This window comes from Ylistrum balloti, unplaced genomic scaffold (genome assembly GCF_031769215.1).
Source record: "Ylistrum balloti isolate Yb309-2 unplaced genomic scaffold, AGI_CSIRO_Ybal_v1 Utg369806, whole genome shotgun sequence".
Lineage (NCBI taxonomy): Eukaryota > Metazoa > Mollusca > Bivalvia > Pectinida > Pectinidae > Ylistrum > Ylistrum balloti.
The window spans coordinates 603,718-660,643 of NW_026781981.1; the positions used below are offsets into that span (position 1 = coordinate 603,718).

The 56,926-nt window shown below is 37.0% G+C and overlaps 3 protein-coding genes and 1 pseudogene across 3 annotated transcripts; all 4 read right to left on the reverse strand.

Annotated features, from left to right (window-relative positions):
- Nucleotides 1-4,467: 4,467 nt before the first annotated feature.
- On the reverse strand, nucleotides 4,468-6,333 carry LOC132544697 (Golgi-associated plant pathogenesis-related protein 1-like). The gene is made up of 3 exons (XM_060208331.1): nucleotides 6,000-6,333; nucleotides 5,529-5,606; nucleotides 4,468-5,153 (listed from the first exon to the last, which is right to left on the reverse strand). The coding sequence occupies exons 1-3, from the start codon at nucleotides 6,331-6,333 to the stop codon at nucleotides 5,005-5,007; spliced, it is 561 nt and encodes a 186-aa protein (XP_060064314.1). The 3' UTR covers nucleotides 4,468-5,004.
- Nucleotides 6,334-10,424: 4,091 nt separating this feature from the next.
- On the reverse strand, nucleotides 10,425-11,936 carry LOC132544672 (ankyrin-3-like). The gene is made up of 2 exons (XM_060208296.1): nucleotides 11,418-11,936; nucleotides 10,425-11,069 (listed from the first exon to the last, which is right to left on the reverse strand). The coding sequence occupies exons 1-2, from the start codon at nucleotides 11,934-11,936 to the stop codon at nucleotides 10,425-10,427; spliced, it is 1,164 nt and encodes a 387-aa protein (XP_060064279.1).
- Nucleotides 11,937-25,421: 13,485 nt separating this feature from the next.
- LOC132544673 (DBH-like monooxygenase protein 1 homolog) lies at nucleotides 25,422-39,485 on the reverse strand. The gene is made up of 8 exons (XM_060208297.1): nucleotides 39,291-39,485; nucleotides 37,718-37,850; nucleotides 37,442-37,540; nucleotides 36,365-36,544; nucleotides 35,852-36,009; nucleotides 31,308-31,551; nucleotides 26,271-26,367; nucleotides 25,422-25,974 (listed from the first exon to the last, which is right to left on the reverse strand). Exons 1-8 carry the CDS (start codon nucleotides 39,483-39,485, stop codon nucleotides 25,422-25,424), a joined length of 1,659 nt encoding a protein of 552 aa, XP_060064280.1.
- Nucleotides 39,486-48,222: 8,737 nt separating this feature from the next.
- Nucleotides 48,223-53,066, reverse strand: LOC132544674 (uncharacterized; annotated as a pseudogene).
- Nucleotides 53,067-56,926: the final 3,860 nt, after the last annotated feature.

Below are 56,926 nucleotides of genomic sequence, written 5' to 3' on the forward strand. Positions count from 1 at the left end.
CATCTTTCTAGCGATCTCCTACAACCTCACACAACCCAACATCTCTGTAGCGATCACCTATAACCTCACACAACCCCACATCTCTGTAGCGATTTCCTACAACCTCACACAACCCTACATCTCTGTAGCAATCTACTACAACCTCACACAACCCTACATCTCTGTAGCGATCTACTACAACCTCACACAACCCAACATCTCTGTAGCGGTTTCCTACAACCTCACACAACCCCACATCTCTGTAGCAATCTACTACAACCTCACACAACCCTACATCTCTGTAGCGATCTACTACAACCTCACACAACCCAACATCTCTGTAGCGATTTCCTACAACCTCACACAACCCAACATCTCTGTAGCGATTTCCTACAACCTCACACAACCCCACATCTCTGTAGCGATTTCCTACAACCTCACACAACCCAACATCTCTGTAGCGATTTCCTACAACCTCACACAACCCAACATCTCTGTAGCGATTTCCTACAACCTCACACAACCCAACATCTCCGTAGCGATTTCCTACAACCTCACACAACCCAACATCTCTGTAGCGATTTCCTACAACCTCACACAACCCAACATCTCTGTAGCGATTTCCTACAACCTCACACAACCTTACATCTCTCTAGCGATTTCATACAACCTCACACAACCCAACATCTCTCTAGCGATTTCATACAACCTCACACAACCCAACATCTCTCTAGCGATTTCATACAACCTCACACAACCCAACATCTCTCTAGCGATTTCATACAACCTCACACAACCCCACATCTCTGTAGCGATTTCCTACAACCTCACACAACCCAACATCTCTGTAGCGATTTCCTACAACCTCACACAACCCAACATCTCTGTAGCGATTTCCTACAACCTCACACAACCCAACATCTCTGTAGCGATTTCCTACAACCTCACACAACCCAACATCTCTGTAGCGATTTCCTACAACCTCACACAACCTTACATCTCTCTAGCGATTTCATACAACCTCACACAACCCAACATCTCTCTAGCGATTTCATACAACCTCACACAACCCAACATCTCTGTAGCGATTTCATACAACCTCACACAACCCCACATCTCTGTAGCGATTTCCTACAACCTCACACAACCCAACATCTCTGTAGCGATTTCCTACAACCTCACACAACCCAACATCTCTGTAGCGATAACCTACAACCTCACACAACCTCACATCTCTGCAGCGATCTCCTAAAAAAGATGATCTGCTTTCTAAAATCTCTCCCTCAGCAACGGCATTACTGTCCCTAAATTCACAGCAATATTCTAAAACCGGAAGAATGAAGGATCTACATTTGTATATATATATATATAAGGATATATTTTTTACGAAGGACACGGAGTTGTTTCCCATCCGTTTCACCAGTATGTGTTATGTGACAGCTATGTTTAGCATTCAAATTGACAAATAATCCAAGATATTACAATGAATATGAACCAGGTCGATGTTAGAGATATACACTGCTTCTGGTTTTGAAGGATTGAACTTTATCAGCCAGTTTGTCACTGTTTGTTCTTTTCTTAGCTGACTTAGATTTAAGCGATCCATCTGGTTAACCTCTTACCACAAATCGCTATATCTAACCGGTAACTATTTTCTTTGAGTTCGTAAACTACAGAAACTTAAAATCGTATATTCGCATCTAAATGAGGGTCGATTTGATGATTTTAAACATATTTCAAGATGTTATCTTTGGATTTAGAGTACCGTATCAATGTTGAGTTGATTTCACTAATCACTTTTATTTATTTATCTATTTAGTTTTATTAAATTCATATCTTAAAATTGTTTAACTTTGTAATGTCACTAGATTGAATATACCAAAGTGTATTTCTCATAATATTTGTAATTCATTATCTCACGAAACACATGATCGACATAGTTGACTAAGCATTGCCATCACTTGGTGCGAGCAGGTCGATTCACTTGGATGCCGGACAGTACATGTCTCCTTTTTAAGTACCAGACTTTCCGGAGTGAAGATGTAGTGAGCTGGACACGGAAGGTGTGACGGTAACAGCCCGGATATACGGTGTATGAGAACTATGGATCAGACCCATTGTCATTGTATATATATATATATATATATATCAGATCAATACTTTATACATGTCATTCATTGACTTATTATAGACTAAGCTCCTGTATCGAACGCTAACACAGAGGAGTGGCACACCATGTGGAGCCGTACATGTTCTATTGAAATAAACGTCAAACGCTAAAAGACCTCTGTTGATGCATTTTTCCGGGAGGAGGGGGAGGAAATGTGGGGCATTGTACTTCAATTATCGTTCTTGGTTTGTTTTAAGAGAAGCAATTTTTTATTTGCTTTACCGTATGGGACTTTTTTTTACTTAATTACAAATCTGAATCTGAACAATATTTCTAAATGCTTAATGTATTTTTACCCCATTGTCTTGCATCAGGGCTTCTAATGAGGTGTTGATCTCTCCCCGTTCAAAACTAACAAATATTAACCAACACCATTAGGAACACAAGCACTGACACATTTTATTTCATTTTATTAATACACATATAATACAAAAATGAACAGTTGTGGTTGGGGAGTTAGCCGTTCCCATCCCACCATATCCCGAACTATTCCCACCCCATCCCGATCCATCCAACCCATCCCGATTTATATCACCCTATCGAAACTTCCTTTAAAACTTTTGTCTTCATAATGTAATCAGAATTGTCAGCTTTCAGGAGCAGATGTGACTTAATATTTGTAAATAGAAATAAAATTTTGAAATATCTGTCCCTACCCTTCCGCCTCGCTTTCCCTTCTCCTACTTCAAAGAGACGATCTTTAACACCACGCTAGGGAAAGGCGCGAACAATAGAAGGGAGACAACTCGTCCGCATGTCGAGACCATTTCACAAAATAGTATACAACAGTACGACCGTATTTACTTCAGCATGTATTGGGATGTCTTTTAAGCTACGAGATTAATTATAACTACAATGTACATGTAACATTCGTCATCGTTTTATAAAATGGTGCTTGTCGTCCCGTAAACAGCAATGGGTCATTTTGAAGCGCAGTCTCCTAATGAAACCTGGGGATTCGGTTTCTTATAGACAAGCATGAGGCCCGCCACACACTATATAGATCAAACGTGAAGTGTTTGGCTAAAGGATACAGCCGCGACTTAAGGACGGTACCCGATGTTCAAAGTGTAGCGATCAAACGGTTTCCAAAACGAGTACACCAACGCTACATTGGAACTAATCCGTTATTTTTGGAATTCAATGAAATAGCTTGATCTTACAATTCCCTGAAAGTTAGATGCCATAACAAAATGTAGTATTGAGAAGAATGCGTTATGTATTCTAAAAATTCGACAATAACAGACCATATAATGTGTAAAATAGAGAATTCAAAATTTTAATCTAATACCATCATGTTTAACTCGGCCATCTTCTTACTTCTAATAATCATACATACATGTTGAATCCTACATGATTCATTATTGCCGTGATTGAAATGTTTTATAACATTGTAAATGGTTCTATGAAATATTGTACGAATATCGTAAGAAAACGTGGACAATTTCTCCTGACTAAAAATGCTTTGTTAGTTATGGACAAATAACAGGTAAGTATTATCCTCAAACAAGTGAACCATAGCTTGTGAAACTTGGGGATTTTCCTCCAAATAGTCGATAAAACACTCAAACGACTTCTTTTGATGAAACAAAAGGCGTATAACCTTGATATAGCCCCATTTAAAAAAATATTAAACCAGGAAGCCCGACCATGTTTGCAAAAAGAAATGAAAATCACCTTTATTCAAGGTCACATGAGCTAAATTTGTACTCATACAACTTCTACCGATCACCAAAAATACACAGAATCGTCTTGATTTTCAGCTAGTACAGTATCTTCTATGGACGAAACATGGAAAAGTTTACAGAAGAATCAATGAAATGGTATTGTTTACTTAAATAACCCACAAAAACCAACAAACTGCAAATGTGATCGCATTGTACGAGTTGGTTGCTAAAACGCGGAACACGGAATGAGAACCTCTAACTGTTCATTGGATAAAAATATATCCTTTCAAGCTTTCACGTGTAAATGAAATGATACTTTAAATCTTAATTTTACGACAATTGCGAAACTAGTTTTACCAATGCACATCAATCACACTTTTTGTTTAGGATAAAACTGTGCAAGAGTTTTTCTGTGGAAAGAAATAGGAGAACCTGATGTAAAATCACCACGGATGCCTATAGTGGGTAGGCGACTGTTACAACTGCGCCATCCGACCAAATTACATGTATATATGTAACTGAGTCAATATCTGTATCAATGACAAGAAATGATTAAGACAAAAGAAAACAAAACACAAAAACAAAAATGATAATGATAGTAATAATAAAAAACATGTTTTAGTATTTATCGAAGTTTTTATCTACATATGTACATATGAACGCAGTGTCACGTATGATGGTTGAAAATCTCTGAACTATTTACAATGTATCGGCGTACGTGTTAATTATCACAGCTTTGTGTTTTACTCAATTACAATAGTAGTATAGAAATTGTAGACAATTGATCTCCCAACACTAGCTTAGATCTAATTTACAGGATCATAATGTCTGTTGTCTATTCAAGTGTGTAGAATTTCTAGCGTGTTCACTGGTGTAAACATTTCCTGTTTATAACTATTTCTTGTTGTGTTGATGCACACAACTGATATTTTTTGACGAATAACATTCTGTTTTCTAACAGACGTGTAGTACACTGTCAAGGCGTAATTTGACAAGTTTATAAATGTGGATAATAGTTGATAATGGTACATCGGCTATGACGTTATATAACTCAGTGACGTCATGTTTACAGCCTTTTTGTCCTATTCATTGATTGGCTAAAGGGTAAAGCTTACAATTTAAAAGTTAGGTAAATAACTATTAATTGTTCATGATGATGTCTTAATGATTGAAAAGTTCCGGAAGTGTTCATGGTGGCGACACCTCTGTTCCAAAGCAGCCTTCGACGTTTCCGCAAGGGCGGTAATTACAGCAGACGACAGCCTTTCCATGATCATCACGTGCGTATCCTGTGCCCAGCTCCTTACTCCCCTTCCACACTACCTGTGTGAAGTGACCTGAAATATAACAATGTCATTCTGTTATTTTATTGGCAATAATCATCATTATGTAGCATGTCTTTGTTATTGTTGCGGGTACATCTGCCTGGTGTACGAATCAAAACACATCATTTAGTAAGCATACTGGTCTATCAAGTCACGCATCCTTCAGAACACTACCACATATGTACTTCTATTCACAAGTTTCGGCAAGTAAGATGTGATACCAGATTCCAAGGATAATTATGTGTACGGTTTGTGTCAACATCAAAAATGTATTTCATCATGTGTTGCAATTGAAAATCTCAAAGACATATTTGATTTGAGCTTAAATACAGACTCTAATGAAAAGAGCTTGCCAAACCTTCAATCAATCGATTGTTCGGTGCCTACCTGTTTCCATGCTGAATCCCCCTGTTGCGAAGTTGTAATATTTTATTTCACCGTAATGCTTTTCCGTCACTTCTTTGCCTGTAAATGAAGAACAAAGAGAACAATGTGAATATCCATCCCAAATCCGATAAAAAATAAATTTATTGACATATTATGAGTTACAGACATATACATAATAACACTTCCGGTTCACGGTACGGTTGACCCGGAAATACAAATCTAAAGGCTTTATTTATAAGCATTAGAGATTCCACGTCATGAAAACCTCACTAGGGCTTCGTTATAACCAGTCTTTTCATAATACAGTGTTGTTTCGTAATAAGAAAGGGCTTCAAGAATATTGGTCACCAAAGCCCATCTTCCACGTGTATTAATGAGAGTTAAATGTGAACTACAGTGTATTATGTGAATTCCTTGATTTCACTGATCACATACAATATAAGAATGAACAATATTATATATGATATTCACCTGTAGCGTTTGCATCTCCTCCCCAGAGGTTTTCACCATATTCAGTATCGCTGTGTTCAAATATATCGTTTTTAACGAGATGCTCCGCCCACTTCTGAGCGATTTCATCGAGGTCTTTGGCCTGGGTCAAGGGTTCAGCTCCGTGCTTGGCCCTGTACTTATTATGTGCTGCTAAAACTTCCTCGCGAAATTTCTGTCGTTCTTTGTCATCATCGGAGACACTGTTTTCTCTCTTCTTTCCCTGTTGTTTGTTGTTGTTTTCATTTATTGAAGTGGTTCTGGTATTTTTCAGGAACTGTTGCGCGGATTCGGTCTGAGACGGACCACAGCCCATGATCCAAAACACGACTGAGAATAATAACACAAATAATAACACAAAGGTCCGGCACTTCTGGAAGGGAAGTTTTGTCGTAAACTTGTATCCACGAAATAGTGTTTGGTTAATCTGTGAAGTTTGAAGCTCTAGCTCATTAAATCAACACAATACTATAATACGTTATAGGTGTACCAAAGGTACGACATACTTACAATATACATATATAAACACGTAAGTACTACATGTGTACGTACACACCGCATTCTAGCATTGTTAAGTACTAAAATCTAAAACGCAATCGGGTTTGAAATTTAAATATAACCATTGAATGTAGACACTGGACAAAGTCGTGGGCTGAACACAATCCATTGAACCACCCTGGTTTAAATAAACATCAATATACATGATGTATGTAATTAACACTACCAATTACTGCCTCGTGATCGATCTATCTTATACTACATGGAATGTATGTGATATATATGTCTCAGTTCTTAGATCATACGAAAGAAAGTCATTAGGAGATGAATATGATTGTAATGAAGGGGTTGGTATGAATGCAGTGGCATGCAAGTGGTTGTTACAGTACTCTTGTCTGTTTGTGTGATACTATAGGTTTAAAAAGTTAAAAGCCATTCTGGTGTGTGATGGTGTGAGGGTATCAAGGGCTACATAGGAAATATTGTGCTTTGAAGCTTTTGCATGTTGTGTACTATACTGCTGCTATATTGGCAGTACGTTACAATGCGTGAAAAGTGAGTATTAATATGCGTCCTTTGTAGCGGCGATATGTGTAAATACACACGTTTGCTCACGTCTGAGCTAGGGGTCTACAGAAAAAAAAATGAATGGTTGAAATGATCAGTGCAAGGAATTGATTCGTACGCAGGCTAATTAATGGTAAATTTGTACATAGTGTTTAAAGACGGTCTTCGTCTCACTCTGCTGATTGGAACATGCTTCCGTGGATTATAACGCCGGAGATCTGGGTTTAAATCCTGTTCGGGCATCTAAAGCTACAATGTTATAAACCAAGGCTTCTAGCAACTTGCATGTGTATTCGTGTCCGCATTCCAAAGGTTCAGATTTTCACAAAAGAGCTGCGTACTGGTATAGTGAAAACCCTGGACATCGATGATTGCATTTATACGATTAGGATTTTTTTTAAATTCTCCAAATCTTTTGATGAAGACTTTGTATTGTAGTGATATATACTTCAACACATGGTCTAGTCAGCAACTCCAAGTTTAGTTATGTAATGCAATTTATCTTTCAATTTTTCATCAAGTCTTTAGTAGAAATAAAGAAACGAATAGAAAAAAAATAAGTTGGTGTTTTATCGCTCGTACTGACAATAGCTACATCTGGGAAATCGACGGAATTACTTCGGTCGTCTATGATTCTTGAAGCCGTGTTTTCCTTACAGGTAATTTACTTGTGGTCATTTTGGAAGTGAAGATGTAAAATTCGAAGTTTTTTCGCAGAATAACTGCGACTTTTCTGAGGCCGGTGAATTTCTCTCAGCTGTTTCATTGGTCCGCTGTACACTACACAAGTCCTTGTCACTAGATACATTGTCACATGTTCTAGTGGACTCAGAAGCGAAAAAAAAACACAGAAAAAAATAACGACAAAAAGAAATCACCAGTACTATTAAAATCATTTTTATTCAATCGACATATTGAAGAAAGACACCGGTAGCGCAACAATGTATCGTTGTAAAAAAATGAATGAGATCAGTGATGACGTAATAATAAATTAAAGTGATAAACACTGAAATCAGTGATGACGTAATAATAAATTAAAGCGATACACACTGAAATCAATGATGACGTAATAATAAATTAAAGTGATACACACGGAGATCAGTGATGACGTAATAATAAATTAAAGTGATGAACACTGAGATCTATGATAACGCACTCAACACCATTTTCATAAAAAGATTCTATTACGATTCAAGCATACACCCACACAAGTATACATTTTTGTATAACCACAAGACACATAGTGTTCATAGAACATTCGTGTATCATTATAACAATGTACATGACATTTGTGTATATAATTATAACAATGTACAGGATATTTGTGTATAATTATAACAATGTACATGACATTTGTGTGTATAATCATGACAACGTACATGACATTTGTGTGTATCATTATAACAATGTACATGGAATTTGTGTATAATTATAACAATGTACATGACATTTGTGTGTATAATCATGACAACGTACATGACATTTGTGTGTATCATTATAACAATGTACATGAAATTTGTGTATAATTATAACAATGTACATGACATTTGTGTATATAATTAGAACAATGTACATGAAATTTGTGTGTATAATCATGACAACGTACATGACATTTGTGTGTATCATTATAACAATGTACATGAAATTTGTGTATAATTATAACAATGTACATGACATTTGTGTATATAATTATAACAATGTACATGAAATTTATGTATAATTATAACAATGTACATGACATTTGTGTATATAATTATAACAATGTACATGAAATTTATGTATAATTATAACAATGTACATGACATTTGTGTATAATTAGAACAATGTACATGACATTTGTGTGTAATTATGACAATGTACAGGACATTTGACTGTATAATTTTAACAATGTATATGACATTTGTGTGTATAATTATAACAATGTACATGACATTTGTGTATATAATTATAACAATGTACATGAAATTTATGTATAATTATAACAATGTACATGACATTTGTGTATAATTAGAACAATGTACATGGCATTTGTGTGTAATTATAACAATGTACATGACATTTGTGTATAATTATAACAATGTACATGACATTTATGTGTAATTATAACAATGTACATGACATTTATGTATATTTTATACAGTGCATGTAACACATTTTTGTGTACCAACGTGTAAAAGTATCACTTTGTAAACAAAGATGTGTCTTATCATATGTGAACATTTTTGTGTAACCTTCATTATGTACATCCATTTAAAAATATTTTGATAAAATTTCTTTTTTTTACTTTATCAAATATTCGCATACAGCAAATCAATTTGAGACTCGGCAAATGAAAAAAATCCCATTCTCTTATTAAAATAAATATAAAAAGTATCCTTTCCTGCAACATTAAAAAATCTTGATTTATAAAATGCGGCTCTTTTGATCACAAATTAAATAAGAAATATTTTCTTAACTTAAAAATTCGTATTAAACAAGTATTTCAATCATATCAAATATCGATGTAAACTGTGTTATTCCCAAGTATCGGATACACTTCGAGGAATGTCAGTAAGAGTTATCTTTCCTGAGTCTCGATTTACGTGAAGTATAATATTTTGATATATGAAATCCCAAAAGACAGACATTCATGCAAATTCAATCATCGTATAGATGATAGTTATGTATTAACGTTTTGCGATTTGATACTCAAATGAATTCATGAAAGCTACTAGACAATTAATTGTTCATGCTATCGAGCTAGGTACTTCTATGTAACAATTAAGAGTTTCGGTTTGAGGATAATATGTGAACAATTTCACCTGAAGTATGTTTTCGCAAACACATTTTCGTCACGAGATGTTTATTTTAAAACCATGAGATCGTGAACAAACAATATCTTAGATGTAACAATACACAGGCAAACACACTTCAATCAATCGCTAAATCAATAAAAACAGCAATCACCCCTAGAAACTACTACCACAAGGAAAACGTTTTTAAAAAATCGTATTTTCAATATCCTTTAAAACAAACCTTGAGATCCTCGAATTAAAAAAACCACTTTCCGGTAGTTTATAGTCTAAACTCATACTTGTATTGTCTGATACTCATACGTAAGGCAAAAAGATTTTACGCTATAATATCCATGCGAGGATTAAACAGAGAGTTACCTCCCCTCGCGTATGACTAGATAAACATGGGTACAAAATGTTAAAGCATCTCTATGGTGATACAACAATAGACGTATTCATTAAGTTCGGTAAGTAATGGAAGCTACCATTAGTTAGCCTATTCGTGAAGTTGAATGACATACACATGTATGATACTTAATAAATATCTGTTGTCAGCGAAAAAAAATCACTATTCTTCAACTAACCTTTTGATAGTGGGTTCAGACGATGGATTATCCTTGAACATTAAGTAATCTTTCACTAATTTCGGTACGTCAAGACTAGCTACCGATTTCTCGAAACTTTGACCTTTCACCTCATCCCTGACCCTTAACCTACAGAGGTGTTGCAGGCTGCCAGTTCCTGTCATGTTCGCCATCACTGATTTGTAAACATCTGCAATTTTGTCTCGTCCAACTCGCCCCGACTTGTGCATACTTGATTTTTCGCCCTTTTCTTTTGATGGGATTCGAAATCCGATCCTGACTAGAGATTTAGCAATATTAATTCTCGTTTTGGAATGAAAGTTTGGAAAATTTTGAGCAAATTTGAGCAATTTTTCTAGCGGCGTTTCACCATGATTGTTAAGAATATTGAATTTTGCCCCATGTTGGACAAGAGTTACAATGCCATCTTCACAACAACGAGCACATGCGACATGTAATGGAGTGTCCCCTTTAATATGATCCTGAGTGTTAACGTCACATCCGGCGTTTAACAACTGGACGATGATTGGTCCGGAGTGGGCTGCCGCCACGTGTATCGGTTCTTTCCCACTGGACGCACACCTCTTTGGGTCTGCACCTTTTCTTAATAACCACGCTACTTTCTCTTCCTGGAAGAAAACAGTGATGACTTAATAATAATATTTATTACGTTGCAATTGTTTACAAAAAAAAATTATTTATTTCATACGATGACACTTGTATGTGTTGTCTAAAAATGTTGGATGTGTATCGCACATGTAGCGATCATTTGTAATACATCGATCAGTTAGGTATTTAGTTGCTATGGAAACGCGACTGTTAGTTTGCTGCTGTTAATCATATTTCATGCTCTCTAGATATCGGTATCGGGAGAGTCCTAATTACCTCAAGGTTTAAAGAAAGGTGTCAAATTGTAAATTTAAAGGGACTGTGATGTCTGCAGTACTCGCCATAGAATTATTAATAACCTGTTTTACCTTTCTTTCGTCTTTAGAATCACTGATCACTGTGATCAGTATCGGATCCTTTCTACTGTCGGTTGCCATGACATTAGCTCCAGCAGCCAACAGTTCCTCTGCAACCTCCAAATTTCCCGCTAAAACCGCAAGATGAAACATAGGTCTGCCTCGATACCAACTAGTAACTGCTTCTTCACCACCACGTCTACTTAGTAAGGGTACTAGTTTACTTTTCCCATTTTCCACCGCAATACACAGCAGTTTTGTAATGATAGTTTTCCCGCTCCATTTTTGTGACAGGAAGTCATCACTCACGTGCGGTAGAATGATCTCAAGAAGTTCCTCGTTTCCGATATCAATGACTTTGAGGAGAATATCCGTACATAAAATGGTGTGATTGGAAATTTTTGAACGGAACCGGAAATGTTTACTTATCAGTTCTTTGAGCACGTGCAGCTTGTCAACACCTTGACAAACACACCAATGAACAGCCTGGATAGCACCCTCTGTAGAGGAACATGACTCTACAAGATCCATTTCCTACCTGCCAGTACCTGTAATACATTGAAAGTATACTTTAAATACCTGGTCTGTTACATCACATATACTGTCCGATATTGCTGTCGACACACACATGACTAGAAATCAATATTCATATTTATACCATAAATGTACGTCATCCGATCGAGACATGTCAGTCGTCGTATGTGTAAGGTCAGCTGTGTTCTTCCTGTTTCGACTTAGTTTGGGATAAATATAGGTATGTGATCTGACGTGTATAATCTGTTTCATGACAGTGATGTATTATATTCGATCCGTGAAATTGTGAGTGCAATAACAGCGGGTATTGATCTGAGATTTGTTACATCCAGGAGTAAATAAAAAATAAGATCGAGTATATTTACGTTGAAGTGCTCTCTAAGATTCGCCCCTTTCTTATACAAAAGACGAGGTATAGAGAAGGATTATGTTGCAATTAGAACGTGTATGATAAATGAAGTATGAATGTGTGGGAAGAGATTTTGTTACTTCCTTACAAGTTCCCGAATCACTTCTATAGAAATTAATAGCTGTACCGGGTACCGATTGAATCGGAGCTAAGTATAATCTATTTATACACCTGTCAATTTGACCGCCACACAGGTGAACTACACCGAGAATAAAGAAATGGTGACATAAAGCTGCATCGCTTACACTTCATTCTAAAGAAATAAATATGAAAGGGTTTTTGAAATCCGGATGGAATTTCACCGGAAGTTGTTTCCGGTGTTTATCTACGCCCCAACCTTTATTGGGCAAGGTATCGGGTCAGTGTAATGACTGGAACTTTGTCAAGTCATCTAATCATCGGGTTCTAACCCTTTCAGAAGTATGATTCATTACCTACTATAGTGTCTCGCCACGGTCTTTAAAATGATGTACCTGATATCTATCGCATTTTAGGCGTTTTGGAATCATAAATTGCTTTAAAATATATTTTTGATATAATTCATCACATGTAAAATACATACTTTTTGAAAAATAGTCATTATTTTCATTTTCATAGTCATAATATGTTATTAAGATTTTTTTCGAAGTGGAACTTTATCCTTTTTCGTAAGGTATTGAATGAGTTATTGTCAGGAAAACGCCTTTAATTTTACCTGCACCGTTACCTAGTCAAACTTGGAAAAAAGTACGTGTACCTGCACTTGTTGTATACGGTATGAAAAGTACGTGTACCTGCACTTGTTGTAGACGGTATGATAAGTACGTGTACATGCACTTCTTGTAGACGGTATGAAAAGTACGTGTACCTGCACTTGTTATAGACGGTATAAAAAGTACGTGTACCTGCACTTGTTAGAGACGGTATGAAAAATACGTATATCTGCACTTGTTGTAGACGGTATGATAAGTACATGTACCTGCACTTGTTATAGACGGTATAAGTACGTGTACATGCACTTGTTATAGACGGTATAAAAAGTACGTGTACACGCACTTGTTATAGACGGTATGAAAAGTACGTGTACCTGCAATTGTTGTAGACGGTATGAAAAGTACGTGTACCTGCACTTGTTATAGACGGTATGAAAAGTACGTGTACCTGCATTTGTTGTAGACGGTATGAAAAGTATCAAGGAGAAAAAATAAAGCGCGAATAAAGACGTTCTCGTGGCACTGAATAGTACACAATGTGTAGTTTACATGGTATGTGTACGTGGTTCAGAGGGAATATTTCAAGATGGCGGCGAACACATCCGAGCAGCTCTGTGTATGTGCTTAATTGGATTTCCATTTATCTGGTGTTCTGGGCCATTTTTACTGCAGATAATTACACAATTACTCAGTGATTATAGGGATTGTTGCCAGAACCGATAATACTGGGTACTTTGTCGCTACCAGTTTGTCCCCTCCGTATCACGACACGACAGTGAGGTAGTATACATCGAAAGATTATCATAATGGTGGACAGGTAAATTGCGACTGTCATTTCTATAAACTACATAATTTTTAAAGTATTATCGTAGTCCCCTGTTTCAGGTCTGATCCCTATTGTGTCGGGAACCCGCCAGATTACAGGAGATATTACAACGGTAAACAGGAGTTTAAACCTGCGGAATCTTACAGATTCTTCCTTAACACTAGTGTCTTTTAAATCATACTTCATCACATGTCTTGATATTAGAAAATATAGGAAATCACAACACAGGTACAAAATGATAACAGTACAAATAATGTTAGTAAATGTTAGAATGTACAAATGTAACACGGGTTTATTTCAGCGAAGAAATTCTGAAAGTTCATATGCATATAAGTTGTTTTTACAATTTGAAGTTCTCGTGAGTATATAACAGTACCTGAATATGATTCACAGGTTATGCTCTTCGCCAAACCATACAGCTATTCATACATTCCTCTTGACCACTGTTCGTGTTAAGTGGAAATCCGAGGTGACCTAATATTTTCTTCCTGGCAAGGTGACCAGAACTGGTGTATTAATCTAAATCCGCAATCTTGTTGAGTGTTTTTCGTGTACATTATCGTTTTAGGTGGCCAGATTTAGGGCTTTAAGTACCCTCGTTTATAGTTGACATTTGACTATGGGGAACAACCGACACATTATCTTTGACTCGATATCGACAGACTATCGTATATACTGGCGTCTGGGATGATATTAGAGAGATCGGTTTTCACCAATCATTATTAAAAGGTTTTGACAGATCTTGATGTGAAAGTCATAACCATATCGAGTTATAACAGATATTCCAAATCACGTCAAATTCATACACACGATAATTGTCCTAACACGTAAAGCTATAACACAGGTCATGGTAAAGTCACGACAACCTCATTCCACGCATCAGAAGTTAACAACACATAAACAGTATTGGTTTGAATATCGCAATCTTTTCACGTTATCTCCTTTTACAGAATTTTGCAAGAGGCATCATGACAGGTGCCACAAGTGGTGACACGACACACTTTGACAGGTGCCACATGTGGTGACACGACACACCATGACAGGTGCCACGTGTGTTACGATACATCGTGTTAGGCGCCACAAGTGGTGATGGGAGACAGCATGACGGCTACCACATGTGGTGACACGGCACACCATGACAGGTGCCACATGTGGTGAAACGCGGTGATGTGGGACGTAATGACGGCTACCACATTTGGTTACACAACACACCATGACAGGTGCCACGTATATTACGAGACATCGCGTTAGGCGCCACAAGTGGTGATGGGAGACGTCATGACGGCTACCACATGTGGTGACACGACACACTATGACAGGTGCTATATATGGTGAAACGAAGTGATGTGAGACGTAATGATGGCTACCACATGTGGTGACACGACACATCATCCTAGGTGCACATGTGGTGAAACGAGACATCATGAGATGAGCTACGAGTGGTGACAGGAGACGACGTTGCGATTGCCACATATGGAGACACGACACACCATGACAAGTGCCGCGAATGGTGAGAATGGTGACAAGATTCATGATTTGCGATAAAGAAAGCATTGTGAAACACATGAGTTTGCCTTTTATAGTACAAATTCAATTATATCCTCGAGACTCCAGGGTTTACGATCACCTTCACTCTCTGCACGTTCGGAGAGCCAAGTAGTAGAATATCTTTTTGCTTTGAGTTGCAGCTGAATTTAAATGTTGTCATTATGTAATGTCATTGTACATGTAGCTAATTTTGATACGTAAGATCGCATTATTTCCGTCGTGCCGAACACTCAAAAGCTCACAATGTGTAAATCGTCCAATGAAAGGCCGTTATAGTGGACGTAAAACCATTAAATAATAAATATATAAATCAAATTATCCTTCTGGTCCGGAGTGCAGGTCATGTCCAGGTCAGGACGTAGTGGAAATGGTATAACGATAAAGGCGTGGATAACCCTCCAGCCAGCGCGTGGTATTACATACTCTGTTCTTACACCTTCGTGTGGACAATGTAATTTAGACAACAGGCGTTAGTTTTACCTAGGGTATCGGTAATGATGGCAATTAAGGCGAAAACAACGACATAAAAAACAATTGTCTGTCAACTATTGTCAGATATAGGACTACAATGACATCTGTATTTAAAATTGTCTTCCCCTGGTTTTGTAAAAGTTTTTTTTACAGACAAACATAGAAAGCAAGGCGCTATTTTTTCAAAAATTATTTCTTTTCTCTGCCTAATAACATGTAACGACATGAAATAAGAGATGTGGCGTTTCTTTGAATCATATTGAATCTACATTGATGATTTTTGAAAAAATAAATTTGACAAATAACATTTTTGACAATTTTTTTTTATCTAAAATTTATATCCATATTGAAGTAAAATTGTATTATCAATAACTTATATGATATAAAAACTAAATGAAAATAAGTACATAAATAAATTCGATAGTCTGAAGCACTTCCCTGACAAAGTCTAACTTGACAGGTGAGTAGTATTTCTCCTCTTTTGTAGGACAATCGCGTGAAAAACTCATAAGAATCCAATTCAAACGAGCTAAGGTTAACATGCACTACTTCATATACAATTGTGTATCTACAGTAATAAATTTCAAATACATGTAATCACAAGTACATAAACCAATGAACAAACCCAATAATAACCGTACTTATGTATATCGGGGTGTTTTTTCATTACTATGATAATTAAGCTACACGTATCATCTTTTAATGTCACTTGGAAGTTGTACATCAAATCTTACAATAATTTACATGATGTGTTACATTATATCACTTGCACATGACCGTAATTCTGTAAATGGGATTCAAATTGCCTGTAGATATTGAAGTGATGCTTTGTACTCAATAATTTAAAATCATTCAGCGATGCAAAGATGCAAATATATGATAAACGAGAGCTATTACCTGTATAACACACACTTCCTGTAACTGAAGACACGGGGTATCTACAGCCCTCTGGTGACGTTAAGATTAAAATTCACTACAACTTACAAATTCCACAAACGTTGATGCCTTCACCACAGCTCAAAATCTCACAAACGTTGATGTGTGCACGATTTCTACTCGAGATCTCAACAGGTCCCAAATTTATCATTTCCGATAACCTATAAACATACCCTTTTTTAGCCATAGTAAGTAGCCCTGAAGACTGACACACAGGGATAAATTGTTAAAACGAACTACTTATACACAAAACGACCGAAATAACTACCAATTGCTATTGATAACGTTGCAAAGCTCTGCCTAATGTAATTCTAAAGATTTGTCGATAAGTTTTCAGTTCTTGTTTGTTGATTTACCATTCCAAAAGAAGTAATTATTTAGACCTAGGCGTAAGATCGATCGATTCAGCACTGTAGATATGTTTATCAATCTATATATGTGTGTGTATGTACATAGCAATATATAGACTTTTAACTTCTTACCTTCCTCTTAGCCTTTTGTAGAGATCTTTGTCCATATATTACAGGGTCGTGGAACCACCTGTTCGACGGAACAGCGCGTGTAAAGTGTCCAGTAGAGGCACAACCCGATTCCCTAACACCTGTAATTCACCTGTACAAATTAGTTGTCTATATACATATATGAGACGCTTTGGTCCACTGCACACGCTACATATACCGACTAGTGTATAAGGCGATAGGGTCGTCATACCCAGACTTTATATAATAGATATACAATTCAGTTCACCCACTAATCCGTGAAGTTATGATTCACGATCATATTGAGTGGAATATGTGTGTACCTGGATTAGGAGAGCACCGCCCACCACATTTTTTATACCCTCATCTTCACAGCTAGGTAAAACACAAATCAATAATGTATACTGTACGTATACCTCAAAAGTTTTAATGTAAACGTCGATATGACTTCCGATAATGAACTAGTCTATCAATGTAATCGATAAAACAATGAGGTAATACAGCGCTAACTTAAAATTAACTCATTGGTTAGTGTGTTCAGCTGTGTCAGGGCAACGCTGTCCAAGAGTATTGTATAATGCAAAATAGGGGGAAAAGTTCAGGTAGAATGGTCCTGTCATGCTGAAATTTGTCTGGCGATGGCACTCATCATGACAAGTATGCTTACATGTGCCTTTAGGTAAATGGTGTACAATATTCTATAGGCGACGTGCACGTGGTTCACCTTTGATAGCCAGCACGTCTGTAATCAATATGCTAATGAGATATTGATAGCCAGGACAGGTAACAATTTTAGGGCAATGTGTATAATGATTGCATCTTATCGCCTGTGATGATTTTGATATTGTCCTTTGCATTGATGAGATGTATATGCACAAGATGAAATAAATAATATGAATATTTATACATTGTAGGACACATTTCTTGTACGTGACACCAAGGTCAATGAAGATATATATATATATATCACCGGAAAGGTCGAGGTCACAGGAAGATGTCAGGGGTGAAAATTACCAACGTTTTTACATATAATTGTATTTTAACTTTACGAAGGGGAATACAAACACGTGTTGCTCCAAAATAATTTGCATCACTGAAATGTACGTTTATGCTTAGAGTGCGTCTGGAAGTATGAGACAAGTGTGTTGTTGAAACTGTACACCACACTTTATATACCAAAAAGATGGTGTGTAAATGCACCGTGCATTGTAGAAGATATCGCGTCATTATCAACAGAACAATTGCTCAAATATAGGTCAGATGGCTTTAAACGGACCTGTGTGTGGGTATACATAATTAGCTATGAGCCAAATCACAGCAAATGGACAACACAATATATACGTTAACATGGACGTCTAAGTTAAGCATGGGCTTGAGGGATATGGCAGGTTTCTGGTTTCCCCGAGACAATATCTGTAATGTCCCCGAGTCGTAAGAGCATACTTAAACAGATATATGTTTAGAGATAACCTTCTGTGCACATGGCCTGTATAAAGATAACATTAGTTAAAATCACCTGTTTAACACGTATGACCTTAACGAAACAGATCTGTATAAGTATTAAAGGAAAATTCTATAAAAAGCAGACGTATTGGAAACAACCTTACTTACAAACCTGTATTAGAATAGATAATCTCAGTTAAAAAGATCTGTATTGGACATAACCACAGTTAAACAGGTCTGTATTAGAGATAGCTTCAGTTAAACAGATCTGTATTAGACATAACCTCAGTTAAACAAATATGCACCGGAGATAACCTCAGTTAAAAAGATCTGTATTAGAGATAGCTCCAGTTAAACAGGTCTGTATTAGAGATAGTCCCAGTTAAACAGGTCTATATTAGAGATAACCTCAGTTGAACAGATATACACCATAATAACCTCAGTTGATCAGATATGCACCAGTAATAAACTCAGTTGATCAGATATGCACCAGTGATAACCTCAGTTGAACAGATATGCACCAGTAATAACCTCAGTTGAACAGATATACACCATAATAACCTCAGTTGAACAGATATGCACCAGTAATAAACTCAGTTGATCAGATATGCACCAGTAATAACCTCAGTTGAACAGATATGCACCAGTAATAACCTCAGTTGAACAGATATGCACCAGTAATAACCTCAGTTGAACAGATACACACCAGAGAAAACCCCACTAAAAGTTATATGTATGTGTTACATATAAACAAATATTTAGCAGACCTAGTTTAACCAGAGCTGTATGAGAGATGGTCTTGTACACTTCCCACAAGGCATTGTGAGAATGTCTGTCGTTAAAATGTCAATATTTATAGGAAAATGTAAAACGACAGGTATTTATAGCGATAATTAAACGAGATATCTACTATAGAGGTATTTTATCATTATAATATAGACATTGATTCCTGTACGGATTACTACAGGGATAAACACACGATATTACCATTCATAAATCTCCCGGGATAGCTCCTCATCCGCTCTGTTGCTTACCAGATATATAGAAATACTATTGAGACCGTAATCAAACTAAACACAGGAGCATTAAGTTAGGATTAGGTACAACGGTGATTTTTATCCATCAGACCGTGAACATTGGTCAGTAGCCGTGATACCGGAATGATGCCGGGGTCAAAGTTCACACATTATATATTGTGATATGTTATTTCATTCTTGCAGATGGGGAAAAAAAAAAAAAAAAACACACACACACACACACACAAAACAACAACATAATTTTGATTTGAGGAATGCCTTGACGACAACACAGACTTAGATTCAGATAGCCGGGTCCGTGATTACACTTAGTCACCCGTACAACTACTTAGGAACACTCAGGGTCCCTTTAAATTTGTCTCTTCCTCAAGTACGTACATCTATTTATTTCTCAGAGCTTTTTTGGACTAATCCACACTCCTGAAACTGGATGTGAGGGTTCACAACCAAAGTACTAACAGTTGGTACTTGTTGTCCTCAGTTTGACAGTGAGGTGATCTGAGGAGATGATAACTGGTTATTTCGCTGCCAGTATGATATGACCAGTTGATCTCGTTGTAAACATGGGTTTAATTAAAAGAATGACATTACCTATAAGGTGTTTTAAGGTGTTTCAGCGAAGTTCTCTATTTTTCCCAATGTTCCAATGTTTACACCTGTTTGGATAACTTTGTGGATTGAAATCATATCCTGTATTCATGCTGTATATGTCGGTGTCCTAGTGGTGTTCTTGATATAAATATTTCATGGTCTGGCAAGTTACGCCTTACTGTTTCTCGTCCGATCTGAGTTCAATACTACCATAACTACTTCTACTACTACTATTACCACTACTACTACTACTACTACTACTACTACTACTATTACTACTACCACTACTACTACTACTACTACTACTACTACTACTACTACTGCCACCACCACTACTATTACTACTACTACTACTACACTACTACTACTACTACTACTACTACCAACACCACCACCACAACTACTACCACCACTACCACTATTGCTTCTACTACTACTACTACTACTACTACCACCACCACCACTACCACTACCACTACTACTACTACTACTACTACTACTACTACTACTACTACTACTATTACTACCACCACCACCACTACTATTACTACTACTGCCACCACCACCACTACTATTACTACTACTACTACTACTACCACCACCACCACCACCACCACCACCACCACTACAACTACTACTACTACCACCAATACCACTACTATTACAACTACTACCACCACTACTACTTCTGCTACTACTACTATTACTACTACCACCACCACCACTACTACTACTACTACTACCAACACCACCACCACCACCACCACCACCACTACTACTACTACTGCTACTACTACTACCACCAACACCACTACTACCACCACCACCACCACTACTACTATAACTGCTACTATTACTACTACTACTACCACCACCACCACCACCACTACTACTACCACCACCACCACCACCACTACTACTACTACCACCACCACCACCACCACCACCACTACAACTACTATTACCACTACTACTACTACTACCACCAACACCATTACTATTACAACTACTACCACCACTACTACTTCTGCTACTACTACTATTACTACGTCACTGGCTAACATATCAAATGGTACATTCTGTGACCATTTAACAACATTTTCTGTATTAATTTCATGTTCATGTACCTCACTTCGGCAAATAAAACAAATTTGATTGGTATGGAAATGTTTATTATTAGTTTGTGACACCAGCGTAAAATATGATAGGAAGTACCGTGATTTACCCACACAATTTCATGTACCATTCAGTGTTTATGTACGTAACACGTGATAAAACACGTGGACGTAAACAGAATCACATTTGTATCTAGAAATGAGTCTGAATAATTCATTTGTCAGCTGTAAAAATTGTGTTGACGTTATCTTTCTTCGCATCTTGTAATGAAAAATTCAATTGAATTATTCTTTCCCATGCCTTCTAAAACACTGATTTCAGAATATTGTGACTGAGTTGCCCCCTTTCCCTCCCTTCCCTCTCCCCTCTTCCCACCTTCCTCACCTCCTCCTCTCGTCCCCTGATGCGTACAAAAGTTGTGACACTATAACATAATCCTTAAATGGGTATGAAAGACACAAGTATATAAAAGGTTACAATGCATTTGATGGCGTTACTTTGTATTAGTGTAAATTGGTCGATTTCGTTTGTCCGTCAAAGAAAGAAAGACAGGAAGGAAGGAAGGAACAAAGAAAGTAATAGAAAGAAATCAACAAATTAAAAAAAAAATCACTTTTCGACTTTAACCACATTTACTTCACGTTCAATAAACATCAATTTTTGTCAATAAATACCAATATTTGCTTTTCTTTTTTCTAAGGCCAAACACTGAATGTTACGGTATATAATTAAAATTTAATTATCATGCTGTTGTTAACAGTGGAAATTGTAATTACTTTAATAAGATATAATCGCTAAATTACAGCTCGTCATCTAATTAAGACATCGGATGAAAACAAGGAGAAGAAATACACAATACTATCTGGTGATCTTTCTTTATAAACATATCTATATTAGGATTTCAAAAACTTGAATAGATGTCTTGACAGTGAAGAGCAAAGTAAGAAGGACATTGCAGGTGGATTTTCGTGTCAATCTTAATTTCGCCAACATACAGATATAGGAGACAATTACGTCACGAAATGAGTCATTTGACCTCTGGTCCAATTTTTCAAAACACGAACATGAAAGTAAGCTTGAAAACCCTATGTGTAAACATTATTCTAAATCAGAATCGATGTAACGAGGCTAAAAATATTTACACAGAGACAGGATGTTAATTGATTAACACTTATAATTAGACAGACGATATGCCACTCTACTATACATATCAATGAGGTAAGGGAACTGGCCCCACTTGTATAAAACATCTCAATTTGAGATTTCCTCAAGTCGAGATTTTCCTCTGCTGATATCTCCTTGAAAATATCTTGTATGAAAATTCCTCAAGGAATTTCAGGACATCCTAGCCGATGCCTTCCTCCTGTTCCTTGAGAAAATTTTATATAAGCCGTTTTTCAGGAGATATCAGCTGAGGAAAATCTCGACTTGAGGAAATCTCAAGTTGAGATGTTTTATACAAGTGGGGCCTGGATTATTAACATGGAGTGTTAAGAATGCTAACCCCACAAGTCCTGGTGACTTGCTCTCTGTATCAGTCGCCTACATCGACATTTTCCTTGAATGAGACCAACAAGGTCAGCTTCCTAACAAACTGTATGATAACCGTGTTGGTTGTGATTTTCTATTGATTGTGGATTTTCTGTTTTTAGATGTTGCACTTGATTCCTGAGGGCCTGATCCCAACAGTCTGTTCCAAATATCAAAATGTCACAGAGATGTAGGTTAAGGATAGTGATTAAGGAAAAGTTTGATAGTCGTCATAATGATATCATTGGAAAATATTCTATTTCCTTGAGCCATATGAAGTTGTTTTGATGTTTATTAGTGTGCCTTGTTAATATCTGGGAACGTGAAATTAATGACTTGGATTGACAACAATTTACATGGCAGATATCGCCAATGAAACAGAAAATGCTTACATTTCTGGAACACCAGATTTTATCAAATTCGTATTAGATGTTTTTCTTTGCATTTTTTTTTCTGTAACCAGTGGTTTATTCTAACCATACTTATAGCAACTGGGGACTGGTCTTATTTTCCTTGTATTATGTCAATGTTTCCATGGAAGTCCTTTCCCCCCAAAATTTTGTCCCAGTTTCGTCGAATAAGACTTTAAACTGACATTCTGTTTCAATGTCGGTATTTTTGTTATTGATGGTTCATCGACAATATCTACCACACAAATTGATGTCATATTGAAGAAATACTTCGTTCTCTTTACGAGAACTACAGCAGTGACACTGGAACCACTCGTCATCCAAACGGAGGTGTCATACTTCATATCGTATAAAAGGTATCATTCCTTAAGATAATGAAATATCAACATAGCCATGCTATATTTGTACTGCTTAATTTCATTCTTTATTGAAAAAATGTAGACGGAAATAAAAATCATCAGGATAAAAATTACCAGCGTTGGTCTGTGAAGTGTGGGCGACTTAATGAAGTTTAATAGCTGTCACGTTTCTGTTGTACAATATATTGCTGTGTTAAGTATAAAATCTTAACATAAACATTAACACCGTTTTTTTCAACCCACTGCCTACGTAAATCTCCCGTCTACTAAAAATTCTTTGTTCAAAATCACAAGACCAATATTTTCTTTTCCGAATTTCAATCGCGGTTTGTAGAGTCTATGCTTAAGTTTGAATGTAAATAATTCATTAATCAATATTGATATTGCCCAATTTAATCGATAGATTGGAGTATTCTATCATGCCATAAAGTAGAGACTCAGTTTTGTAATGAATTGGGTTTCACTTCGTGACTCTCCATGGGTGAAAAGGCGAGTGATTCAGCGATAAAGTTTGCAAATAATCATGCGTACATGATATTTCACTACCAATGGTAATGTTCAAATCGGTTATAAGTCTGAATAGAAAGATAGATAAACCACAAACCTTTCTCAAACACATTTCTCATTACTACACAGATCTCATTTGTCGATAAGAAATTAAAGATGATGTTCATAAATATACATAACAACAATAACAAATTCGTATGTATCGCAGTTTTTAAACAATTGCAATGTTACCAGGACATAGTTTACCATAGTATTTTATCACTATACATGTCTACGACGAGTTAATCGTAGTGTCAACATAGAAATAGCATTTTCCCACTTACACGCACCCATACAATAATGTGCACTTTACACAGGTATTGTACGAACAGTGTAGGGACCGTAATAGGTGCATAGACGAACTTATCTACCAAGGTGTAACCATTATACATACCATTTACATCGTCGAACAGTTATAAAAATATTTTAAGACAGTGTTTAGAAAAAAAAATCTTTATTCTTATTTTCAGTTTAATGTTCTGTAAACAGAACAAATTATGTAAAGACGGGTTCCTGGGACTCTGCAGTTACAAAAAGTTGAGTGGATACAAAGCATTGAGGCCCAAGTTGTTTAAATAAGGAGTTAGACCAAAGAATTCTGATTCTGGTAAGGAGGTGTTATAATCTACTCTCATTCAATAGTATTCATGTTATCATAACTGCCTGCCATCGCATGGTAATGGTTATCGTATATTTGAAAAGTAGGAAATGCATTAATTTATCCGGTCAGTGCATCTCCTGATCTTGATGTTGACATTTCATTAGATCAATTTAGGATTTTCTCTTTCCTGGTTTCAAACTTAAGGTCATAATGATCAATGATGTGTCCTTGGACGAAACAGCTGTACGATGCATGCTGTACTCGACTTTCCTGTATGTTATTCGCATTGCATTTGCATTTAAAGATCCTTTCTTCTTGTGTCTTGTGGTGCTCAAAGACGCGAACAACAAACCAAAATCAAATTATTCAAGTCATTCATTGTCAAATTAATGCAAGTTCTGTAGTTATAAAATATACATCAATGTTGATATAAAAAAAATGCTGGACCTTAACAGTAAATATTAAGTGGTATTCATTTGTCTGCAATTCTATTCCTGATCAATGACGTTTTTCTTATTGTTATCCAAGTCACACTGTTCCTGACAAGTGTCCATTTCAAGCTCTGTCTCACAAGATTGGATGGCTGCCCAAATTTCCGCAAATAATGTCGTATATTTTAAGGACATGTGCTGATAAAGCTCCCTCGTTTCGCCACTAAAACACTTGTTATTCTGCAATAAATCTCTGACGAAATATTTGCATTCTTGTGTGCAAATATCAAAAGGTTTGCAAAATTTCTTGAGGTTCGTGGACAGGCTGATAAAGTCTGGATGAAATGGATTGAGGAGTGTTTTTACGTTGCAGTCATCTATCACTGGAAATTCTGTTGAAAAACTCAATATTTTACACAAGTCAACACTCTTCCAAGAGAAGCACGAGTTTTCCTGTACGTTTTCAGCTGGATACACGGATAAAAAAACGTAACACATTTCATCTCCAGTTCCATCTCCCTTGAAAGTCGTCTTGTCCCTACCCACCGAGCGGTATGTACATGTTGTCTTCAGATCATCCCCAGGTAAGATTTCTAAAGGAGGCGAATACCTAAAAAGCAAAATACATGTGTAAATATCAAATAGAACTTTTTACGTTTTGCTTTTTTATCAATCTTGATGTTTGGAATATTCATTTTGGATTTGTTATAAATACCTGGCCCATATGAAGTGATTTGTTTGTTTTGCAAAACAATAATATATAGAAGTATTTCAGGATTTGAATGACATCCGTTGCAAAGCCCACAACATAACATATTTGAATAATCACTGTCATTTTGCAGGAACTATTGGCAAAATCTAAAATCCAAAGCACCATGATGAGAGGCAAAACAAGACATTACTTACTCAAAGGGGCGATATGCGTCATACTCAAAACGTTCATCATTGGTTATATTTCTTATCCACACACCCTTTCTGTACTGCTGGAGTGATTGTTTTCGTCCTAAATAATAAGAAAAGAGATTACAGAATACATTTATAGATACATTATTTGTTAAATATTTTTTATTCCATAATTAGTTTTTACTCATTATCATTTTAGCTATTGTTTGTATTGTGTTATGCGACAGTATGTAGTTAGTTTCCATGGTGTAGACACATCAGCTTAAGTCGTCTCGAACCAAATCTATATCTATGATTTTTGCCTTATGACTTAAACATCTAGGTATATCCGATGTAGTGAAACGACGTGTACGTCCATTATTCGTATAGATAAATTAAAGGACATCGTGTTGAATAAAATAGACGGATAGGATAAGTAGATTTGTTACTTGTAGCATTTCGTAAATATGCTGAAAGGATAAAGAAGTTGAACTTTTTAATTGTAAAATATTTTGTATTTAATATACATAGCCTTATAAAGAGTAAGAGGAATATCAGGGCACTTTACATAATCCCCAATAAATGTTAAAAATCCGTCATTCTTGACAAAAAAACCTATCCACATCTATGCCCCTAAATTACCAATATACCGTGACTGTATAAATGTATGCGTTCTTCCATTCAAACTAGTGTTGATTTCTGATTTTCCCTAAGAAGCGTAGCCGCCAATACATTCGGAATCAATAATTGTTTTTGCAAATATGCCATGACTATCCCAACTTGATAGCGGACGGCCCCTTGCAATGCCCATAGGAGGTAGCACTCAACAGCAGATCGCTACTCACTTCGGAGTTCCCAAATCGGCTTGGTTAATTTTACGTCTAAACGCCATGGGAAGAGTTGAATACAGAGATTAAGACATCCACGTGTAAGGTTGCGATATTCATAACGGCTCATTAGGCCTGCGTGACAGGGGATTAACGGCAACCGAAATGACATGAAATACCATTGGGTAATGGAAACTGTCGAAACCACCCAAAAATGTGAGGAAGAGACTGCGAAACGCAGATCCTCAGGCCTCATGTTGTGTGTGTCATTATAAGGAACCATTTGACCTTTCAGCATGATAACTCAAGGCCTCACGTTACAAGAGTTTGTAGGTACTTTCTTGCAAACGAGAATATTGCCCATATTGACTGGCCTCCATAAAGCACCAATTTGTCCCCAATCGAACACTTCTGTGATGATTTAAACAGAAGAGTTCAAAATCGCAAACATTTCAAATAACCTCCGCAAATTGGCCAATGCACTTACCGTGGAATGGATCCTCTATGGACAGTTAATGTCCTTTTTTTACTTTACGCAGAATTAGAGACGCTCTAGCTTTTCGGGGAGGGAACACATCATATTAGGGATCGGTCTGTCAGCAGCCGTTATTTCAACTTTATGTACATTAGTGTACCATAACTAAGTCTAATGAAGTCCTCATTTATTATAAATCTCAGAAAATTTGAAGACGTATGGTCCAATATTCCAAGTTGCATTTTACATTTAGGCATATTACTCATAAATATAATTTCAATTTCTTCTTAGTAAATTTGGAGATGTGAAAAAAATAATTTGATCACAAGGGGATGGCCTAAGCATAGGTAATGATATTTAAAACACCTCTTGCGATTTATGCGTTTCCAATTTTTGTTGAATAGATACAATTCATATGATATTGATAGTTCAGATTGATCCTCATCCAAACTTTTTCATACGATCGTAATACCATTATTTATCCATGCTGAGAGTCATATTGTAATGTTTAAGTGTTCGTATTTGAGTTCCTGATCAACATCGATATAATTACAGCCATTTGTCTTTGTATATTAAAGAATCACATTTTTTCTATTTTTCAATAAATGTTGAAAAATGGAACATGATTTTGAATACTACTAGACGGTATGGGGGAAAACCTAACTTCTGACCAGTAGCCAAAATATGTTCTAATATAAGTGTATAAATATAATATGCCGTATGTTGCACATTATGAATTCAATTTCCGTTCTATGAACATTCCATTTCTCGACGTATGAATTCGAAAGAAAGTATACTTAAAATACACATGAGCTTAGGAGTCTCGAAAGATACAGGTCGGTGAAGTTATGGGTCATCATCATGCCTTCATCGGGTAAAAAGTCATTGTGATACATCAATTTCTTTGTGATACATATAGGTCTGTGTTATAGATAAAGAGTCTGTGTAATAAATAAAGCGCCGGTGTGATACATACAGAGTCTGTATGATATATAAAGCGTCCGTGTGTTACTTAAGGCGTCTATGTGTCACATAAAGCGTCTGTCTTACACATAAGGTGTCTTTGTGATACATAAAGCGTCTGTGTTACAAAAAAGCGTCTGTGTGATACATTAAGCGTCTGTGTTATAGTAAAGCGTCTGTGTGATACATCAAGTGTCAATGTGTTACATAAAGCGTCTGTGTGATACATAAAGCGTCTGTGTTATAGTAAAGCGTCTGTGTGATACATAAACGTATGTGTGATTCATAAATTGTCTGTGTCATACATAAAACGTCTGTGCAATACATAAAGTGTCTTTGTGATACATAAAGCGACTGTGTGATACATATAGTGTGTGTCATACATAAAGCGTCTGTGCGATACATAAAGTGTCTTTGTGATACATAAAGCGCCTGTGTGATACATAAAGTGTTGGTTTGACAAATAAAGCATCTGTGTGAAACATTAAACGTCTGTGTTATATAAAAAGCGCCTGTGTGATACATAAAGCGTCTGAGCGATACATAAAACGTCTGAGCGATACATAAAGTGCCTGTGTGTTACATAAAGCGTCTGTGTGTTAAAAAAGCATCTGTGTTAAACGTAAAGCGTCTGTGTGAAACATAAAAAGTCTGTGTTATACATTATGCGCCGGTGTTATACATAAAGCGTCTGTGTTATACATTAAGCGTCTGTGTTATACATAAAGCGTCTGTGTTATACATTAAGCGTCTGTGTTTTACATTAAGCGTCTGTGTTATACATTAAGCGCCGGTGTTATACATTAAGCGTCTGTGTTATACATAAAGCGTCTGTGTTATACATAATGCGTCTGTGTTATACATTAAGCGTCTGTGTTATACATTAAGCGCCGGTGTTATACATAAAGCGCCGGTGTTATACTTAAAGCGTCTGTGTGATACATAAGAGAGTGTGTTATATATAAAGCGTCTGTGTTATACATTAAGCGCCGGTGTTATATATAAATTGTCTGTGTGATACATAAGAGAGTGTGTTATATATAAAGCGTCCGTGTTATACATTAAGCGCCGGTGTTATACATAAATCGTCTGTGCGATACATAAAAATTCTGTGTTATACATAAAGTGTCTGTGTTATACATAAAGCGTATGTGTGTTACATAAAGCGTATGTGTGTTACATAAAGCGCCGGTGTTATATATAAATTGTCTGTGCGATGCATAAAGCGTCAGTGTTTTACATTAAGCGTCTGTGTTATACATTAAGCGCCGGTGTTATACATTAAGCGTCTGTGTTATACATAAAGCGCCGGTGTTATACTTAAAGCGTCTGTGTTATACATTTTGCGCCGGTGTTATACATAAAGCGTCTGTGTTATACATTAAGCGTCTGTGTTCTGCATTAAGCGTCTGTGTTATACATTAAGCGTCTGTATTATACATAAAGCGTCTGTGTTATACATAAAGCGTCTGTGTTATACATTAAGCGTCTGTGTTATACATTAAGCGTCTGTATTATACATAAAGCGTCTGTGTTATACATTAAGCGTCTGCGTGATACATTAAGCGCCGGTGTTATACATAAAGCGCCGGTGTTATATATAAATTGTCTGTGTGATACATAAGCGAGTGTGTTATATATAAAGCGTCTGTGTTAAACATTAAGCGCCGGTGTTATACATATATCGTCTGTGCGATACATAAAAATTCTGTGTTATACATAAAGTGTCTGTGTTATACATAAAGCGTATGTGTGTTACATAAAGCGCCGGTGTTATATATAAATTGTCTGTGCGATACATAAAGCATCTGTGTTATATATAAAGCGGCTGTGTGATACACAAAGCGTCTGTGTTATACATAAAGTGTCTGTGTTATATATAAAGCGTCTGTGTTTTATATAAAGCGTCTTTGTGATGCATTAAGCGTCTGTGTTATACATTAAGCGTCTGTGTGATACATTAAGCGTCTGCGTGATACATTAAACGTCTGTGTGATACATTAAGCGTCTGCGTGATACATTAAGCGTCTGTGTTATACATAAAGCGTCTGCGTGATACATTAAGCGTCTGTGTTATACATAAATCGTCTGCGTGATACATTAAGCGTTTGTGTTATACATAAATCGTCTGTGTGATACATAAATCGTCTACGTGATACATTAAGCGTCTGTGTGATACATAAATCGTCTGCGTGATACTATAGACGTCTGTGTTATACATAAAGCGTCTGTGTGATACATAAAGCGTCTGTGTGATACATAAAGCGTCTGTGTGATACATAAAGCGTCTGTGATACATATGCTTGACGTGTTCGATTATTGTTTACTGGCAGTTTACATGCCACGGATCTCGTTTTCACAGGGGATTTCATTTATGTGGATTATTTGGTATCATTATCCCTATATTTTTTCACCAATGAATTTTAGCTCGTCCGTGTTACCTTAACAGTTATATCCGTTGAGTCAGTCCCTCTAACCAACGTAAAGACTTTTTTAAAATTCTGAAATCACTGACTTTTATGAAGTATAATCAAATTTCCTATGTCATAATGTGTCATAACTACCTAACATTAATCTTGTTGAATATTGTTCCAGAAGTACTTCCTAATGCAATATCAGATTGATGAAACTCGCCTCGAAGTTTTCAGTTGACCACTCCAGGTGCTTGACTAAATAAAACAGTCTTTTGTTAATTGTATTTAAAAGAAAACTAAGGTATCATCCTGTGAATATGATACATTACCGATGAACTGTGACTGGGTAGATTCTAGTAAATAAAAAGGGAACATATCTTACCAATATGGTGCATGTGATTAATTGCCCGTGTCACGTAGATTGGTCCAAATAAATAACGCGATGTACATTCATTACTGCACCAGGATTCGGCCGAAACTGACTCTTCACCAGGTGGAATTTCAAGATACTCTGATCCAACTTGCAGAACTGTGGCATCGTGTAACCTTCGATTAGGGGTATAATACAGCTTTAATCCGGAACTATCCGTGTAGTCCGAGCGACGCTCTGGGTTGTTCCAGTGATACTAATAAAATATAAATACCATAACTGAAAGGAGTTGGGAAGTGTAAGGAAAGAAATCCACATGAAAACTGAGTTAAAGGGACACTATCATGCCACACGTAAATATAGTTCTATATGAGTCACTACACAACCACAGTCCTATATCCGTCACTACACCACCACAGTTCTATATCCGTCAACACACCACCACAGTTCTATATCAGTCACAACACCACCATAGTTCTATATCAGTCACCATACCACCACAGTTCTATATCAGTCACAACACCACCATAGTTCTATATCAGTCACCATACCACCACAGTTCTATACCCGTCAACATACCACCACAGTTCTATATCAGTCACAACACCACCATAGTTCTATATCAGTCACCATACCACCACAGTTCTATATCCCTCAACACACCACCACAGTTCTATATCAGTCAACACACCACCACATTTCTATATCCGTCACCACACCGCCACAGTTCTATATCTGTCACCACACCACCACAGTCCTATATCCGTCACTACACCACCACAGTTCTATATCCGTCACTACACCACCACAGTTCTATATCAGTCACTACACCACCACAGTTCTGTATCCGTCACCACACCTCCACAGTTCTATATCTGTCACCACACCACCACAGTCCTATATCCGTCACTACACCACCACAGTTCTGTATCCGTCACCACACCTCCACAGTTCTATATCCGTCACTACACCACCACAGTTCTATATTAGTCATCACACCACCAAAGTTCTATATCCGTCACCAACCATCACAGTTCTATATCCGTCACCACACCTCCACAGTTCAATATCCGTCACCACACCTCCACACTTCTATATCCGTTACCACACCACCATAGTTCTATACCTGTCACCACACCACCATAGTTCTATATCAGTCACCATACCACCACAGTTCTATATCCCTCAACACACCACCACAGTTCTATATCAGTCAACACACCACCACAGTTCTATACCCGTCAACACACCACCACAGTTCTATACCCGTCAACACACCACCACATTTCTATATCCGTCACCACACCGCCACAGTTCTATATCTGTCACCACACCACCACAGTCCTATATCCGTCACTACACCACCACAGTTCTATATCCGTCACTACACCACCACAGTTCTATATCCGTCAACACACCACCACAGTTCTATATCAGTCACAACACCACCATAGTTCTATATCAGTCACCATACCACCACAGTTCTATATCAGTCACAACACCACCATAGTTCTATATCAGTCACCATACCACCACAGTTCTATACCCGTCAACATACCACCACAGTTCTATATCAGTCACAACACCACCATAGTTCTATATCAGTCACCATACCACCACAGTTCTATATCCCTCAACACACCACCACAGTTCTATATCAGTCAACACACCACCACATTTCTATATCCGTCACCACACCGCCACAGTTCTATATCTGTCACCACACCACCACAGTCCTATATCCGTCACTACACCACCACAGTTCTATATCCGTCACTACACCACCACAGTTCTATATCAGTCACTACACCACCACAGTTCTGTATCCGTCACCACACCTCCACAGTTCTATATCTGTCACCACACCACCACAGTCCTATATCCGTCACTACACCACCACAGTTCTGTATCCGTCACCACACCACCACAGTCCTATATCCGTCACTACACCACCACAGTTCTATATCCGTCACTACACCACCACAGTTCTATATTAGTCATCACACCACCAAAGTTCTATATCCGTCACCACACCGCAACAGTTCTATATCTGTCACCACACCACCACAGTCCTATATCCGTCACCACACCTCCACACTTCTATATCCGTTACCACACCACCACAGTTCTATATCCATCACTACACCACCACAGTTCTGTATCCGTCACCACACCATCACAGTTCTATATCCGTCACCACACCTCCACAGTTCTATATCCGTCACCACACCTCCACACTTCTATATCCGTCACCACACCACCACAGTTCTGTACCTGTCACCACACCACCACAGTTCTATACCAGTCACTACAACACCACAGTTCTATACCTGTCACCACACAACCACAATTCTATATCCGTCACCACACCACCACAGTTCTATATCAGTCACTACACCACCACAGTTCTATATCCATCACTACACCTCCACAGTTCTATATCAGTCACCATACCATCACAGTTCTATATCCGTCACCACACCACCACAGTTCTGTATCCGTCACCACACCACCACAGTTCTATATCCGTCACCACACCACCACAGTTCTATATCAGTCACTACACCACCACAGTTCTGTATCCATCACTACACCTCCACAGTTCTATATCAGTCAACACACCACCACAGTTCTATATTAGTCATAACACCACCAAAGTTCTATATCCGTCACCAACCATCACAGTTCTATATCCGTCACCACACCTCCACAGTTCTATATCCGTCACCACACCTCCACACTTCTATATCCGTCACCACACTACCACAGTTCTATACCTGTCACCACACCACCACAGTTCTATACCAGTCACTACAACACCACAGTTCTATACCTGTCACCACACAACCACAATTCTATATCCGTCACCACACCACCACGGTTCTATATCATTCACCACACCACCACAGTTCTATATCAGTCACTACACCACCACAGTTCTATATCCATCACTACACCTCCACAGTTCTATATCAGTCACCATACCATCACAGTTCTATATCCGTCACCACACCACCACAGTTCTATATCAGTCACCACACCACCACAGTCCTATATCCGTCACTACACCACCACAGTTCTATATCAGTCAACACACCACCACAGTCCTATATCAGTCACCACACCACCACAGTCCTATATCCGTCACTACACCACCACAGTTCTATATCCATCACTACACCACCACAGTTCTGTATCCGTCACCACACCACCACAGTTCTATATCCGTCACCACACCTCCACAGTTCTATATCCGTCACCACACCTCCACACTTCTATATCCGTCACCACACCACCACAGTTCTATACCTGTCACCACACCACCACAGTTCTATACCAGTCACTACAACACCACAGTTCTATACCTGTCACCACACAACCACAATTCTATATCCGTCACCACACCACCACAGTTCTATATCAGTCACTACACCACCACAGTTCTATATCCATCACTACACCTCCACAGTTCTATATCAGTCACCATACCATCACAGTTCTATATCCGTCACCACACCACCACAGTTCTGTATCCGTCACCACACCACCACAGTTCTATATCCGTCACCACACCACCACAGTTCTATATCAGTCACTACACCACCACAGTTCTATATCCATCACTACACCTCCACAGTTCTTTATCAGTCACCATACCATCACAGTTCTATATCCGTCACCACACCACCACAGTTCTGTATCCGTCACCACACCACCACAGTTCTATATCCGTCACCACACCACCACAGTTCTATATCAGTCACTACACCACCACAGTTCTGTATCCATCACTACACCTCCACAGTTCTATATCAGTCAACACACCACCACAGTTCTATATTAGTCATAACACCACCAAAGTTCTATATCCGTCACCAACCATCACAGTTCTATATCCGTCACCACACCTCCACAGTTCTATATCCGTCACCACACCTCCACACTTCTATATCCGTCACCACACTACCACAGTTCTATACCTGTCACCACACCACCACAGTTCTATACCAGTCACTACAACACCACAGTTCTATACCTGTCACCACACAACCACAATTCTATATCCGTCACCACACCACCACGGTTCTATATCATTCACCACACCACCACAGTTCTATACCCGTCAACACACCACCACAGTTCTATACCCGTCAACACACCAACACAGTTCTATATCAGTCACCACACCACCACAGTTCTACACCCGTCACCACACCACCACAGTTCTATATCTGTCACCACACCACCACAGTTCTATACCCGTCACTACAACACCACAGTTCGTTACCCGTCACCACACCACCACAGTTCTATACCCGTCACCACACCACCACAGTTCTATATCCGTCACCACACCACCATAGATCTATACCCGTCAACACTCCCCCACAGTTCTATATCCGTCACCACAACACAACACTTTAGTAGCTTAGTTAGTATAATTCACATACATGTACACTTGTTAGCATTTCAAATTTAAGACACAATTTTTATATTCTCAGAAATTTCCTGCTTTCTGTATCGACTTGAGAGAGACATGTTGCAATTTTCTTTACCTGCAATATCGCTTTCTTAAATCCATGCGTTCCTACCCGAATACCCGCAGTCTTATGGTAACAAGAACCACTGGACCCGACTCCCCAGCCAGAAATAAGTGTAGCGAACTGTTTGAATGGATACTTTGAACAGGGCTGAGGTATGCCATCAACATCCGCTGTAATGTGAAAATTTAGGTAATAAAAAAACTAACGTTCTTCTTAATATATGTGTAATTTATATCTGCTACAATTAAACGTTTTATAAATCCAGGTGACTATTTATGTAATTCAGCGTTTTGATTAAGAGCATTAGCGCTGTTGACAGTGACGTCAGTGTGACGAAAAAGGTGCCAACAGCGAGGAGTGAGATAGGGAGTACGTGTTACACTCTGACAGATCTCAATTTCCTAGGAATATCTTATTTTAAAAAAAATATTTATGCTTGCGTTGAAGTGACAAGACTAATGATGCTGATCTGAATTAAAAATTAAATCCGCAGATTTGTGATCAATTCCATATTGATTTACCCACCTGAATCGTCCATGGCGTACATGATAATGTGATGTATGACGTCAACATTGTCTAGGACTGGTTCGACAGCTATCAGGTGATAGTCGTCGTCTGAAGGCAGGTCAATCAACAGGCATAGATAAGTTGTTACTGAGGCTGGTACGACAGTCTCGGGTAACCTTACTGTGAAGTTCCTCGTGCCTGAAATGTGAATTTGGTCGGCAGTATTAAAATTAATTCAGAATCATCTCCCAAAAAGCTTTTTTTTTGTACCTTTGGTTACAATATTTACAACAACAGGGTTTCTTAATCGACCACAAAAGAGTGAAAAAGTCTCTTTGAACAGATGTCAATATCACAGGCTTCATTCTGCAAACCACGCGTCCATGTTTACAAATAAATGCCAACATGTAGATAAACTTATCAAATTTCTACCGTGTAATGCATATACCTACAATAAAAAGGAAATTGAGATTTTATCTTGTTTGATAGAGTTAATGAAATACTTTTTCATGTGTTGTCTCGGGGAAAGTGAGTGGTGTTTATTTATTTGTTAATGACATAAGTCACGCCGTCAATGTACAACAGACACACAGATGAATAACATCTTCCAATAAAGATACACTAGTTAATGTTAGTGAATTAAACAGCATTCTAAAGCTGTTTCCACCGTCTAGGACTCGTCAGTGATGTTAAGGGACTGAATTGTGAAACATCTGGGTGGACTGAGGAAAATTAAAATTGATCCTTGTTTCGTTTATGTAATTTATTTCATACGTAGGATTCGTGATCTCATAATCTAGAAGGAAAAAAATTAATAATAATGTTTTCCAGGGATTAAATGGCGACAAAATACGCATGTCAAATCGGCTACTCTCTTAGCACGGAAACACAATGTACGAAATCTCCGCTTTACTCACACTCTTTATTTAATTATCAATATTTTATTTCTGAAAGCACCTACATGTACATGTATATCTCTATATATCCATTATCTCACATTGATCAATAACGTATAATGATTTCGCACCGATGCATTATTTTGCTTGTCTTCAATACGAAAGAAGGTGTGTTTGGTTACTTAGTTACGGCACTGACCTTCTTCTAGCAGAGCATCACATTGCAGATTTCCGACGTCACATTTGACCCAGGTGTTAGCCGCTTGACAGGTGGGATCTGAGTGTGGGGTGCAAACTCCTATCAATTAAGAAAAAATAACATGTCCTTAAATGGTACATCGCCCGGAATTTTTTTAACGAGGTGCTTATGAAATTAAATGAAACCAAACTATGAATTTGGAAACGTTATGGTTTGGGGTAATTCTTCACGGATATATGTTCTGTACAATATCAAAGAAGACGCATACATTCGCACCTGGATGACTTAAACCAAGTGTGACCGCTGCAGCACGTCCTTTTGTCCACACACAATCTGGGTCTCCTAATTCCTCTCCGTTTGTTTTTCCGTCTCCGTCAGAGTCCATCTGACACAGGTCTTTATTCCACTTCTGCAACACAACCAGTAATTATTGGAATTCTTTTCAACGATAATGAAACCATTTGTTGGATCAAGTTTTAATATGAGCATCAAAAGATTTTTTGGAATGTTTCCCTGAAATACCAAAATTCCCAAGAATTTATAAAAAAAAGACAACCAGGAGTTTTAATGATTGGACTCATAACACGTTTAAGATATTTGCGAATTTAAAAGACTGTAAAACTAAATTCACACGTTCGTTAAGCGGTAATAGGGGGAAATGTCAGGAAAAACGAGAAAACTGGTAAATTTTGAATCCACCGTGTCTCCCACACACCTAGTGTCGTACCCCTTTCTTTAGTCTGGCCTAACACTATTTGTTGATTGAAACTTCTTCCAATCAGCTTAGTGTTAGCTTTTGAAATCAGAATATGGGGATAGATATAAACCGTGAAATAGCTATATTTTCCATTCTAAAGTGAAAGTGAGTCTAGTTAAACCTGTAATTTTTGAATTGGATATTTTTCATGATCGCCCATATACTCATGATTCGCAGATGGGTTGTCATGGCGATAATTCTGACGTAAACATAAACAATGGCGGCCATGTTTGTGACGTATCCGGGTAAGATCTTTCCAATATTGAGATTAATTGAACATGACTTCGCGAACTTGATCACGATACCAAGTAAGATAGCATTCCATCGAGGTATTCTTAACTGTTTTCGATGGATTTCACCAAAGCATAGCTTGGAGTACTTACCATATTTTAAACAGATACGAAGTATGAAATATGTTAAGTGTATGTTACAATTACATATATAATAGCTGCACCTTACAAATTCAAATAAGATAGAGTAGAGTCTGACAATGAATGTAACTGCATCATACAGCTGTTTCGTTCTTCTAGTATCTTCGGTGATGCCGATGACCTGAATTTTAAACCAAGGAGGCGACTGACGAAAATCCATTAATCAAAAAGAATGTCAAAATGTAGATGGAGTTTTCCAATAGTCCCATGATACATGTAGCAGATGTCATTATATATTTCAATGCGTCCGCTAGGATTCGAATTCGGAACCCCTGGCTTACTAATCTGTCGCACAACTGATCGAGCGAAAGAGAAGTTCTCACAACTCGAACAGTATATTGCGGCTAGTATTTTACCAGAGTAGCTTAGAGTTATTTTTGTAAATTTCAAATCACTGATAATTTTACAAGAACCTACATGTATCTGTTATGAATCATGTCACTATTCGAAACGTGACATGTAGCTTACGGCAAACATCGGAGAATAATTCTAAAAGTAATTAGTACATCATAAATCGGTATAAAAAGTGACGATTGTCGTGTATAATTTATCCCATTCAATGTATTACCTTTTTACTATCATTCACCCATGTAACCCTACTAAAGTATAAGTTCATCTTAATACTTTTAAATTAATTTAAGTATATTGGAAATTAACGTACCATTCCAGCTTTCCTGAAGTCCTCACCGAAAGGATTTATACTACCTCCTCCGAGCGGATTCATATGTCCGACACCTCGCCAGATATGGTTTATCTTACACGGATGGGGTACAATATCACCGTTAGGAATCTCATCTTGAAAAAAGCGGTATCCCCATGCTGTAGACACACACAACACAGTGACCAGGAAACGCATTCTACAACAGAGAACAATGATTGTAACACGATTGTGTGTGTTTTTTATGAACTGTTGATGGAAAAATTGTTTATGTAGTGTACACCACAGGGACTAGACTCGAATTCCCAACCCCCGGGCCATTTACATGTATCGTATAGTTGTAGTTTTGTAACTCCCGGCAGCGGAAAACTGAACTTTTTTTTCAGTTGTATTTATTGATATTGTAGATGCCATCGATTTTAGTAACATAACCTGTAAGAGAAATATGTTATTTTTCCAATGAGTGTTTGATTAACTAGATTGGCCAAGTATTGACCAAGTTATTAACTGACGAATTCGGCAATATATGTAGAAATTGCCTTGTAGACATTTCCCTGTCCGTTTGAAACACCCTTTCGTTTCTAAAGGGTACCTCAATAGTTATGCCAAAATCGCAAAAATCTATGCTTGTGGCGGTATATAGTACACACGAACTTGTCCACACGGCGTGTTCTTTGTTGTCCCTCATTTACATCACGGCGTTCAGTTTCTTGAACATAAACCGCCAAGTTTCCTTTAATGTCGCCATTCATCGGTGTACGTCGTGGCCGGTCTCGGGCCGGGTCCCAAAACTAAGTCTAATTTTACAATAAATGATTTATACCTCAAGAACGAAAAATCAAATGAATTTCCAGTTAAAAAAATCTATTGTTTTCAAATAGTTTCAAATAGTTTGAATAAATTGATTTCAATTGAGTGCTACGTTCAAATTTAGTCAAAAATGCAAATAACAGAGATGCTAAACATACGTCTCTGATATAAACAAATTAGAAAATGTAATGAATTCTTTCAAAATGTAAGATTTTAAAGATATTGGTATATTTATTCCATCATTATTGATAATATGTTTTCTTATGTATTGAAAAAAATAAAAGCATTTTCATTATTGACATCTACTCTGATACAAATCTTATCATAATTTTTTTTATGTCCTTTGCGTTTGAGATATTTCCTTGTTTTGTTTTTCTTTGAAACATTTTTCTTAAATTTCATTGAAATAGGGACAAATTTTTCCATTGTACGGATGAAGTAGTATCTATTTGTTGTTTACCTTGTTCTTATTTGGAAACGTGACCAAGGCTTACATGGCTGATGTCGTCGGTGAAGCAGAAGACGCTTACTCTTCCGGAACACCCGGTCTTATTATCCTTTTAATTTTCATATGTAATTACTGTCAAAGACATTAATGATAAATTGTATCATTAAATGCCCTTGAACCGGCTTGTTGATTTTTCATTACGTTTCCCTTAAAAGTATACATGTTCACAGGATTTCCTTTACTATGTAGAAATATCTACTGTTATTATGTAATGTTTCTCTACTAAAAATAAGGTGATATAATAAGTTCAAAATACATTGTATTATCAATTTGAAGGAAAATAACAAACTTTTTATGTTTTTAATTATTAGCGAAAAAATAGTAAGATCGATATTTATTTTCTCTTTTTCTAACCTACTAATACTATTATCGTACAGCTTTTATCTCAGTTTCCAATCCATGATTGTATATGAATGACCATGTTTGATATGAATTGAAAATATTGATAAATGAATTCCCAGTGAAACGCACTGTTCGTTTTGTTGAACAACAATACCTCACGATCAGAAATAGCATTGCCGTTTAATACGTTTCCTTTGATAAGGTTGAAGACTTCCACAAAAATGTGTCATTTTGTTTAAAAAAAATATTTTAAAATCTTTTGCAGGATTTTAGCGAGAATAAATCGATAATTTCCTATCGTTAAGATGCCTGTTTCTTGTAAGTTGGCTTCATAACATAAACTACAGGATGCATCATCTAATTTAAAATTAACACTTGGATCTTGGAAAAATTCTGCACATGGTTTATGTAAATTTACGTCTCCCTGAAAATATGAACGTAATCGATACCGAGTCGAAAAGCTAAACAGACAAATATTAACTGAACTAGGCATTATAAGCTTTCTCTGTTAACCTTGACCATTCAAAAAAAAAATCTCTTTTTAAACTGATAGTATTCTTCCTACGATGTTACATACTGATAACACAGAAGTGAAAAAAAACTGCAAACGTTGGAAAGATTTACAGTTATAAATTAAAAACCATTTATACTTCAGTGTTGAAGTTGTGGATAGACCCAAACAAATCAATGCAGACAATACAGTAAATTAATAGCGGATTTTGAAGCAAAATCCACATATTTCTAACAGAACAACAGCCTACCTTACATCGAAGTCGAGTTCATACTGCTAGTATCACATGTAAATGATAACATATCATCCCATTGGTTAGAAAACACTTACCTAATACCATTAAACTTAAAGTTTCAATCCCATTAGATACCATAGGAACCTAACCAGCCTGCGGTAAACGTCAATTTAGATTTACTCCGAGCTATACACTATTGCACAAGCTGGTCTAGAGGTTACAACAAAAGGTATAGGAGTCGTGCTCTAGACGCCTACGGATGATGGAAACACATACTATATCTTTATCTACACATACTATATATTTATCTACACATCTTTATCTACACGAACTATATCTTAATCTAAGGCGATGTTGGACATAACTTTCTTATATATGATAAGAAGCGCGAATGTTAACCTCTGATGTAGATCTGCTTTTAAACCATGACCGGTCCATTGCCTACATGTTGCATTATTAAGTGCAATCAACTGTATTCAATTACTCTAAAAGGTTAGAGTTGAATGGTAGGTGGACAAGACGTGGCATGTAAGCATGGACAGAAATACGAAGTTTCGGAATCATATGCGCTGATAACAATATTTAAGTTAGTACAGAACCTGAGGACATTTGCTTTGTCCATGTTCATCACAACGTTGAAAATTTAAGATCCTTGTCATACTTAGCATTGCAAAATTGAGGTCGTTGTTCGTGACATTTGCATCGTCCTTGTCCATCTCCGCGCTGAATGTTTAAAATCGACGTTTCTGATCTTCGCATCTTGTTCATATCTGTTCAGAGTTCCTTGTGTGGAATTCTCTCTTCAAGTGTTCACTGTGTTCTTGGTTTACTTATCTAATATCTGTGGTGTAATTCGACAGAAATAGTTTATGATGTATTTATCAATGTAACATTCTCTCATTCTCTCTGTTTCTTAGTCTGATCAGTAATGATCAATATGGACATTTGCTGTTAAATGTTGATAATTCACCGTTCAGAATGTAGAATTACTGTTCAGTATTATCGTTATGTTATTTGTCCCTACTCGCATAATATTATCGAGAATACTGAGAAGAACATGACACAGCGAACCTCATATCGTACAACGGAATGGAATACAAACAAAATTTTAATAAATTTTGCTATGTTCTTCATATTTCTTTCAAAACTGTTTTTTTCATAAGAAGTTGTCATCCATCCAAGAAATCGTAATATTCGATAAAAGCCCTTGAATTATCTACGTCATTTGAGCATCGAAGGATTAAGGTTATTCATATCTAGGAAGGAAATATTCACAATAAGGGATTTTAACTGATCCCATACATCATATTTCCAAGTGAAATGTCGTTTGCTGTGAACGCAAGTCATGTCCTTGATTTTAATTTCAGTGGAATTTAAAGACTTGGCAAGGTCTTTGTGACTGGTTTTGAAAAGGACTTGGGTAATTTCAGCCTCGTATGAAACCAAAAAACGTCAGTCAAGAGAGGGGCAGAGTTTGTTACCATGAATATGCCAATAGCCTGTTGAAAGATCTTATCATCAAATTCGACGAAGACTTTAAGGGATATTGACGAATATCTGGAAATAACATGAAGTTAAAATGTAACATGGAATAAAACGCCCTATAGTTAGGTTAAGAGTCTGTCACTAATGTTAACGTAAGCGAGTAAAAGGACCTTGTCATCATGTATATACAGCTCTTTATTTAGAATCACGTTCCCCAACAAGAGTAGCATGTCATAAATACTAGTCAACTTCACCAGTTGGGGAAACAAATTCATGTTCAAGGTTATAATACGACGACGAAAGGGTGTCAGCCACTTCAATGAAATAAATAAGCATTTCAACAAGTGACAGATAAGAATGCTTTATGTAAAAGAATTATTATCAATATGCATTCTTTACATAGAATAGAATATTTACATCATTAGCATACATAAAGACCGCACTTACAATCATTAAGGAATATTTTAATGGAAGAGTCAGACCTTCGCAGGCGAATATCATATTGCGCGCTCTAGTGAAATCAATCCAATTAAGGCTACATAATGAAATTTTATAGACCATGATATAGCACAGCTGCATTGTTCTTAGACCATCCAGCAACGACAGGGTGTTATACAACCCTTCTGTAACTCAGCAAACACATACTCAAAGTCGATGAAAACATCTAATGAGAATAAGACCAGGTGTTCCAGAAGGTTAAGTGTCTTTTGCTACATCAACGGAACCCGCCGCATAAACAACGGAACATTCATTTAAATTTTTGGGGGTATATATAATAGAATAGTCAATAAATCTTTTGTTATTCAAAAACAAGATGTCAACAATTTACATATAACTGAAACTGAAGGATTCTGTAAGATATGTGTGATCTGTTTTGATAAACTCTTCGATAAGACCCACCCCGAATGAAAAGACAAACATGGAAACTTTTTTCGTGAAAGGTTTGATTTCAGACTACCAAAGTTATTTCCAAACACAAAATTCTCTCCTTATCAATATCTTATCTCGTTCTGTTTTCAGACACGGCGGTAAACTCCTTTTTGTTAGAATTGCAGATGTTTTAACTGCATTTTGTATACGTCAAATGCTAAAATTCAAAATTAATAAGTTATTTGCATTAATACGCAAAGTACGTTTTAGAAAAAATATAGCGAGTAATAAGGGGAGGTTTGATAAATTACTAAAGGAGCTCATTAACTTACCACTAATAAAAAGCTATACTATCACTTTATAATTGGCGATATGAATATTGCCAAAAATTATTTTCAGAATTATTCCTCAAAAAGGGTACCGTAATCTTAATACACATTATGTACCTATCATTTTTCCAAGACAAGAACATAACAGTTTTCCTGTATGTCATGACAAGGTGATTTTTTATTCTTTTGATGGTATTAATAATAATAACAATAGATTATCTGATATTTTCTCTTTAAATAGATCTTTATTAGGATTAAAATCACTTGAGTAGGTATTTTTACAGCAACGTAAAAAGTAATAACGACATTGCAGATAAATCTTCGTGTTAATCCGCATTTTTACAGATGATTATCCCCGCTCGTAATTTTCTCTAAAGACACAATAAGCAAGAAATCTGAAATAAGAGCACATTCTATATAAAAATCTATTAGGTGAATATTAAGGATTTTAATTAAGAGTCGCTTAGGATACATGGAATATATGCCAATAATTGGATTAATCGACATCCCAGAACTAGATAATTCCTTCAGAGTGGTGTACATGTAAGAGAACAAGAGGAACGAGGTAGGAAAATCAACATCAACATAACCAAATGTTGAGGTACAGAAAGGGAGGAACACTAACTAACCTTTTCATGAAATTAATGTCTGAAGCCATTCGCTCGATACATCAGTAGCTCAATTCGATAATTTACTACAGCGAGACAGCAATGAAAACCTCCCACTGATCTCTATAATCGAGTGGTGCAGTGGTAACATACTCGACTGTCACCGAGGCGTCCATGGTCCGATTCCCGGCACGGACGTGTAAGGGTATGGGGTCAACTAACCGATTACATGGGTTTTCTCCGGGTACTCCGGTTTCCTCCCACAATAAGCCTTTCTGTCCGGGCTGACAAGAGCGATTAATGTAAGCTTAAAGCCTGTTTCGCAGTTGTTGTGAAATAAATAAAGTGTATATTTTTCATAACAAGTGTAATGATTTTAGTTTTCCTATTTTAAATTTTTAGATATCACATTTTACTCGATTTTTCAGGGCTTGTTCCCAATATTACGGTTTTCGTACATAATGTCGACAGCTTCCCAGAGATCCAGGTTGATGTCTATTATGGGTAAGTGTTATGGTCATTATAATGATATCACCGGGAAATACTGAACTTCTTCGTTTTTTTCGTATAATCATCTCTTTATATCAGATATTGTTTTGACATGAATACTTTGTTTACTAAAAGAATACCATTATTTTCATACATACACTTTTATATGTACTACGGAAATCAGCTGTATTATAGACAGGAACTATGCTTATTGTTTATAGACGATTCAAAGCGACAGAGTCTTGTTTACCGTCGTACATGATAGTGCTTCACAGTCAGAACTAGCTTATACTTTATTTTATACAAAACAACAAAGCCCAATGTCAATAGCTTGGTTTATTACTGAACCGAATCTACATTATATAATTTGGCAAAACTCAGGGGCTACTCTGTATTGTCCTATTATAAGCTACCATCATAATGAGCCTGTTAGTAATGCACTCTCAGAAGGCCCAAGCTAGTTAATAAAACCGGAGGATAGCCTTGCAGGTGAACTGTGAAAGAAGTTATAAACTAGTTTATAACTCAAATAACAGAAAATCAGCCCAAAGTATGAATTGGGGGTAAAGAGGTAAGCCGGCAGGTGTTTTCTATCAAAGAATGACTATTACGATTGGGTAAGCATAACTAATACAATACGGGGACACCCGGGGAGAGCCCGGCAGGTGTTCCGCTACCTTGGAATACAGATGTACACAGGTGAACCCGGGAGGGGGGGAGCCCAGCAGGTGTTCTTCTGATTATGTATGACTAATCACGAGTCGGCGACATCCGGGGGCAGCCCGGCAAATTTGGTTTCTGCAATACCAATGGGATTTATCCTATAAGTATCGAAAGGGGAATGGTGGTATGGGCCTATCAGGAATCCTTTCTGTAACTCTGATGCAATCAGTTTCTCCACACTGTTAGGCTGTGACCTAGCTGATAACAAATTCTTGCACTCAAGAGTCTTAGTAGGAAGAACTTTGATACCCGTATGAAATCCATGCCGCAACCCGTTTAACAAAAACGACACAAAATCCCTTTCTGGGTGGGGGAGTAATTCTCGTTCCAACTCGGAGATATTAATGGGCGTCGATACCAAAGTCTGTCCCCCCCTACTGATTCCCTTGACGCTGTTTGTTCTGGGGGGCATAGTCGTTTTTCGCCAGCTGAGCACAATTACGCTTAGCATGGTCTTTCTTGCACAGCAAACATATATGTAGATTATTGCAACAAAGGCGACGGCAACCTCGGTCATTAAAATTGTTGCAGATTTTCGACACTTTGAACACTAGTTTTGGTCTACCGTATGAGTCGTGGGATGACGATTTTGTAGACTGGCTGGCCTTTCGCTTGTCCGTATTGTTAGGAAGTGACATTTGTGGACAAAAACCTACAGTATAGCTGATACTGTCACACAATGTACAAGATACTGGGGCCAAGTTAGTAAAAATGTTACAAAACATAGTGTTGTTCCGAATCGACCAATCTACCATGGTATTCTGGTATCGCAGATGTGCTGCAGCCTTAGCACTAAACTGCTTGTGATACTCGTAAAACCCAGTACCACCATAACGAGACGCCATATCCACAATATAACTCTCATATAGGTCAAGTTCATAACGTCTTCGCGGGAACGCTTGACACATGACGTGTTTATATGTGCTGAAGGCTTGTACGAATTCACTTATAGACAGGGTTCTCATCAATCGGGGGTCTGGCTTGTCTGGAGTAACGTGGGCAGGGTTGTAGTAAGGAATCAACAACGCGGCTAAGTTAACATCCTTACCTTCCACAATTTGTCTCCGTAAAGTCGGTGAAATGGTTTCCACAAACGGAAGGGACTCGGTTAAAATCCAAACTGTGTTCGGGTAGATACCGTCTGAATAACCTCCGACGGGGAGTTAGTGCTTCCAGGATGGAACGCCGACATAGCCGAAGCGAGAGTGAAGTTGTCTCTACTTGGCGCTTCCACGTGTCCACTATGATAAACAACGTCCGTTGCTTGTTGTTCAATTGCACACATTCTTTGTTGCATGGAAGTCATGTCTGCCCGCATAGATAGTATAACATTTGACAGCTGGTCAAGTGATGCTGCGACGCCATCTTGATTTTCCTGGCGCGATGTATCCTGGGAAACAGTATTCGCAGTCCAATTCTCCGGTAAAGAGAGATCGTACGGAGCAGGTCTCGAGCTGCTGCGAGGTCTCATGATTAGACTATCCCTTGATCACTAATGCCGTAATGGCGCCTAAAGCCGTAATAGCTCCTGGGTCCGCAAAGAAGTCGAAAACTGATTGTCCAGCCAATTAAGTTCCTGTGAACACCTTTCCGTGATCGTAGCTTTTTGAGTACGAACAGTAGAACGACAAGAAATGTACGTAATTAAAAAAAACAGGGCACGCATCAGAAAATGGAAGCAAAGAAAGTTTAGAGCTTGCATCCAACTGCTCTCCTCCTCCTCTAATTAATTCTAGAGTGATCACTTACAAAGAAGTCAACTGACCATTGGTCAATGATGTCACGTGATCTGATTAAGACTATTTTTAATCATGACCTCATACATAAGTCCTAATTAGGAATATATAAAAGAAAATTGTACTACTCTGTGGCTGTCATGGCGAGATAACTAGAGCTCACTTTTGTATCAACTTAAATTAATTAAATTTAAATCGTACAGGTATATAAATGTCTACAACCCATGCTGTGTGAAGACGACATCAAGGGGCACTGTTGGAAAGAAATAGAAACATTGACGTCCAACGATTACAAATAATGAGTTTGTTCGTAATTTTCTCCCCGATCAATGACGTCACACTGTTCCTTACAAGTGTCCATTTCAAGCTTTGTATCGCAAGATTGGATGGCCGCTCAAACTTCCGCGAGGAATGGTGCAAATTTTATGGACATGTGCTGATAAAGCTCCCTCGTTTCGCCACTAAAACACTTGTTATTCTTCAATTAATCTCTGACGAAATATTTGCATTCTTCAGTACAAATACCGAAAGGTTTGCAAAATTTCTTGAGGTTCGTGGACAGGCTGATAAAGTCTGGATGAAATGGATTGAGGAGTGTTTTTACGTTGCAGTCATCTATCACCGGAAATTCTGTTGAAAAACTCAATATTTTACACAAATCAACACTCTTCCAAGAGAGGCAAGCATCCTCCTTTACGTTTTCAGCTGGATAAACGGATAAGAAAACGAAACACATTTCATCTCCAGTTCCATCTCCATGGAAAGTCGTCTTGTCCCTACCCACCGAGCGGTATGTACATGTTGACTTCAGATCATCCCCAGGTAAGATTTCTAAAGGAGGCGCATACCTAGGACAGCAGAATCACGTGTGATTATTTTTATATCAATATTGATAGACATTGTATAGACAATTCACTTTCGATTTGCTATTTTGGCGAGTTAAAGGTATACTTGTTTACATAATAGAAATATTTGAATAATTAGTGTCTGTTTACAGGAAACAGATGCAAAAACATTAATTCCAAACCATCAAGAGAAGTGAAAAATGTACATAAAATTACATTACTTACTCAAATTACGAAAATTATCATACTCAAAACGTTCTTGATTGGTAATATTTCTAAACCACACACCGTTTCTGTACTGCTAGAGTGATTGTTTTCGTCCTAAATAATCAGAAAAGGGATTTTAGCATACAATTAGAAATGTATGTGTTTTATTTTCATTCTTTGTTCATCCCCAAGTACCGCTATTGTTTTGCATTTTTGTATGCCAGAGTATGATGTCTATAGACTTGAAACGTACACTAGATAGAGTGTCTCGCTCAAAAAGTGAATTTGTATGATTTTTGCTTTTGTGTCGTGTCTAGGCGTAGTGAACGTGTTCATATCCTTTACATGATAAAGATAAATCGAAGAATGCCGTGTTTAATAAATCAAAAGTCTATGGTTAGTAGATTTGGTATTCAAGGCATTTCGTAAATATTTGGAAATATGAAAAATGTATTATTGCATTTTTGCCAGTGAAATATAGAGAAATAGCACACCGATAACAATGCTATTTTTAACTAGTGATAAATAACATTTTGCAGGCTAACATTAATGAAAATAGAATACACAGATCATCATTTAAAATTGACCAATCATATAGATCGGTACAAAAAACACAAATCCAGAAATGACTACTTATTATTATTTACAAATTACCTCCCCTTGACGTGTTCGCCCTCTACAGTTTATTGCATGAATCGTCAAAGACCACAATTTCAACAATTGAAGGAAGATACTACTATAATGGGTATGGATGGAGCAAAGACATAGATAATATTTTAGAAGGTTTGTCTACAGAAAACATAATTCAATATCCTCTATTTATTCATAAACCGATGACCAGGAATTGGTCATCATTCAAACATTTATCAATTATGAGATTTATATTCTAACGTTTAAGCGTTCGTCTCCGGTAAAGTCCGGAACGACATGAATATACTGACAATCATTTTGAGGCTTGGATATTTTTCTACCTCGATTCATCAATTTAATTTGAAATAATTTCATTATTCTCTTCGTGTGATATATTACCAGTTAAATGTGCTGGAATAGTTATCTCGTATTTATAAAGGAAAATACCTTACCAATATGGTCATGTAATTCAGAGCCCACGTCACGTACATTGGTCCAGACAAATAACGCGAGGTACATTCATTACTGTACCAGGATTCGAACGAAACTAACTCTTCACCAGGTGGAATTTCAAGGTACTCCATTCCTATCGTCAGTATTTTCGAATCGTGTAACATTCGATTGGGGTCATAATACACATTCAGTCCAGAACGATCCGTGTAGTCCAAGCGATCCTCTGGGTTGTTCCAATGATACTAATAAAATATAAATACCTTATTTAAAAGTATATGGAACACAAATCAATTCCAATTTCAACCAATTTTGCTGACAAAAAACAAATGTCAATTAGATTGAACATTAGGCACGGCCTATCTTAGTCCTCTCCTCAGAGTGACATAATGCATATACATAGTGTATGTACATTAATGTGATAGAATTAAGGGGAGGAAACTCCTTACTGTTCATAAATTAGATAAACTATATACATATATAACGTAGTCTTTTGACTGTTGATATTTAATTTGATCAATTTACGAAGACCATTACATGATTCATATTAAATAAATTGTTGACGTCCGGGCCAACAAGAGTGATGAGTCTAAGCTGAAAAAAACTTGTTCGGCAATTGTTGTAAAATAAATAAAGTTTATACTTATAAAAGCCAGAGGAGTGTTTGAATAATTGAACAATATCTGGATCATCGACCAAGATCAGCAGCACGACCAGGTGTAAGGTACTTCAAAGCAATAACCTCATGGTCCTTCTTAATGGTGTTGAGTCACGGAAGATAACCAACAGCATCATTAATAAGTTGGATATCTTCCAGACAGGATGTCTACGTACAATGTTGAGAACATTCTGGCCTCGTACTATATCCAATGCAGAATTATACAGGAGAACAAACCAACACTGTACACCTGTTACAAAAAATAAAACGCAGAATATGGCAGTAGATCGGACACGTCAGCAGGATGCATCCGGGTTGCATCACAAGGGCAGCAGTGAGATGAACGGCATCAGGCAAGAAGAGAGGAAGACCCAGGAAGACCTGGAGTCGGTCGGCCGAGAAGGAAATGAAGGAAGCGGGATGGACGTGGGGACAAGTTAAACGATGGTCACAAGACATAGTACTGGAAGTCTCTGGTGATAGTCTTGTGTGCGACACCGCACTCAGAGGATTAATATGGTCGGAACATCGGAGGGTTTGAATAAATATATTCTGTAGATGTAAACACTGATAAAGTATCAGCTAAGATCGATAAAATCACAAATGTTCATTATGTACTACCAACAAATTTGGCGCAGGTACAAAGTACGTTAAGTATGTTATATAGTTATACATACGAATGTTAATTATTTTTGTGCAAGGTATGGTCTCACTATTTTCGAATCTAACACAACATGGATCCAAAATAACAAAATTTAAAAAAAAAAAAAAAAAAAACAGAAAAAAAAATAAAATAAAATAAAAAAATGCCAAGGAAAAATTACAAAATAATAAAAAAATATCTTATTGCTACATAAAACATTACCTTAAAATTACACAATTATACGTGGTTTCTTAATGACATCGAGTGGTTGATCAATTTAAAAAAATAAACCATTACACAGACGGTACAAAAGACTCACAAGTGAATAGCACTTTTTACTACAAAGTTTGATCAGATTCAGTAGAGCCAACTAACAAAGTAAACTGCATCGCACAGTTATTTCGTCCTTCTAGGACTTACCACTGATGTTAAGGTCCTAAATTTCAAACCTAGAAAGAGACTGAGGAAAATGCAAAGTGATTGAAAGAAAAATGTGGATACAAAGAAGCCCCATAATTCAGTAAGTTCGAAAATTCCATAATATGATCATTTTAGAAAAACGAAAAGTACATATGAATTTTAAGAAGCTTGTCATATTTAAGTTAAAAATAAGCGTGACAAGAGAAGTAAACGGTGAGAAAAACATTCTTTACTGAAACGCTTAATGATAATCAGATACGTGCCAAAAGATAAGGAAGAGTTGTCGCTCTTCTTACACAATTTCGAGTTTCTAAAATCGGAGGTCATACTGGTACGTCACCGGAAGTATACAGTCGTCTGCTTTGTTTACTGTTGGTCCTGTCAAAATAATGGCCGAAAAACGGAGGTAGCTGTATCTGACGGAAAGAAAATGTAATTTGCTTATTGTTTCAAGCCGGAATCGGATAGAAAAAGATATCAGAGAAAACAAGGCATTCTATAAAAACTGGTTATCGTGTTATTCAAGTTTAAACAGCGTGGATCGACAGAGAAAGCCAGACTGCCAGGTAAGCCAAAAGTACTCTCATGTCGGGTACCTGTAAACTTTGCAGTATTGTTAAAGCTGAAAGAAAGCGATCTATAAATGACCTTACCTATATTTTTAATGAAAACAAAATCCAGTAAGCAACCCGTACGTATACTTATCGGAGAAAACTTTAAGAAGAATTCCATAAACGGGCTGTCCAGAATGTCATTAGAATTCGTGATACTTAGATAAAAAAAAAACGACTGGCACGGAGTAAATGATTAAATACAAAACTGTTGAAGAATTTTGGAAAACAATTATTTGTAGTGATGAATGCAAAGTTGAAATCAATTCCTGTGTGTCTAAACCCCGGCCGAGGGATACGTCTGAGTTTAGTGATATGGGGTTGTATTACATAGCATGGTGTGGGAGCTCTCATAATTGTCATTAGTAATATCAATACTGAAAAGTATATAGAAATACTTGAAAATTTTCTATGGCCTGTAATTGCTTGTCATTACCCTGACAATAACAAAAATATATTTGAAATTAACGTACCATTCCAGCTTTCCTGCAGTCCTCACCGAAAGGATTTATACTACCTCCTCCGAGCGGATTCATATGTCCGACACCTCGCCAGATGTGGTTTATCTTACATGGATGGGGTACAATATTACCGATGGGAATCTCATCTTGAAAAAAAGCGGTATCCCCATGCCGTAGACATACACAACACAGTGACCAGGAAACGCATTCTACAATAGTGAATGTAACACCTTGTTATGAACCACTTACGTGAACGTGCACAATAGAAGATTATTGATAGATAAATAATTAATTGCCATACTGTTTAAAATAATTACAACACATGCATTGAAATCAAAATAATAAGATATCTATTAATTGCTGCCTTTTGAGTAAGATCCAAAACCGATGTTTTATCGAATTTTAATCACTTCAGTCAAGTGACTTGTCAGTCTTAGACATTTCCGGTCTGTGTAATGGATATTTACCAGTGGGAGAATTTCAAGTATAAATGCAATATTCTATTTTGAATAAACGCTGTAACGATTGAAATAAAAATAGCAGATATCAGAAAAGATCAAAGTCAAGTTTCTTTATTTCAAACCCCTAATGTTCCGAGGTAAGAAGAATCTCGGGTGTTTTGGTAGTGTTACCGATAGTTCGTCATATCGTCTGGACTGGACCCAGTCTCACGAATCTAGAATTATTAATCGTACTTGTCTAATGAGCTGCCAGCGAACGTGCAACTCTCAAATTTAAGACTAGTTATACTGTAAGGGTGAGGTAAGTGAACAGTTAAGTCCACGTGGATAGTGTCGGTACTCGGTAAATACAACAGTAACAGTTGATACCCGAAGGGCTGTTAGGTAATAGTTAAGTGTTACCAATATCATAATTTCGCCTTCGGGCGACGAGCAAGACGACTGATAAGACTATGAACTCGATAAGAAAACGCACCTTTTGTCACTGATAATTGTCTTTTATATTCGACAGTATTTCATGTTATTATGCATGACTTATAAACATGCTCTCGTCAGACAGTATATTTATTCTGTCCTTTAATGTGAATAACGTATCTTGTACGTTCATAACACTATATGATATATTCATTTGAAAGTCGTTGTCTCGAAATCGCTTATATCGAAATTCCGTTTGAGTCGAAATAATTTTGACATTCCATTTTTTTTTTCATTCTATATCGATCTTTGTCAATTTTTTTTCGGATGACTCGAATTTCATGGAGTCGAAATTTCGGTTGAATTGAAGCGATTGTTCAGTTCATTCAATTTTAAAGCAAGGAAAAGTCATTTGTTGTCTCGAAATGTTTTTTTTTGTCAAAACATCGGCACGTCTTCTGACGAAATCGGTCAATACATGCACAGAGTAGAAAGTCACATTTGTGTAACACAAGGCTAATTACGGCGTATCGGTCCATCGTACACATTACACTTGGTCTCTGGCGATTAATAACAAATTTAATTATCCGATCAAAGATTGACTTCTTTCTTCATGTGCCATCATCCTGTAGCAGTGACCTGTCTGTACGTTAAATAAATAGTGCGTTTACACAAAACTTGAAAACATTTAACTTGGCTGCGTTAAAGCCCCAATATACGTAACATTCACCAAAAATTTAGTGTAGAATCACACATAAATATTGAGATATTCTCTAAGATGTAGTTAGAATTAAGTTATTCAAACAATAGTTACCATGACTTTGTGCATAAAGTATTGATATATGAGCAGTTGAAACTCGCTATTTGTAAACACACCTCCATTTTAAACACGCCGTCATCAAAATTACGATTGTTGCCGAACCACGTCGGAAAGTTCATGACCTAATCTCGCATGAGTTGGGGTTTCTACTTAAAGAGGAAGCACATGCAGATATGTCTACGGTAAGTTTTTGTTTACAAACATTGTTTGCGAAGTCTTGTCGTAGACTTGAGGTATTCCTGTGATAAACATTCAGTTTTTGGGAAATTATTAGAAGGAATAATTAGTTTAGAAACGATACGTCGCACAATTATAACGTAAGAATTCAGTACCGGCCTGATGTATGATTGAAAAAAAAAGAAGCGACTGGTGAACGTTTGTACTGTGTCTGCCATGTTTACACACGCGGAATATGCGCATGCGCAATGTCATCACTACGAAAATTATTGTGGGTCCCATCAAACAGTCAGTTTTATTTTCTTTAATTAAAGGAAAGTATTTGTTTTGTTACATATATTACGGGGAAAATAAGATAAAGTTATATATATATATAGTGATTTTTACGTATATTGGGTCTTTAATCTTCAGGAACGATAAAAATGATATCATCAAACCAGTATGAACTTTTTGACGAATTCTGATCCCCAAAATCACCTACTCTTTGATGACAATAATTTATCCACCCACCTACTCCTTAATAAGATGGTTAATCCACCCACCTACTCCTTGGTGACAATATGTTTTCCACCTACTCCTTGATGACAATAATTTATCCACCCACCTTCTCCTTGATAAGATAATTAATCCACCCCACCCACCTACTTCTTGGCGACAATAATTCCTCCTCTCACCTTCTCGTTGGTGCCAGCGATTTATCAAATTACCTTATAGGATTTAACGAATTATTGAAAGACATTAAATTTCATCCTGATTGTCATTCTACTGAATGATCAGTTAAGAGACCGATTGTTAAAAATATATAACTGTGTTCTGTTCTTTTTAGTATATGCCGATCATGGTAAGATTTTCTCAATTAAGTACAATAAATTAGGTTATGTATTTTTTCCAAATACATCGTATCCGACATAAGAAGGAAACATTTATAAGGTATTAACTTGTAAATAAAAAAATAATGAAGAGACAAAGAAATCGTTTGAGGCATTATTTAAGTTTCCAATCCGCCATGTTTCCTTGAAAGGATACAGCTTGATATGTTTGATGTTAATTAACGGACTTAGTTTATTTTTCATTTTTTAGGCTAAACGTACTCAGTACGTATATAGCCTATTGCGACGGCCTTTCAGACAAAATTTACCGATCCTGGCCTTCTCATTGGCTGAAATATCGAAAAGAGTTAGAGCCCTCTAGTTCTGTATTCGACTCGGACAGAATTGATACCAAATCAAAGAATACGGACCGTATGACGTAGTATGACATAATTACATCATTTGAATGCAACATAACCTACTACATGTAAACACGACTGGGTTGTTGAGAGGAGATTTTAACACGATCACGATCCAACTTTGAAGAATATTGCAGTTTTGTCTGAAATCAAATTTGAGCAGAGGAGAAAATAATAAGTTGAATTAGAAATAGTCTTTCCTGCGAACCTCTAGAAAGTTTGTCTCGTATTAACTGACAGTATTTGAAACAAAATATACATATTTCAAAACCGAAAATTAACCTACCTCATATGGACATCCAGCCCACACCTTATGAAGACTGCTGGTATCGATACATGTCAATGTATATGACAAGTTCTCATATGCTATCACACTAACCTAATACCATTTAAGTTAAAAACTCAATCCTATCTGTACCCATAGAAACCCGATCATCCTGCGGTAAATATAAATTTAGAATTTACTCTGAATTCTATACCATTATGTGTCATGTTTGATATTGTAATTGGGTGGTCTGTTATGCTGTGAACGTTAAAGGCCGAAGGTGAAGTGTTGAGGTCAGGAAATCATGTGTTTACGATAATGTAGAACCGAATCTTATAAATGGGCATCGAGGTCAGTGTAGTATTTCTTTTCCATATCCTGTATTAATAGTTGTGTTACAGGTGGAAAGGTGGTTAGAAATTTAATAATTGACAAAAGAACATCGGGACCTTATTCCTCATCCAAAGACTTAACATGAATGTACGTTGTCATTAAAGCTCAGGCTGTCTGTGTACGCGTTGAAGAACTTGTTGTTGTAAACAATGAGTGTCCCGTGTGAAGTGGTGGCAACTAAAAACAACCATTACATCAGCTTCAAGCCAAGAGCAACCAAATAGTGCTAAGATAAACCAAGGATCAGGATTGGAAGACACTCTAAAAATGGACTTAGTTCATCCAAGGGCTCTCAATCTATGTATCCTGT

Coding starts and splice junctions, on each gene's coding strand:
- LOC132544697 (XM_060208331.1), bottom strand. CDS start 6,333: ATGGGCTGTGGTCCGTCTCAGACCGAATCCGCGCAACAGTTCCTGAAA. Junction 5,607..5,999: donor AGGAGATGCAAACGCTACAG/GTGAATATCATA, acceptor CTTCATTTACAG/GCAAAGAAGTGACGGAAAAG. Junction 5,154..5,528: donor GGGATTCAGCATGGAAACAG/GTAGGCACCGAA, acceptor GTTATATTTCAG/GTCACTTCACACAGGTAGTG.
- LOC132544673 (XM_060208297.1), bottom strand. CDS start 39,485: ATGCGTTTCCTGGTCACTGTGTTGTGTGTGTCTACAGCATGGGGATAC. Junction 37,851..39,290: donor ACTTCAGGAAAGCTGGAATG/GTACGTTAATTT, acceptor GTTGTGTTGCAG/AAGTGGAATAAAGACCTGTG. Junction 36,010..36,364: donor GTACGCCATGGACGATTCAG/GTGGGTAAATCA, acceptor TTCACATTACAG/CGGATGTTGATGGCATACCT.
- LOC132544672 (XM_060208296.1), bottom strand. CDS start 11,936: ATGGATCTTGTAGAGTCATGTTCCTCTACAGAGGGTGCTATCCAGGCT. Junction 11,070..11,417: donor ATTCTAAAGACGAAAGAAAG/GTAAAACAGGTT, acceptor GTTTTCTTCCAG/GAAGAGAAAGTAGCGTGGTT.